The sequence below is a fragment of the Babylonia areolata genome, chromosome 31 (genome assembly GCF_041734735.1).
Source record: "Babylonia areolata isolate BAREFJ2019XMU chromosome 31, ASM4173473v1, whole genome shotgun sequence".
Lineage (NCBI taxonomy): Eukaryota > Metazoa > Mollusca > Gastropoda > Neogastropoda > Buccinidae > Babylonia > Babylonia areolata.
The window spans coordinates 1,713,283-1,785,371 of NC_134906.1; the positions used below are offsets into that span (position 1 = coordinate 1,713,283).

Below are 72,089 nucleotides of genomic sequence, written 5' to 3' on the forward strand. Positions count from 1 at the left end.
AAATGTTTATTAGATACGATTCACATGGCAATAGAACTGACGACGGAAGCATTTACTCATTATTTACGCTACTAAGTCAGGAAAACAGCATTTCGTAACAGGCTATGGCTAACCCGCTGTGGAAGAAAACAACTATCACTGATCAAACACTGACGCGCCCAGAAGGCAAGTGACATTTTCATAAGCTCACCCGATGACAGCAATGTGACAGAGTGAGTTTCGAATGCCTGTGGCCAGAGGAAGAACGAAAAATTTGTTGTACATTTAAAATACCTGTCCGCTGAATGTGAAAATGTTTTGCACGTGGTAAGTGTGGGTGAAGCGTGAGCTGTGCATGTTCATGTGTGTGTGTGCAGTCTGAATGCATCAGCGCTCGGATGATGTGGTCTGTGTGCCTTGACTGTTCCAAACATCAGGTGGGAAAAAAAAAAAGTTTTTATTTATAGTTTATTCAATGATTGGTTGCTGGATTATTTTATTCGAAATTTAACTGATTGAATAGTTTGAGAATTTAGTAGTTTTGCTGTGTTGATGTTGGTTTTTGATAAATTAATACTTTTCAGTGTAATTTATAAGACTAGCGACTCATAAATGAATATTGTATGGCTAATTGGAAAATAGTATAAATGCATGAGTGGTGTGAAAGAATAGCAAATATAAGAAAATAAAATAAGGGAGCAGTAAATGAAGGAGGAACATTAAAGAGGATTAGTTGGATGCTCGTTCAGTGTGTCGGAAGGAATAATTTAAATGGAGTGTGCCAAGAGCTAAAAACATGGAAAAAGTGTTATCAGGGCTCCATGTTGACCGGCCACGGAGTCAGTGGAGGGACTTTGTGGAACTGGAATGTTCACCGAGGAGAAGGTGCCCGAGTTTCCCACGAGTGAGTGGGGTGGACATTGACTTGACACTACTGTGAGTAAACTAACTGGCCGGCCTAGGACTGAGGCGATCCTGGATTGGATCAAGTTGTGCAAGAGAGAATTGACTTGTGACAGTCAAGACATTTGTTCCTGTTGTGTTTTTTTTTTTAATAATTTCTTTGGAGGTGAAAAGAGTGAATGGAAAAAAACCTTTTTTTTCTTTTTGTCTTAATAATTATATTTGGCTCAGGGGAAATTCCTTGTGTCTGTTTCTGTTTGTTTACTGAGAGAGTGAGAGACTGAAGACTGAACTCGCTAAGCATTTCTTCCCATATCTTGTCTGTCTCTTCACCCACTTAGTAACAAGCAATATGAAAAAGTAATGGGTTTTTGTTGTTGTTTTTTTGTTTTTTTTTGGTTGTTGTTTTTTTGTTTTTCGGGGTGGGGGGGGTTGCTGGGGGGCTGTTGAACTTGAAGTTATACTTGGTTGAGTCACAGGCATGAAACTACGTACTGTATCTGGGCTTGAAGCAGTCAAACGACACGGCTGTGACAACCATGCAGACATCATGATCTTTCTGTACAGTGTCTTGCAGTCAAGATGTCGGGTTTCTGTTTGCTTGTTTCTGTTTTGGTGTGTGTGTGAGTGTGCTGGTCAGTGTGCCTTTTGGTGCTGTTTCCGTTCATATCATGGATATGGTGAAAAGATAAAGTTCAAATATAAACGTTCTGAGTGGGTTGGACTGGACCTGGCAACAATGGAACATTTGAAAAATAATCAGGGGTGTGAAAAGTCTTGATTTTGGGCTGTAACTGTCAAAACTGTCGCTGAGAAAATCGAAACCATCCCAGAAGCAGACGATTTAGTGACGTCATCATATTCTGTGCACTGCTCCGTAAATCCCCTGCACCGTTGATCAGAACCGCCAGCGTAAATCGAACTGAAACTAGCGACAAAAGACCTTTGTGCAAACTCTTCAGAGCAAAGATGACAGAGGGTGTGCAGAAACGTGTTCAGGCAGAGCTAGAAAAGTTTCAGATTGTACAAAAAGGTAAAGCTTTTTGCTAACTTTTGCTTCGAAACCATCCTCCTGCACAGACAGTCACACTCACAGTGACACTCTCTCTCGAGTGGTTGACACCCACAAAGGGTTTGATCTCGAAATGCGATATCGTGGCCACAACAGAACAGAACAAAGCCCTTCTTTTCGATGAATGTTAGTTTCTGTGGTGTGAGTACACTCATCGTCCACTATTCTTTCACAGAAACAGAAATTTGCGCTGTGTTTGAGTGTGGCATAGAAATAGCTGTAACACAACAGCCTTCTCCGAACACACACGCTCCGTCTAAAGGACCTACCGTCTATAATTTTTATTCTTATTTTTTATCTTTTTAAGGTTTTTAAAAGAACCGGCATGGTGTGAAACTGCAGAAGGTTTTTGGACATTATTTTGTGAAAAAGTGTACTTAGATCTGCTCTGGACTGTCAGCCGACAAGACCACTCACCAAGTGCTGCAATGTACACATGTTCACACGTTCGCTGATGAACAGTGATAAGCAATGGTACAAGCATTTTTCCACCCAGCCCTAGGGATAACAATAACAAAAAAAAAGCTACACAAAGAAAAAAAATATATATATCCAAGAAAGAAGGAAAATTGGACACTAAACACCAAGCTACAAAGGCCAGATAAATACTAACTACAAACAACAAAACAGAATAACACACACACACATGCGCAAGTACATGCACCCATCACACACACACATGCGCAAGTACATGCACCCATATGTATGTGTCTGTCCACACACGCATGTACACACGCACATTAAAAAGAATTTATTACACAATGAATGAATACGAAACCAGGGGGTCATGACATACTCAAGTGAAAATGTTGTAACTTGAGCACTGAGTCCCAGTTGGTGTCTGATGTATATGATGATCCTTACATCATAAATGTGTAGCACTAGCAGACATGTCACAACAACCAGTTTGAGATAAATGATACAGATTAAATTTCATCACTGTAATGCAAGGGAGCTCAGGGAAATCCTATAGCTGTTTCTCGCAAGGTTATGCTTTTTCTCAGTTTCAGCTTCAAGGTGTCAGATCAAGCAGACATCCGTATACACACTACACCACATCTGCTGGAAAAAGGAGTCCAGTTGCCAGACCTTTGCATAAACCCAGAGCACTGATCAGGCCATGACCGTAAAATATCCTAAGTTTGAGTAAAACATGAATATAAAAATTAGATAAAATAACAAAGGCACAGTAGGTAAACATTAAGATACAGTGAAGGGAAATATATGCAGAATGTAGGTATTTCTCAGTGAACAAACAGACATGCTGGTTTCATACTATTTCTTTGCATACACTGCCTGAATCCCCACACTCCCTACATCCCCTTTAAGTGTGGCTGTTGACAAAGGATGTGAACATTGAATTCTTAATATACATGTATGTGTAATTCACAGGTCTGATGCATGAGCTAAACAAGTCAATAAAATTAAGGCACTTTACACACACACAACACACACACACACACACACACCATAGCATCTACTAGCACTATAGATTTGTCACAGATGGTGGTGGTGTCCAGTTTCAAAAGACATAGCTCGGTGAATTTGTGAACAAATGTTTGTTGATGGTATTATCTAATATCTTACAGAGAGATTGTTTGAAGTTATCAAGCAATTTCATGGTGCCTGCACCTGGGGAAGAGGAATTGTTGATCATAGCAACTCTGCTTTCACTGTGCAGTCACCATGACCATCCAGTTCGGTGCAAATGTTCAACATCGCTGAAACATTGAGCATAACAAGAGACTGACATGTATCATGAACTCTGAACCAGGAAAAGAAAGAAGGTTAATGGTTGTGTTTGAATGGTTAGAGCACTGTATTCTCACATAGGCGTTCTGAGTTTGATTCCTGATTTTTGTACACCAGGTGGGTGAATTTTGGAGATTTTTTCTGTCTCCAAGGTCATCAGATGTGCAGATCTGCAATAGTGTCAGAACCCACTTTATGTATATTTGTATTCAGAAGATCACACATGCATGTTTAAGATCCTGCAATCCACCCCAGAGCTTGGTGGATCATGAAAAGTGCCCAGCATGTACCAACCATAACAGATTCATCAACAAGTTGATGTTTGTGGTGTGTTGGAGAGAAATATAGTGCAGACTGATGTTGACATGAGATACTTGACATGCACTGTGACAAAGGTACTGGCATCCATTGCCACAGTTTTGTTGTCAGGACAGCATATTTCCGCTGCAATTGGAGGTATTTTTTGTTGCCAGGACAACATCTTTCCTCCGTAATTGTATCGCTGATTTTTGTAAGTTTAGAGACAGTATGGTTATATTTTGTTTTATTCAAGTTGCCAATTGTCTTTCTGTTTTCCTTACAGATATGCATCTAGCTGTAACAGTGAGACAGAAACTTGATGCCCAACTGAATGAAAACACGCTGGTCAAAGAGGTTGGTTTGAATCTGGGTGGTAGTTGTTAGCTTATTTAGTTACTTATATTGATGGTAATATTGCGAATGTGCTGCACATTGTCACTGATGAACCAGAATACATTGTGTATGTACCTGGTTATGGAGAGGTATTGATGATGACATGTATAGAAGTCCTTCATTCACCTTCAAAGTTGACAGCATATGAAGCTATATTATATGATGTCAGCACATGGTTCTATAAATTGTGACTCAGATAATGATATACTCTCGGTTTATATTCAGTCATCTGGATTTTTAAAAAGTTTAAGTTTTTATAATTTGTTGTGCCCATGAAATAGATCTTTTTAACCTTCACCGTACTTGGTTATTTTCCCACTTATCCATATTTTGTGGGTCTCACAGACCCACACTCGCTAAAGAAGGAATCCAGAGCTTACCCCCTATTCATACATCGTGGGTCTGACAGACCCATACAAATTAATGTGGGCTTTTCCAACTTCAATAGACTGAGCAACAAGTTCCTGTCATAGATCTTTTTCCCACCTCTTCGCCAATCAATAGAGCTCTGTATCTGTTCTGTGTTGTGTCTGTGGTGGACTGAGCTACTCGAAATGATGTGTTGTATTGTTGTCACCCACTGTATAAAAATATATCAAAAGTAATTTTATGTATATTTTTTTTTGTTTGTTGTGGTGTTGTTGTGTGTGTTGTTTTGTGTGGTGCGGGCGGTTGTTAAGTTATACTTGACGTAAAGGATGAACTCTACAGGTGAAGCGCAGCGCTATGCAATGCAGTGTGATTTCGTCGGGGTCTGAGTAAGAGGTTTGTGGTTATGTTTGTGTGGTTTTGCATGTGCTTTGGGGTGTCACGGATATTGGATTGTGAGTGTGTCAAATACAACGTCTGAGGGTTGGACGGACCGCAACACAACATTTACACAAATAATAGGGATGGCAAGATGTCTTGATTTTGGGCCAGTTGTCAACCATGTCGCTGAGTCGAAATCGAACATCGAATCAGCCAAGATGTGACGTCCATCAACTGTGCAGGCTCCTAAATCGCGACCTTATAAACTCGCTAAAGCTGAAAAACTACACAAAACAGCCTTTGTGCACTTGCGGAAGATGCTGTAGAACGTTCTGGCAAGCTAGAATGTGATTGACTAAGGAACCCTTGCACTTTGAGCTGAACCATCTACCTGCACAGAAGCACCTCCGGTGACCACATCCCATGATTGCACCAAAGTGGTTTGATTGAAATCATTGTGGAACAACAGAACAAGCTTCTGATAGAATGCAGTCTGTAGCTAGTACACTCACGCCACAATTCCACAAAAAAAATTGCGCTGTTTTATGATGGGGCCAGAATAGCTGTACAAACAGCTTCAACCAGAAAGTTACGCTCAGATTTTTATCTTTTTTATTTTATTATGCTTTTAGGTTTTTAAAGATGAGACCGGATGTTTGTGAAACGGGCAGAAGAGGTTTTTGAATATCTTGTAAAAGTGTCTAGGCCATCTCTAGGATCATCCCCCCTCACCAGTGCAGCAATGTACAATTACCTTTGATGAACAAGAAAGCAAGGTAAGATTTTTCGAACCTGGGCCTAGGATACACTACAAAAAGTATAAAATGCTCACAATATATATATCCAAGAAATGAAGACAATTGACCGTCCCCACAAGTCCCATCAACAAACACGGACGATCTCACAACACCTCTAAACACACAAAAGCAATCATGCACATGGCACACACACATGGCTCAACTCCATGCCCAGAGTCTACACACATGAGGCAACTGTCTGACTATGTAAAGCTGTCCACAGCTGTACCACCATTGAAAAAGAATTATCCCGTATCAAAGAATGATCTAAATCAGGTCTGCTTCATAAGCGAAATGGGAACGGCAAGTCCGTGTAACCTATGTATATTCCTTCATCTAATCGCAGCATATCACATGTCCAGACCAACTAAAACCGCTTTTCACAGGCAGGACTAGGACAATCATATATGTCCTGAGGAGCCTATTTGAGTTCAAGAGCGCGAACCACCGACATGCGTTTACGCACAAGCACTCGCTGAGAAAAGGAGCCCAATGCGCCTTCCCCATAGAACCAACACCAAGGCCTTCGACAACCAGTTGAGTAAAGATAGTGGAAATTGAAATAACATGCCAAGTAGGAAGCTTACCAGCGTCAGTGAGGAATGGATAGCCGAATGAGGTCTGATGAACAACCGCTGGTTTCAATACGGATGGTTTTGCCCTGCCTGATCCTCCTACCCTTAAGTGATTGCGATGTGCTGTGGGTAAATGGGTCGAGACGGGACCCCCTTGAGTACTGACTGAAGATGCTCTTTAGTGTGCTGTTGCACAATTAACCTGAATAATTACATGTATGTTAATTCACGGGCCTGGTGCTGGATATAAATAATAAAATGTAGAGTACACTTTATACACCACCACAACCAAATGGACACCCAACACACACACAACATCATCCATCCCACCACCATTAGCATCAATTAAACATAATTGTCAAAGGTGGTGTACCTTTCATGCCGCCGGTGACATCAGTTTCGTACCTACACTTCGTTTGTGTCTCATAGCATAAGAGAATTCAGTGCGCTGACTTGTGAGGAGTAGAGGCGTAGCCCACTCTGGCACTCCTCACTTGCACCGCGATAACCATTATGTGTCGTTAATAGGGGTCTTAGTGTGGTTTTCTAGTGCCTTAAAGTCAGCAAATAACTCATATGACCAAGCAGCTAAATCAGGATAACTTTGGATGTTGGTTGATGGCATAAATCATGTTTCCGTGGATTGCGAGATGGGATTATCGAGACAACACGGTTTGGCATGGAAGAGGAATTATATAGCAACTCGCACGTGAGTCAATGACCACGATTCGGTGCAAATGTCAGCACGCTAAAGACAACAAAAGACATATCAACAAACAGAAAAAAAGAAGGATTAATCGGTATGTTTAATTGGTAAGCCATTCCATAAGGCGTTCAGGCTCGATTTGCACAGGTGGGTGAATATTGGACTTTTTGCTGTCCCCAAAGGTCAAGCAATGTGCGTCTCATAGTGTCAGACCATTCAGTTATTGATAAGTTCACACATGCATGTTAATCTGCAATCCCAGCTTGGTGATCTGAAAGTGCGCATGTAATACCTAACAGATTCATCAACAGGATGTTGGCGTGTTGGAGAAAATATGTCGACTGATGCAAGAAACTTGAATGCAATTGAAAAACTGAATCATTCCAATTTGTTGCAGGCAGGCAATTGACACGCTAGCCTGCTGTATTTTTGTTACCGTGGGAGACCCGTGTATGTTCGATGTTGTCAGTCAATTAGAGAGCAGTAGGTATTTTTTGTTTTATTCAGTCCATGTTTCGCTACAATATCACTAGCGTTCAGTGAGTACAAAGATATTGTGCCCTCTGATTGCAGTGGTCAGAGGTGGATTGAATTGGGTAGTAGTGTTTTTTATTCTTTATGTGGTATATTGGAGTCTGTAGACACTGTCACAGATGAAGCAGTAAAAATTTTTCACTGGTAATGGAGATATATGATGCAGTATAAAGTCTTACACTTCAAATTACAGATATGAAGTGCTGTAAAGCCTTAAAGTGCTGTAAAGCCAGGTGGTTTGTGAGCAAAATGTGTACCACATAGCAAGTTGGGCATTTAATCACTTGAACTTTTTTTTCCTTTAATGATGTGACAATATTACTTGAAGTTGTAAAGCTTGTATTTTTCCTTGTTTTAGCCACTTAGGTTTTAAAGATATGGAAATGTACTGTCAGTGGTGCCTGGTGGTGTTAAGAGTTAAGAGTGATATAGGAGGTGGAAACAAAGTTGATCATGAGAAATGTGTATGCAAATTAGAAACATAAAAGTTGTCAGGGTAATATGAGTAGAAAGCTGGGTTGAACTTTTATGGCTGAGTGATATGCACAGAAACCTTGGTTGAACTTTTTATGAAAAAGTAACATGTTCACAAACCGTGGCTGAGCTTTCTTGACACAGTAATGTGTTCATGTACCTTGGCTGTCATATCCTAAGGTTTAGAGTGGATGTACAGACCAGTGCTGGAGATGCAGAGCTCATTTGATACTTTGCATTTACACACTTGATGTATAATAATTAATATAGATGTGGTCATACTTGTACTCACATGAGATATATGGCCACATACCTGTGTTTGGAAACCTGTTCAGTGTCAGCAGTTCCAAATAAAATGCCTGCATTTTCTCTTATTTTTAAAAAAATGCTACTCATTAACAGATCAGAATGCAGATTTTTTTTTATTTTTTTTTTGGGGGGGGGGGGGGGGTTGGGGGGGGATAAGACAACATCAAAATGAACCACAATCACACACACACACACACACACACACACACACACACACACACACACACACACACACACACACACACAAAAGCCAAAATGAAATCTATGGCTGCACCTCAAACTGCTTTGCTGCAACAACTCTTCTGTTATCTTCTGTGTTTTGTCTACATTTTCTGTGTGTCGTGCTATAAAGGAGGTGGGGTGGGGTGGGGACAGAAGGCCCTCAGAGCCTCCTGTAAATTGCTTATTTTTCAATTAAAAACAATTTAGAATGGTGTTGCCACAGGAATTGGACCTCCTTGAGGAGAGCACCAATGTGTACAAGCTGGTTGGGCCGGTTCTGGTGAAACAGGATCTCAGTGAGGCCCGCAGCACTGTGCAGAAACGCATGGATTACATCAACGGGGAATTGTAAGTGAACTTTTTTTTACTTGTGTAAACAAAGTGAGTCTGTGTTATAACCCAGTGTTCGGTCATCTGTGTGTGTGTGTATGCCTGTGTGTCTGTGGTAAACTTTAACATTGCCATTTTCTCTGGAAATACTTGGTCTGCCAATGCCAAATTTGGCTTAAACATAGTTTGAAAAAAATCTTCACAGTCATACCAATAATAGGTTGTAATGTAAGTCTCCCAAATTAAGCAGCATTTCATTGAGATTCGGTCCGAAATTTGAAAATTCTAAAACCTGCTTCCCACCGAGTTTCTAGAAGGTAGCTTGTGTTTGGTAAGAAGACGGCATGACCTCATTTTTCTCATTCACAATTGAAAGGAAATAAATACAAGTTCTGGACAGAACACATACAGTGATACTAACTACACTGCATATGAATATTCTAAAGTGGACACTGAATTAACTGGGATGAACATAAAAGATAAAATTGAATTGATCATTTCTTTCAGCCTGTTGTAGACTGGTTCGTGCAGATTTAGAGATCTACTATGTCTTGCGATGTGCTTGAAGCAATGGCAACATCTTCTTTTACTGCTGAAGTAAAAGAATAATCGAGATATAATAAAACACGCAAAAAACATTATTTAAACGGTGTTATTACATCCAATGACATTTATTTATCGCATGAAGAAGAAAACAATAACATTGTTTTAAATATTCAGTTTGGGCAAATGACGTCAGGTGCGCTGCAGCAGTGGGGATTAGTCAGCCTGTTTCGAACTGAACATGCATGCTTCAATCCTGCTCGCATGCCTTTTTTTTCTTCTTTTTTTTTTTTCACCCAGGCTTGTTTTATAGATCACATTTATTACAGAACACTTTTTTTTATATATATATATATATATATTTTTTTTTTTTTATCTCCTTTTTTTTTTCTCCTCATGATTACTGGATAAAGCGTGAAGCACAAGTGAGTCTTGAAGGCTTTGCCTCTTGTTTTTTTTGTTTGTTTGCTGTTGTTTTTTGTGGTCATATTGCTTTCCTCTCATCTTCTTCCTCTTCATTGAATAATCTGTTAAGATAGCTTTTGAAGTGGGAGGATTTCCTTATTACAAGGATTTTCATTTTGGTATACTGGATTGAAAAAGAAGAAAAAAATCCTCTTTGTTTTACGTTGTTTTGGTGTGACCCATTCAACCCCAGGAAGTCTACAGCCTCTGTTGGCTTCTCTGCCATTTCAATGCAGACAAGAGAGGCAAGGCCTTCAAGATTCACTTGTGATATACTGGAAAAAAATCCAAGCTTTTTATGTATTGTGTATAATTTCAAAATTTAATGTTTAAGATGAGAAAGATCAGTTTAAAGCGAATTAAGTCCCCTAGCAGTAATTACAGAGTAATTTCCCTTTTTTACTGTCTGCACCAAAACGTTTGCAAAATAAATATAACTTCCATGCTTAGCAAAAGAAGTTCCTGTTTGAACAAAAAATGATAATAATGACTGCTCTTGTTGTTGGGTCAGAATATCAGATCAAAGTGCCAAGTTTAGAGAATACAAAAAATATAAATATAACAGTAAATGCAGTTTGCATATAATTAGGCTTCATTTTTTTTTTGGGGGGGGGGGGGTGCAATATTGTTTTAAACAAGATGACTGGAAAAAAACTGAATTTTTCCTATTTTTATGCCTAATTTGGTGTCAACTGACATAGTATTTGCAGAGAAAATGTCAATGTTAAAGTTTACCACGGAGACACACACACACACACGGACACACACACACACACACACACACACACACACACACACACACACAGACAACCGAACACCGGGTTAAAACATAGACTCACTTTGTTTACACAAGTGAGTCAAAAATAACATACACTGAAATCAACCAGTCTTTCTTCCAAACAGACATGTGGACACAGCGAGATGTACTGTTGAAGTTAGTTCCCTTTGCTTGCAGTTGCTGCATATGTGGAAACTATTTTAATGAAACAGATTTCAGTGCCCAAGTAGTGCTTGGTGCAGGGTTCAGTATGCATTTCAATTAAACCACCTCTGGACCCCCCTTCCCCCATCCACCCCTTTGTTTTTTTCTTCTTCCTGTCTCTAATTTTTTTTTTTTTCTGCAGAGTTTTGCCAGGGACAACCCATTTGATGCCGTGGGTTATGTATTCAAAGTGCATGCGCATATGGGACACCAGATTATCATCTGATGTAAAAGACTAGCACACAGAACACCACTCAGGGTGTAGTGGAGAGGGGAGTCAAAATCCATGTCCAGTGCGGGATTTGAACCTGTGGACACTTGCTTCCTAGTTGGGTGCATTACTAAGAGGCCGCCACTCTAAATGTCTTCACCGCGTCGGATAGACAGCATGTACTTGATGTGCAGGAAACGTTATGACAGAAGTATCATCTTCACTGTGTTAGATGGACAGCATGTACTTGATGTGCAGGAAACGTTACGACAGAAGTATCATCTTCACTGTGTTAGATGGACAGCATGTACGTGATGTGCAGAAAACGTTACGAAACAACTATCTTCTTCACTGTGTTAGATGGACGGCATGTACTTGATGTGCTGGAAACGTTACAACAGAAGTATCATCTTCACTGTGTTAGATGGACAGCATGTACTTGATGTGCAGGAAACGTTGCGACAGAAGTATCATCTTCACTGTGTTAGATGGACAGCATGTACTTGATGTGCAGGAAACATTATGACAGAAGTATCATCTTCACTGTGTTAGATGGACTGAAATGTTACAACAGAAGTATCATCTTCACTGCATTAGATAGGCATGTACTTGATGTGCTGGAAATGTTACAACAGAAGTATCATCTTCACTGTGTTAGATGGACTGAAATGTTACAACAGAAGTATCATCTTCACTGTGTTAGATGGACTGAAATGTTACAACAGAAGTATCATCTTCACTGTGTTAGATGGACTGCATGTACGTGATGAAACATTTGACAGAAGTATCATCTTCACTGTGTTAGATGGACGGCATAAAATACAATACAGTACAATGGATCTTTATTCATCCATTTGGAAACTAAATTGTGCATCCACTGACTTGTCACTCACCCTTCACAATATCTCAGCCAACAGCCAAGTCCAACACACTCACAACATGACAAATGTTGGACAAAAGATAAAAAAGCAATGCGTAAAGCTAATTACACACAAGCAAGTAACACAACACAGCGGGTACATTTCCCACACAAACACCCAAGTCCCCAAACCCTCCACACACACACACACACACACACACACACACACACACACACTTTGTAAAATAACATGAATATTAAGATGTTTAATGATATGAATGTACTTGATGTCAGGAAACGTTACGACGGAAATATCAAGGAACTGGAGAAGAAGCAGGAGGAGCACAGAGACGCTCTGACCAAACTCCAGCATCAGTTCCAGGAGGCTCAGGTGAAAGCTGCAGCCAAGTCATAGGGCAGGGTCACACCTCACGTGTGTATGTACATAGCCTCTTACTTACGGGATTGAGTTTGTTGTTCAGTGTTGAAAATGAAGGTGTAGGATGCAGTCTGCATTCACCCAATCACCTAGCCATAACACTGTTGCAAACAAAAACAAACAAAAAAACAAAAACAAAAAAAAAGAGGAGGAGGGAAAGACTTTTGCTTTCAACCAGTTCCCCAAATCCCTGATCATAATATTGTGTTAAAAAGATTAATAATAATAATAAAAATAAAGATAAAAACACTTGTATAAACCCAGCATCCCAACCCCCTTCTTACAATAATGTCAAAAACAAAAAATATGAAGGGAAAAACTTTCGCATGAACCCAGTACCCATCTGCAGACCTTTGTTCTCAGAACAGTTTGATGACATGACAGGAAAATGACATGAAGGTGTAGACAAGCTCTCGCAATATGCCCACTAGGTTTTGAAATAGCTGATGGAATTAGGAGGGGTGAGGGGAGGGAAGTAGATTTCTCCTCCCATATTAGTGATATGCTGTCCCTGGGGAAAGAGTCTGAATTTCACTCAGAGAAATCTGTTGTGTCAAGAAAGTTATTCAGCAGAGTACAATAAAATAAAAAAAAATTTAAAGAAAAAAAAAGTGCATTTATTCTTTCTTTAGGTTGAAGAAAACAAAAAAGAACAGGATGGGGAAGAAGAAATCCATGGTTGTGAAAAACTCCATCAGTCCAACGATGACCCTGAAAAACTTTGCTGCGACTGAATCCTTTTAGCAGATCAAAATTACAATCATCAGGGTGCTTAGACTGGAGGTGCTGACATTTTGAGAAAACCATTTTTGCTGAATGCTTGCCTTTACAGTGTGCTAATATGATACTTTGGCCAGCTTGACAGAGTGTATGTGTGAATGTGTGTGTGTTTGTATTCAAATGTGCTAAATATTACAGGAGATATTCTGTTCTTTGTTACATTTGTTGCTCAAGACTATTTTCTCATCATATATGCTTTACAGTGTTGATAGATTGTGTGGTTCCCCAACCATTGCTAACACCCATATTTTTTTTAGACAGTGAAACATGAACATCATGAAAATAGGTGCATGCAACAGAAGCATAAAGCCATCACCCAACACCTCGTCCTGCCTGATGGAACAGTTCCATGCTACCTAATTATAGACCATTTTTATGAATCGTTGTCATACAAGTCGAAGCATGCTGAAAGTGCTTTACGAAATCCAGTACTTAAATGCAAGATGCCAGACTTGTCAGTTGTTCATTTTTCACATCAGTCAGTTACACCACGTTGTGGCCCGTCAAATGGGTGGTTGTCACTGATTTTGAAATCCTGAACAGTTTGTGGTCAAGTCCAGTGCATGTCTTAATATTTAAACTGAGTTAGATAAAGGGTTGGGGAAAAGACCATATTTTTAAAATGTCAACAAAATGTCAAATCAGAAATCCATATAGCATGTAAATACTCTTACCCATGCCGAATGTGGTGATTTTTATCAGATAGTGTTGTGAACATATGGCTGGTTTGTTATTGATGACATTTTTAGGAGATAAGATAACTTTATCTCATGAAGAAAAATTTGATCAAAAGTTGCAGACTGACGATACACACTGCACCACATCTGTTGAAAATTTGAATAAAAATTAAGCTGCAGACATCAAGACACTGCTGAAGACCACATAAATTTCTTGATGATTCAGTGTCATGACAAAATGCAGTGTGATGAGGGAAACTTTCATGATGCTGATGTTTCACAGAGTAGTTCAGCCTTAATGAACATAACGTTTTATGGTTTACTCCTCATTTTGGCCCCAGTATTACATCCTTCTTTTGCTTTCTCAATAGAAACTTTGCCACAAGTTTCCAGCTTTCCAATAAATATTTACATAATTTAGTTGGGTTTTTTTAAACATTTTTCAACAGTTCAAATTAACATTGTAGTTTTCATAACTATTTCTGTTTTTCCTCTCTTTTTTTTTTAACATTTTAGTTTAAAGCTGTAGCATTCATGTTATTGGTTACTTGCATAAAGCATATGGCAAAATTGTTCCATAAAGCATATGGCTGTATTAATGTTATTCATGTTTATATGGCAGATGCATAAACATATGGCAATATTATTGTGCACTTATTTTATGAAACAGCATGATGTAACCAACTATCTGTAATATCTGCATGACATGGAAATGTCTGCGTGGCAAAACATGGTTTGTGGACAGTTGATGATTAACACCAATATTTCAGATATTTTGAATGTACAGTAATGAAAGAATTGTATGTGTTGGAACATGTGATGGATTTTATGTGAAATGTGATTTGCTCATTTTATTTTGAAAATGGAATAAAAAGTTGTTTAATTGAACAGATGTGCAGGTGAGTATAAATGAACATTTTAATGTTTATCAACACTTTGCATGTTTAGATTTGTTGTACACTAAAAATGTTTTTGTTTCTGGACTTGTTTCACTAACTTAATGCACAGTAAGCCAACTATAATCAACCAAAACAATGACCCATGGAGAGATATTGCAAGTTTTTGGAATAATTCCCTGTTTGGAAATTCTATATTGGAAATTTCTTTACTATTTCTCCTCTGTTGTTTTTCAAAATCCTGTATGTTAATGTTTTGTTGAGGTTTTAAGATTAGCATAACATAGTGAAGGGTTAGGGGATCGTGTGGTTTTTGTTTTTTTGTCATTTAGAAGGTTCAGCATATTGTTGGGTGTGTCTTGTTTTGGTTTTGAGTGTTATTGGGTTTTTCTTGTATTGGTTTCAGATGTATATGTGGTTTTTGTTTTGTATATGTATGTGCTTTTTGTCTTGGGTTTCAGATATATATATATGTGGTTTTTGTCTTGTTTTTACATGGGGTTTTTGTCTTATTTTGCTATCTAAATAGGCTGTGCACAGTATACTGAGATGAAAAATGATAAACAGTGACAACTGTTGTTGAGATAAAGTCTTTGTTGGTTAAGCCGAAGATGTACAATGTTCATTTTAATAATTATGGTTGTGATTATACTGACTGGTATAACTCTCTTCTGAAGACATTTTCATTTTCTGGTAGACGTATGTATAGACATTCTTCATACTTGATTTTAAAAGATGCTGCACCTTATACAGCACTTTAGGTTTCTAGCACAGACACATACGAAAGTTTCGAACCACTGGAAAACAGTTTTGTGTGAACATACTTTATTTATAGGTACATCATGCACATGTCAACATCCCTTCAGGTGAAATAAAAATACTATAGAAGGGTTGTTTTGAAACATGAAACGGCGAAAACCTGGCTGTTCCTCTTCCAGTAAACTTTGTGGCAAATCTCTTTAATCATGGATACAAACATACCCACCATGACCCGTCTCCTCCCACACTTGCAGGCATACATGTACATGTGCACAAGACCATGCACATACACACTCACTAACGAACACACAATTCTCATACACACTAACTGGCATGAACACACACAGAGTAATCAGACAATAATCAACTGGGTTCATCTTCCTGTGACTGACTAAAACTGTCGATGCTCTCGGCCAGGTGACGTTTTCTACTGGCCGCCTTTTTCTGCCACTGCTGTTTGCGCATGTCACTGTTTTCTGGAGGTTCTGGCTCAACAATGCTGTTGGAGACATGGTAGTACACAACACTCCCGTCTGTAGCACACATGGCTAACATGATTCTGAAACAAGAACAATAAAGAATACATGATTAAATGAATTCATTGTAAACAAAAATAATTGAAGAAACAAATTTAAAAAATAAAGAAGCTGCTGCTGTTCAGTTTCAAGGAAGTATCAAAGCATGCAAACTGATCCATATACAAGGAAGCAGTTCTTGATGGATAAAACTACTGGTAAAGGCCTCGGATTCCTCAAAACAATACAAACAAAAAAACCTGTTCAGTTTCAACTGTATGCATCCCATACTTGCCACTCTCTCCACAATCAAAATGGAATCGGTCCATTAGTGCCATATTAAGCATGGTGAATAGTTGACAATGAACCTATCAGATGTACGTTTTGAGATTTTCAGCTCGACGCAATCTTACCCCGACTTGCTGTGCTTCTCTCTCGACTCACAATTTTCTGTGCTTATTGTATGAAAAAAAACAACATAAGTCTGGATCTCGTTAGTAACATCACTGTCATCCACACTGATCATAACACAAAATTTGTTTTCCCATCAGAGTAGAGGGGCAAACTTTGACAGGGAAAGTTTTGCCCTAGATGCACAACCAATAGAGATCAGAAAAAAAAGAACCATAAAATAAAAGTAAAGAAAGCAACCCATGATCGTGTATTTTAATTGGCACCATACAAATACCTTGGTGTGATAATTGACAATAAGCTGTCTTGAAATAAAAACTCCACTGCACTCATTAAAAAGAGCAACAGTTGCATGTACTGTCTTAGAAAAATGTAGTCTTTTAATGTGTGCAAGCAGACTGTCCAAACATTTACACATCTGTTGTCTACAGCGTTTTAACATATGGAGCTGTGTGCTGGGGAGGTAACTTGACCAAACAAGACAAAGACAGGTTGGAAAAAGTCATTAGGAAAGCAGGTGGGGTGGTGGGTATAAGACAAGACACCTTTAGCGACATGCACATTAGAAAACTGACTGACAAACAATTTTGACAGACGAAACATACCCACTACATCATCAACTGGGAATTTTTATTTGATTAGTTTTAATCTCTTTATATGTTGCACATAATCATTTTATATTGGCGTTTACAACGAGCCTGTGATTGCACAAGTTAATTTCCATGTGGATTAATAAAGTGTTTTTGATTTGAAATAAATGAACAGAGGGCCTCCTGGAATTCAGACTGCAACCATTTCCCTCCAGTAACAGTGCTATGAATCTGCCAATTCCAGCTGGACAGGAACTTTCATGAAAGGGAAGGAAGTGGAAGGTAAACAGAAACTGCATTTATGTTGCACATTGATCACCTCCCATTCCTTTGTTCTGAAAACAGTAATGGTGACATCTGGTGGCAAAAACACAGAAAAAGTCCAGATTCTCCATTTCTCATGAGAACCACCATTTTCTGAAAACAAGTGGTACTCTGGGAAAGAAAAATAGTTTCACTTGAAATATTAAACTGCATACAAACAACTGTCAGTAAGAAAAACATTGCGCTTTTTTTTTTTTTCTTTTTTTTACTGAAAACTGGGGAGAATTAAGTAAATGTACAATCATTTATCAATTTCTGACCAAGGGCACAAATTCTCTAAAATGAAACAAATGGCATCTGCTATCAAAAAAGCAGACCATTATTAGCAAGTCGTGGATCTGGGTCCAGAAAAGGACTGCCACCACCATGTCTCATTTAGTCCTATCACAAGGCCTATCACACCACAAATCATACAATGTGTTCTCAAAATACCAAGTTATCACTTCTCAGTTCTTGCCCTGTCTTCCAATGATCATGAATTTTTAAAAATCTTTTTATACAGAAAACCAAACTTCCTTTGATCTGATACCCAACTGAAATCTAACAGACCAGTCCTTAGCCCTTCCACACAATTCTGGGAAAATCCCTCCAAAACCAAATCTGCAAACAGACTAAATGGACTAAAAACTACCTCCCTTGCAAAAGTATAGCATTCATCCCATCCCACATATGTGCATGCTTTAACCTGTAAAACACTCCGTTTGTCACAGAGACAAAGACTGTCAACAGGAAAGAAGCAGGCGGGGTGAGTCCTGTCAATGTCTTCAGTGTCGGCAGATTCATGGGGGGCTGTTGTTTGAGGGACATGGTGGCAGTCCCCACTCTGGGAGGGACGCTCACTCAGTCTGGCTCCACGACTAAGCCATTATTGTCGTTAGTAGGGGGCTTAGCAGGTGGTTTCCTAAGTATGTTAAATCAGAACAGGCACCACTGAACACTACCAAAGTGACTCAGCAGCAGTGCAGGGTCTCCTCTGGTGTGTGGCCTCCTGGCGACCTAACATCGATGGTTCCCTGCGGACTGCCGACACTGGAACTATGACGGACAAACCTGGTTGTGGCCATGTATGGAGGAATCTAAATGAGCGGCGTGGGAGTAATGCCACTGAAACTGTGCAGATGATGGGGCAGCAACAAAAAAATAAATAAATAAAAAAAGGAAAGAAGCAGGCTAGGAAAATAGAAATTATATCAGATGTCAGCCAAAGCCAACAGGAAATGATGCCCCCAACAACAAATTTCCTGAAACAGAAAAAAACAAAACAAAGGAAAACAGCTATACCTGAGGAATGCCAGCTAAGACAGCGCAAGACATCCAGCAGTGAAGAACTGTGGCAGCCTTGTGTGACACGGGGCACAAAAAGGATTGCACTAACTTGCTAAGCTTCATACAGACGCATGGAGATCCTCTGACACAGTATGATATTTTGAGAAAACATTGTAGGATTTACATGAGACTTTGTGGTGTGATTGGGATAAATGAGACATGGTGGTGGAACATCCAACCCGCTTGATTTGGATTAAAACTTTTTTCTTTTTTTTAATACAAATAGTTCAGATTTGTGGAATTAGCCCCAGAAGTGGAATCTAGCGGCCTTGATGATGATATGGATACTTACATAACGCCTATCCTCAGTCAGTGACCAAACTCTACGTACTTAAAAAAAACAAGAAGTCATTTACACAACAGGCTGGCTACCTGGGTAGAGCCAACTGAGAGCTGCATGTAGTTTCCTGTGTCTTCTTCTTCTTCTGCGTTCGTGGGCTTCAACTCCCACATTCACTCGTATAAGCGAGTGGGCTTTTTACGTGTATGACCGTTTTTACCCCGCCATGTAGGCAGCCATACTCCGCTTTCGGGGGTGTGCATACTGGGTATGTTCTTGTTTCCATAACCCACCGAACGCTGACATGGATTACTGGATCTTTAACATGCGTATTTGATCTTATGCTTGCGCATACACACGAAGGGGATTCAGGCACTGGCAGGTCTGCACATATGTTGACCTGGGAGATCATAAAAATCTCCACCCTTTACCCACCAGGCGCCGTCACCGTGATTCGAACCCGGGACCCTCAGATCGAAAGTCCAACGCTTTAACCATTCCGCTATGGCGCCCGTCGTTTCCTGTTTCATACGGTCAGGTTTCAGTCACGCACACATACATTCCCACAGACATGCTTTCTGGTAACGCGTCATGTCCTATATATACTGACCAGTACTGTTGCTCCCTATTCCATTAGACCTTGAGTGGTGGTCTGCATTCCAGTCATTCATAACAGATGATAAACCAAGGTCCCATGTGTAGCAGGCACTCAACACACATAACAGAACCAACGGCAACAGAAGGGCTGTCCCTGGCAAACTTTTGAAGAAAAATTCACCTGATTGTAAAACAAATATACTTGCAGACAGATGTGTAAAAAGCAAAAATGGGGACAGGGTAGGGGAACCTGGGGGGCAGATGCTGGACTGTGGCAACATCTTCTACTTGGATAGATAGCCCAAATTTCACACAGAGAAAAGTCTGTTGTGACAAAAAAGACAGACAATAGGAGGAGTTTGTATAATGGTAACAGGGACGTCCACCCGTACCTGTCAAACTGGTGCTGCCCAACACGCAGGGCAGTGAACAGGGTCTGGATCTGTTGGTGAGACAGTGAGTCCTCCATGGCCACAGGGTACGCAGCCTCCAGTGCCGCGCTGATGCTGCTTCGCCCTGTGACGAACGGTGTCTTCAGTTCTCTGCAGTAGTGAAAGCCCACGTCTCGCCAACCTCTCACTGACAACATACCAGTTTGTTTTCACTTCCAAAGGTCAGGTGGTCAAAGCATGCAGACTTATTTAAACAGGCTACACATCTGCTTTAAAAAAAGGGGGGGGGGAAAGGGGGGAATGGCAGGGGGTCAGGAAGCAAAAGCCTGACCAAGCATTGATCCAGCAGACTCATTTGATTGTAAAGAGAAAATCAATTTGTTAAAGTTTTTTTAATACACACTCACACACAGAGGGTGTATGCACACACATAAGTGAGAAAGAAAAAAAAAGGAAAATAAAAATAAAAAAATGGGGGGGGGGGGGGGGGGATGCGCTAGATGTTGGCAACACACTCGAAATAGCAGTGTCAATTTGGACACAAAGAAATCTTATGTGACTGAAGTGTAACAAATTACAATAAATACAAGAGCTGAAATTATTCTTGTCAAACAATGTTCAATTCATTCCTATACTTTGTATTGTATTACTAATTTTTGTCCCAACAGATTTCTCTGTGTTAAATTCAGGCTGCTTTCCCCAGGGAGAGAGCGTCGCTACACTGAGAGCGCCACCCATTTATCTGTATTTTTTCCTGCATGCAGTTTTTTTTTTTTGTTTTGCTATCGAAGTGGATTTTTATATAGAATTTTGCCACGGACAACCCTTTTGTTGCCGAGAGTTCTTTTACGCACGCTAAGTGCATGCTGCACATTGGACCTCGGTTTATCATCTCATCCAAATGACTAGCGTCCAGAGCACCACTCAAGGTTTAGTGGAGGGGGAGAAAATACTGGCAACTGTGCCGTGATTCGAACCAGTGCGCACAGATTCTCTCCATTCCTAGGCGGACACGTTACCTCTAGGCCACCACTCCATGTCAATTATGATCCTACGATACCTGAAAAAGTAATACTGAAAGAGGTTATTAGCCACATGTATTGCTAATGAGTTCCATTCTGAACTCAAGACATATTTTTGGCATTGACTTCTGTCAATTTATCACCAGAGGATTAAAAGAAAACTAAACACAATGTTATTATCGACCTATCTATCTATCTATCTATCTATATTATTATTATTATTAATCCACATTAAAAATTAACAAGTATACCATTAAAAATATATAAATATTTTTTTTAATATTCCAAATTCTGTGATCTTTTCTACCCCACTTACACTGATCTCAGTTTTGATTTCCTCTCTACTTTCATGCTTGTAGTATCAAAATCTACTGTGTTGGCAGATTTATCTACTTTCATGCTTGCAGTATCAAAATCTACTGTGTTGGCAGATTCGTGTGGACTATTGTCAGTGACGTGGTAGCAGAATCCATTCTGCTCAGGTACTCACTGCACACTGTCTGGCTCAACACCTTAGCAATAAGACTCATCGGTTGTGAGCTCAGTAGATGGAGTCTAGTCTTTTGGATAAGATGATAAACCAAAGACCTATGTACAGCATACACTATACACATGTGAAAGAACCCATGGCTGGCAGCCTGCATAAGAAGGATTAGCAGCACAAGGTGGTACCACTGAAAAGTGTAAAGGTTTCAAAGATTGAACAGCGTAAGCAAAAACAAACAAGCTAAGCACTTCCCTTTCTTCCTATGAATTTTACCTGAGGCCTAAATGAACCAATTTCTCCCATTGTATATTAGTTTAAGTACCATGAAATTACAAATTCTGATACAGGTCTCAACTAAATAAATAATCACAGTTTCATGGAAACAAATAATGTTTATCTCAAATGCTAGAAGTAAAGAAAAGTAAAAGCAAACACTGACCTTCAGCCAGATTGAGGTAGACCTGAAAAGCATAGTGTACTGTCACCGGACTGCAGTCTTCATGTTGCTGTAAGAACTGCACAAGCTGCACACACACACACACACACACACACACACACACACACTTAACAATGTCACCATCATGTGTGTGTGTGTGTGTGTGTGTGTGTGTGTCCAATATTTTTCAGGTTTCAAAGGAGTAATATAATAAACTTATCCGAACTAATAACATTTAGAGATGTCAAAAGATAAGCACAACATGTAGAGTGTAAAACGGACTCTTTGAAGAAGCTAACAAGAGACACACTGACATTCAAAAGAGTAATAAAACAAATGTATCTGAACAATAAAATTCGGAGATGTCATGAGATTAGCAAAAAATGTAGTCTACAACAGACTGACTGAAGAAACCAACAAGAAATACACTGACATATATTTTGAACTGTAGATGGGGCTCATCAGTCTGGGAAGACAGCTCATCTAAGAGAAGGAAAACTGATCTCAAACCTCCGCTGCCTTGCGGCCATACCCACTCATAGGAAAGGCTTCGGGAGTCAACCCTGAGGAAAAATCCAGAGCCGGAGTCCCCAAGGCAGTCCGAGGCTGTATACAGCAATGTTCTGGCAACTCCTGCGACGGCAGTGGAACCATGTGTATCGGCACTTGCCTTTCCAATGGTCCATTCCAGCGATGTGGAGAGGGGGGGTCTGCTGCATGGGTAACAGCTTGCCCTCCAAACTTACTTACCCAGGCTTTGCGCTCTGGAGAGGTCACTCCAGCTTCGCTTCGCAGCGTCGACAAAACAAGGGAAGTAGCAGTCTACCGGTTATAAGTCTGCATACTCAATTGGCGTAGACTCAGACGCCAGGGGCTGCTTCCGACAGTGGGAGAGGTCATCGCATCTCACTGGGCAGCTACCGCCCGCCTTAAGCTGGGCAGTCCCCAGCCAGTAAGGTGCTGCCCCGCCATGGTCCGTTAGCCTCACTGGGTGCGTGGGGTTTAGGGTGAAAACCGACAAGCGTATCAACAACTATGCACCAGGCAACAGAAAAATGAAAACTCCCGCCCTGAAATTGGGCACGTGGAACGTAAGGACAATGACACCAGGCTTTTCTGACGACCTGCAGGAAGTAAATGATGCTCGCAAGACAGCCGTCATCGACAGAGAACTGAGCAGACTGCAGATGGATATCATCGCCCTTCAAGAAACCAGGCTCCCAGAAACAGGATCTGTGAGGGAGAGAGACTTCACCCTGTTCTGGCAGGGCAAACCATCAGACGAGGTCAGAGAACATAGCGTGGGATTCGCAATTAGAAACAGATTATTGGGGTCCATAACCCCACCAGCAGAAGGAACAGAGCGAATCCTGTCTCTCCGACTCCAAACATCCTCAGGACCAGTCAGTCTAATCAGTGCCTACACACCAACTTTGGCATCCACAGCAGAAGCAAAAGACAAGTTTTATGACGACCTCAGTGCTGCTTTTAGGAGAATTCCTGACAGAGAACTACTGTTCATCGCCGGCGGTTTCAACGCCAGAGTAGGTGTCGATCACAACTCCTGGCCCACCTGCTTGGGTCAGTTCGGCACTGAGACAATGAACGAGAATGGCCAGCGCCTGCTAGAGCTCTGCTGTCATCATGGGTTGTGCATCAGTAACACCTTCTTCAACACGAAGCCTCAGCATCGAGTCTCCTGGAGACACTCGCGATCCAAACACTGGCATCAGCTCGACCTGATCCTCACCAGACGTGTCAACCTTTCCAGCATCAAGATCACTCGCAGCTACCATGACGGGCGCAATAGCCGAGTAGTTAAAGCGTTGGACTGTCAATCTGAGGGTCCCGGGTTCGAATCACGGTGACGGCGCCTGGTGGGTAAAGGGTGGAGATTTTTACGATCTCCCAGGTCAACATATGTGCAGACCTGCTAGTGCCTGAACCCCCTTCGTGTGTATATGCAAGCAGAAGATCAAATATGCACGTTAAAGATCCTGTAATCCATGTCAGCGTTCGGTGGGTTATGGAAACAAGAACATACCCAGCATGCACACCCCGAAAACGGAGTATGGCTGCCTACATGGCGGGGTAAAAACGGTCATACACGTAAAAGCCCACTCGTGTGCATACGAGTGAACGCAGAAGAAGAAGAAGAAGAAGACTCGCAGCTACCAGAGCGCCGATTGTGACACTGACCACTCTTTGGTGTGCAGCAGTGTGAAGCTCTGCGCGAAGAGACTGCACCGTATGAGAAAGGAGGGCCGACCTCGCATCGACACCAGCAAAACATGCGATCAAAGAGAAGTGGAGGAGTTTGCGCGTGTGTTGGAGGATTCTCTCCCTGGTCCACCCACTGCAAATGCCCAAGACCGATGGGAACACTTCAGAGATGCTGTCTACAACGCCACCATGTCCACCTCTGGCAAAAAGACCAGCAAGTCAGCTGATTGGTTCGAAGCCCACTTAGAAGAAATGACACCAGTCATCGAGGCCAAGAGAAACGCCTTGACGGCATACAAAACCAATCCCATTGAGTAGAACCTCCAGGTTCTCCGTGCTGCTCGCAGCAAAGTCCAGCAGTGTGCCAGGAAATGCGCCAACGACTACTGGCTTCAGCTGTGCTCCCAGATTCAGATCGCAACTGACACAGGCAACATCAAGGCGATGTATGACAGCATCAAGCAGGCATTGGGCCCAACGCAAAAGAAAACTGCCCCTTTGAAATCAGCTACAGGGGAGGTGATTCAAGACAGAGAACAACAGATGGAGCGCTGGGTAGAACACTACACTGAACTATATGAAAGGGAAAATGTAGTCACAGAAGATGCCCTGAATGCCATAGAGTGCCAGAGCTGGAAGAGCTTGACAGAGAACCAACCATAGATGAACTTAGCGAAGCCCTGGACTCTCTTGCCTCTGGCAAGGCACCAGGGAAAGACGGTATTCCCGCCGAAGTACTGAAGTGCTGCAAAGAGACTCATCACCGAGTTGCATGAAATCCTCTGCCTCTGTTGGAGCGAAGGCGAAGTACCACAAGACATGAGGGATGCTAACGTCATCACACTGTACAAAAACAAAGGTGACAGAAGCGATTGCAATAATTATCACAGCATATCCCTCCTCAGCATCGTTGGGAAAGTCTTTGCACGAGTAGTACTGAAGAGTCTCCAAGTGCTTGCAGAGCAAGTCTCCCCTGAGTCACAGTGTGGTTTCCGTGCCAACAGATCCACTATAGACATGATCTTCTCCCTCAAACAACTTCAGGAGAAATGTAGGGAGCAAAGGCAGCCACTCTTCGTTGCCTTCATAGACCTCACAAAGGCTTTCGATCTGGTCAGTAGGGATGGCCTCTTCAAGATCCTTCCCAAGATCGGATGTCCACCCAAACTTCTCAGCATCATCAGATCCTTCCACGAAGACATGAAAGGCACCGTCGTCTTTGACGGCTCAACATCAGCTGCCTTCAACATACGGAGTGGAGTGAAACAGGATTGCGTCCTGGCTCCCACCCTGTTTGGAATCTTCTTTGCTGTGATGCTGAAACACGCATTTGGTCCTGCAGCTGAAGGTATCTACCTCCGAACCAAGACAGATGGAAAGCTCTTCAACCTCTCCAGACTAAGAGCCAAGACTAAAGTCCAGCTGAGGTGCCTGCGTGACTTCCTCTTTGCAGACGACGCAGCAGTAACCGCCCACTCAGCCGAGGACCTACAGCAGCTCATGACTCGCTTCAGCGATGCTTGCCAAGACTTTGGGCTTACCATTAGCTTGAAAAAAACACAGGTCATGGGACAAGAGGTGGACTCTCCCCCAGCCATCAGCATCAATGACCATGAACTGGATGTCGTCCACGACTTTGTTTATCTGGGCTCAACTATCTCAGACACCCTCTCACTTGATGCAGAGCTCAACAGGTGCATCGGCAAGACAGCTGCCACCATGACCAGACTGACAAAGAAAGCATGGAACAACAGCAAGCTGACTGAGCATACAAAGATCGAGATCTACAGAGCCTGCGTCGTGAGCACCCTCCCGTATGGCAGCAAGTCCTGGACTTTGTGTGCCCGACAAGAGCGAAAGCTCAATGCTTTTCACATGCGTAGCCTCCGACGCATTCTGAACATCATCTGGCAGGACAAGGTCCCATACAACACTGTCCTGGAAAGAGCTGGATGCATCAGCATGTACACACTGCTGAAACAGAGACGTATGCGCTGGCTCGGCTATGTCGTGCGCATGGACGACGGACAGATCCCTAAAGACCTCCTCTACAGAGAACTTGTGAAGGGAAAACATCCCACAGGCAGACCACAGCTGCGATTCAAAGACGTGTGCAAGAGGGACCTAAAAGCCTTGAACATTGACCAGAACTGGGAAGCAACAGCCCTCGAACAGTCAGCATGGAGACAGACTGTGCAGAAAGGTCTTTCCAAGTTCGAAGAGACACTCGCTCAGCAGCACGAGGAAAAGAGAATGAGATGAAAGGCTGCAGCCCAGGCAGACAGACCAGCGTCAGACTTCATCTGTGCCCTCTGCCACAGGGACTGTCATTCCTGCGTCGGACTGGCCAGCCACATCCGATGCTGTACCAGAATAAACACCTAGAGCGCAACTCCATAGTCTTCCGAGACTGAAGGATGCCTACCCCCATATTTTGAACTACACTCTTCTTAGTGCTGTGGCTGGTGATTGCATATCTGGGGTTGCAAGCTGAACATTGTAAAACATTGTGATTTATATTTTTACTTTGGAGATGAATGGAAAGAGAGAATGGTGGACACATGGACAAGGGTAAAAGGGGATACAGGCTATATAAATAAAATGCAGGGCTGGTGGAGGAGAGGAGGCTGCGAATACACATACCTGTATATACTGTAAATCCACACCTCAACATTTCTATATATGGATCCTACAATCTATTTTCTTAAAACAATAATACTCAAGAAAAAGATTGATCTGACTTTTTTCTTTCTCTACGTGACACACATGTGCACATATGGAAAATACTCTTCAGTTTTCCTTGTTTTTTTTTGTTTTGCACCACTGGAAATATATAGCCCCACTTCTTCAGCCACATTAGGCCACTCCCTCACATTCACCACCCAATGTCAGTCAGGCATTGCTCCAACAATAATACAATATTATCAATCATCCTTGTACTTTGATGACTGTCACACAACTTCAATCATTGGTGTCCCAGTTTGTGACTGTTGTTAGCTGATGCATTCATCCACACACACACACATACACACTCACTCATACTGTTACACTGAATAGAAAGAACCTCATAATACCATGTTGTATGTAGCCGCTGATAATTTAACTGTGTAACTTTCGCATAAGTATTTTTAAAGTTTGCCTCCCCCACCCCTCCAACTTTAGCTGTTGTGATGCTGTTTTGTCGTGTTAAATTAGAGGAGTGATGGGTACTGCTTTCCCATTCAGTCTTTAATCTGTGTCCGACCTTCTTCTCCAAATTCATCTCCTTCCGTCTGTCGTCTTCATAAATAATACTGAACAACCACCTGACTAAACTGATCATTACGATATAGTGAAGGTGGTAACTTCTATTTCTATCCACACTGCAGTGATTGTGAGCGGAAGCTGGTGGCCCAGCCTTCAAATTCCATCAGAGAAAGTACAGTTAAAAGTCTAGCATTTGCACAAACGACCTAATTTACACAAAGTTAACCATAAATATCTGCATACCACGGGATGCTTCCACACTGTTTCTCTTTCTGTCATATTCTGTGCTCACATGTGTTCAGGTCGACGTTGACCCTGACCCTCGCTTCTCGTGACTTCTCGCGCGAGTACTTAAGCCCACTTGACCAATCAGATCATGTGTCTGAGACAACACTGACCCAGAATAACCTTTGACATACGACAGTTTCCAATAATAGGTTGTCAACCAAACAATGTAGGAAAGTTGCAATCAGCGGAAAAGACATTACTTTAATAGACCGACAGAGGATAAAACATGCTGCACGAGTGGTTTTTAGCGGTAATTCATATCTCACAGGCAAGCAAAACGCGGCAATAGGTCGCAAAGGAGCCTAAGCCTCGCCGCAATCCCGCCGAAATGCTTGCACGTGTGCGTTCTGTCATATTGCAAATCATTCATCAAATATTGTGGATCATTAGCGACGACCACGCCTTTCTTTGGACATTCAACGACAACCATGCGGATTACCAAACCCCCTGAAGACAACTTAAATCTATCCGTCCAGGGTGTGCGTTTGACATTATCTGTCCGCTCACCGAACAATACCAAGAAGGAAGAAGGGCAGGACATTCCAGACGTGAAGTGCACAGATGAACATGAAGAAACTGCAGAAATCAAGGCAAATTTAGAACCCCAAGCATCATATGAAAGGCTTGAGTATGTCTCCACCACTGTGGAAGAGCCAGACAGGTTCATGAACGAACAAGTGACCCAAGGAAAAGAAAATGAAACACTAGAAAGCTCAAAGGGAGTAATAGGGCAGGACGCTCTAGACGTGGAGTATACAGACGATCAAGAGGAAAGTGTTGAAACCGAGAAACAAGCGTCATGTGCAAAGCCCAAGTATGGCTCAAGCATCGTACGGCTGACAGACAAGTTCGTGAAGAAGGTAGGGACACCAGGAAAAGAAAAAGAAACACGAAAGAAAAAGAAATGGAGAGCAGTGAATGCTGAGGACATGGGCTTCAAACTTACCTTATTCCCCCGTGAACCGGTGACATGCGATGAAAAGGAACTTGAAAGTGAGTCGAAGAGTTTTTATGCTATGATCGAGACAGAGTTAGAACAAGAAAAAGACCAGCTCAGACGCTTCTGCCACATTCTTCAACTGGAAGGAACAGCCCTGAACAGGGAAACAAAATTCACACGCAAAGACCGAGACCGGCGTGTGCAGAAAGCCCATAAACAGGTGAAGAGCAAAGACATCATTTCAGTCCTGAACAACCAAGGCAGAAAAACTCTGTATATTCACTTCAGGATCTACAAGCAACACCCCTTCCTGCACCGCTGCAACCTCAAGCACCCCAACCTTCCTTCCCCACCCAGAAGGGAAGGGATGAGTTTGGACGAGGCAAAATATATCATCAAGGCTCAGAGATTGAAATATTCCCAGGGCTCAGTATCAGGGCACAAGATTATTGCAAAAGGCACCATCTGTAAGTCCAAGACTGAAATGGTGGACAAAACTATGGTAGGAAAGGTCAAGGGTGTGGCACCCAAGACTGTTGCAGAAGACATCATGGTAGGTGAGTCCAAGACTGATGTGACTGATGAAACTTCAGCAGCCATGGGTGTAGCACCCAAGAATACTGCAGAAATCATCAGTGTGTCCAAGACTGATGTGGTGGATGAAACTTTGGCAGGAAATGGTAACAGTGTGGTGCCCACTACTGTTGCAGAAGACATCAGTGACTCTAAGATTGAGTTGGTAGATGAAACTTCAGCAGGAAAGTGCATGGCACCCAGGACTGTTAATGAAATCATCAGTGTGTCCAAGACTGATGTGGTGGATGGAACTTCAGCAGGAAATGGTGACAGTGTGGTGCCCAATACTGTTGCAGAAGGCATTGTCAGTGAATCTAACACTGAGATGGTAGATGAAACTTCAGCAGGTGAGGGCGTGGCACCCTGCACTGTTGCAGAAGACATCAGTGAGTCCAAGACTGATGTGGTAGATGAAACTTCAGCAGGAAATGGTGATGGTGTGATGCCAAAGACTGTTTCAGAAGGCACCATCAGTGTGTCCAAGACTGACATGGTAGATGAAACTTCAGCAGGTGAGGGTGTGGTGGCCAAAACTGTTGCAGGAAACGTCATCAGTGTGTCCAGCTCCAAGACTGATGTGGTGGATGAAACTTCAGCAGGAAAGGCCAAGGGTGTGGCACCCAAGACTGTAGTAAAAGAGAGGAGAACAAAGCTCACCACAGACAAAGATGAAGCGGTCATTTTGGCAAGCAAGTCCAAAGAATCTGAGACTCTCAGCAAGAACAGCCTAGGTCACCTGGCTCGAGGGGTGGGTAAGGAAAGCGATGGTCTCACCCTTCCCATGTTGCTCAACCTCCCCACCACCACCATCATCAACATCATGTATGAGAACAGTGATGATGGACTTTTGCGCGACAAGTCCGGCAGCATGCAGTCTGCGGTGGTAGAGAAGTGTGTTCTGATGTGGCGGCGCCAGACAGGAAAGCAGAAGAACAAGGAGAGGATAAAGAAGCTGGTGAAGGCTCTGAGAGAGATGGGGAAGAATGAACTGGCTGACAGCATCTTAGAGCGATACCAAAACCACGAAGAAATCACTCCAGACATTTTTGACTGACCTGATGATGGAACTTCCACTGAGAACTGTTTATTTCACATCACCGCTTTTCCAGTGTCAAATATGATTATGTACTTAATTTGAAAAGTGAGACATTAACATTAAAAAGCCTACAATTTAATGTATATTATTATATAAGTCAACTCTGAAAATATCAGGAAAACTCACTACATAATAATTAGGAAAAAATCACTACACACACACAAATGTTGATATGAGTACATATATATATATATATTTTTTTTTTTTTTTTAAGGAAAAACAAAGAAAAAGTCTGTACTTCAATGTACATCAGTTTTGAAAAATGTTAGGAAAAATTACCAGTAAGTCATAGTTCATTGAAATATCTCTGTTCATGGCCTTTATGTGAAATATGTAGAGTTCCACAAAATCATGTTTAGCCACCACCAAAATGTGAAAACTTTCCCCAAAAATAAGCTGTCACCTGTAGGCCTGTGTACTGTTGTTGGTTTTTTTGTGTTTTTTTTTTCTTGTTGTTGTTGTTTGTTTTTTGTTGTTGTTTTTTATGTTGCTAATCTTTTGTATACTGTGTGTTCCTTCAAAACTGAAAAATGTCTTTTTTTTTCACACTTTTATTTTTTTTTAAAAGACTGTTGCAGAAGACATCAGCAGTGTGTCCAAGACCGGCGTACATGGTGCACGAATCCTTAGCAGGAGAGGTGTGCAGCATGTGCAGGAAGTTTCTGCCCTGTGAGCACGTGTTCCATGTACAGTGCATTGACATGTGGCTGGCCAACTCTTCCCAGAACTGTCTGCCAGATGGGTTACACATGGGATTTTCATAATGACTGGAAAGGGGAGGGTTTGAAGTGAGCGGACATGCCTGTTCTGTCTGTTGATTGCCTGTCTGTGGTAGATGGCACAGATTAAGGGTAAATTCAGATGCCTTTTATTCAATTTTTCCTCAATATCTGGTGGCTTTGCCTAAACACACACACACACACACACACACACACACACACACACACACTAAACATTCTGACTTTATCAGTGACTAGACAAGATTTCATTAGAATGACTGTTGGAAAAATGCACAATATACTTATATAGATTAGAACTGAGATATGTGTGTAATGTTTCGACAACACACTTTTTTTTCAACAAAATTCAAGAAACACTGAAATAATTGAGCAAAATAACAAAAGTAATTATGAGAGTTAATTAATATGAGCAATACTTCTGTTTATTTTGGCAGGCACATTACTGTACAGTCTACTGCATGTATATAGCGTGTCTGTGTGGGTGTGTCAATGAGAGTGTGTACATTCACACAGAAGCCTAGCAGAGCAGTAATCAGCTGTTGCAGAGCTGGATACTCAAACACCTGGGAATCAGCTTTGTATGACTGGGAAAGGACTGACTTCTGTACTAACCAAATGTTTCTCTGGTGAGAGATTTCTGAAAAACAGAGATTGTTGTTTACTTGTAAAGTCTTTTTTGTTAAATTTTATTCATAAAAAAGTAAAAGATCTTGTCTGCTTGTGGAATTGTATGATATTCATTTTAATCTTTAACTGGAAAGATTTCCTGTGTGGTTGTTTTACTGGTCAACAGGCAATATGTATTTCAATGGAAAGTTGTATGTTTGACTGGGAAAGATGAAGTTGTTCTTGTTAACTATAACCAGCTGTTTCCATCTCAGGGTATACATGTTACATGTCAATGTTATAAAAGAAACTGAATCAAAATCATTGTAAATATTTCTATGAATTGTGTTCTTGGCTCATTTATTGTATATTAATATTTCTTTTCGCCATCTTTCGTTCTTTTGTCTTTCACAAGATGTCAGTGTTTTTGCTTTGACAGTATTTCATATTTGGATATTACTTTTTAAGTTACAAGAAATGCTATATTATTTGTTCCCTTCTCTGCATAGTTTCGGTGAAACGTGCTATGCTCTGTATTGTAAATTACATAGATTAGGCTCCGCCCTTTTCATTTCTGCTGCCAGCAAACTTGCTGTTAATTCATACTATCTACATAAGACTAAGTGTAACTCTCTTATAGCTGGTCTCCCTAATAAGAAACTGAATAAACTTCAGTGCATTCAGAACCATGCAGCAGAACTCTTTTTAACACAGCTCTGCTGACAGTTCCTCGGTTATCCCTTCAGACCTTCCGTAAAAAAAATCTTTGTTTTTGGACCCACTGTCTAGAACTTGATCCTTACCTCTTTCCCAAAATAAACCAAAGACTGTGTTTTTCAACTTTTAAAAAGAGTCTCTTTCTCTCATAAAGATGCACTTTTTTTTAAACTTCACCTCTCATGATGTCTACAAGTGAGTGCATGTGCTTTGTGTGTGTGTGTGTGTGTGCCGTGTGTGTGTGTGTGTGTGTACAGTGAGGAGGAAGGAGGGAAAATGACTGATTTTAGATTTTGTATTTTGATATGTTGATTATTTGTGTGAATGATGTATGTGATTGGTTTTAAGTGCTGGGAGTGATTTTTAAGTATTGTGATGTATATGGTTTTAAGCATTGTGATATTGGGAGTGGTATTAAGTATTGTGATATTAGATTAAGTATTGTAACATGATATGGTGCATTATTTAGGTATCATGATCTGTTAAGGTATGTTGAATGTCGTGTAGTGTATGAACATAAGTTAATGTTAGAAGACTGTTTGGTTGGATGTTTTTGCAGGGTTAAACATGCAAGTTCCTCATTTCAGTGTTAATGTACATGTTTTAATCATCGTTTTATATATATATATATATATATATATATATATATATATATATATATATATATATATATATATACTGTACAGTGCAATTGAGCATGTTTCACACGGAAAGGCATTTTGTAAATTATTTTTATTACTGAAGTAATCAGTGAAAGGTGTTCGGGTTATTCATTTATTTCACATGTACCTTAAAATGTCATCTATGATGGATCTACGCATGTGCCTCTCACATATCACAATTTCTGTAAACTACAAGAAATGGAATGTCATATTTTTCTGACATTAAATGTTTTACATGATGATTGATACAACAATATAGTAATGATGGAAAGGTGCACATTTTTTGTTTCTTTGTTTTTGTTATGTTCTGTTTGGTTTGGCAGTTTCACTTGTGTCATAAAATGTTATGTTTTTCTTACCTGAATGTTTTCCTTTTACACGATAATTGATATGTGCATAATAATCAAGGAGGCATATATATATATATGGTTTATTCATTTATTTCTGTTTGACCTATTTCTTTAAATGTGATATTTTCTTACCAGAATGTTTTCCTTTCACTGGTATGGTATATTGATATTACAACATAGTAATCAAGAAAGGATATATATATATGTATGTATTTTTTCTTCTTCTTTTTTTCTGTTTTATTTGTTTTTGGTAATTTCACTTGTCCCTTAAAATGTTATATTTTTCTTACCTGTCCCCCCAACACCCCACCCCCACCCCACCCCCTTTTCTATGAAGATTGATATGTGCATAGGAATTTAGGAAAGGTGTACAGTTTACTGATTTTTTTAAAATTTCACTTACCTCTTAAGCAGTTGGAGAAAACATAGAGACAAAATTATGTTTTAATTGTTTATAGCAGACAACAACAAAAAAAGTCTTTCTGAATTTGAATTGTGTTACATTTTGTCACAACATATTTCTCTGTGTGAAATTCAGGCTGCTCTCCTAGTGAGAGCACATCGCTACAGTGCAGCACTACCACACGTACCCTTAGGCCACCACTCCACACACACACACACACACACACACACACACTTCACAGGCACATGAAAGTAAGTTGATGTTGGTGAGTGCTGGTCTGAAGCTATATACACATAACCAAGCATTTGTATCTTGCAAAAGAATCAAACTGTCATAAACTACTGAGTACTGTTGAGTAACATCTGGTGAGACAAGAATTTGGCAAAATGAATATTACTAAGTGGTACTGTGTCAGTTCTTCCTGTTCCAGATTGTTGTTATTTGTTTGTGTTCCACTTCCGTTCAGCTTAACTTTACACATGATCTACACATTATCTCTTCTTTCTTTTTCTTTCTTTTTTTCTTTCTTTCTTTCTTTTCTTTTTTTTCTCTCTTCTTTTTTTGTTTTTTTTTTTGGTTTTTTGTTTTTGTTTGTTGTTGTTTTGTGTTTTTTTCAGTCCTGAGATTTCCAAAATTGTTGCATGGATTTTAGTTTGTGTATCTTCTGCATTTTTTTTTGTTTTTTAATTTTTTTTTTTTTTAACATATTTTCTTCTCTTTTTTATGTATCAAAGTACAACATCATCATGCAGTTGTAAGGATTTTGTCCTTTTGTTACTATTCCTACTCTGGAAGAGAACAAATGCATAATTTTGGGGGGTAAAATTTTTCAGCTTTTAAACAGATTTGCAATATGTATTTGATAAACATGTATTTACAATTTAAGTAGGCATTGAGTCTGATCATTTATTTGCTTTTATTTGTTGGATATGTGTGTGTGTGTGTGCGTGTGCACAGGCAGGCTATTGCATTTTTATGTATGTGGATGCCAAAGGGCAGCATGAATGGTATTCATGTTTGTGTGACACTGTGAGGGCATGAAAATATTTGTATGTACATGCATGTTCTCTCTCTCTTTCTATATCTGTGTGTGTGTGTGTGTGTGTGTGTGTGTGTTCATATGTGTGTATGTGTTCATATGTGTGTGTGTTGATGAAAACAGTATGTAGTGCGATGAAATTTGTTGTTAAAAAATTGTTTGAACTGGCTTAAAGAGGAAAAATTCACATTAACATGTTTGTTTTATAGACAAATTAAACATTACCATGTTATTCAGTTTTGTGTTTGATTCATTAATTGCTTAAGTTGACCTGCTTGCATGGCTTGTACACATGCTCTCTCTCTCTCTCTCTCTCTCTCTCACACACACACACACACACACACACACACACACACTGGCATATAATATGTGCATAGATGCGCACAAACACAGAAGCACACACACTCTGTGATCTTAGATCAGTAGTATAGTTCATCACTGTCTTCACACAATGGACTGGGATTTCAGCACAGAAAATTACATAATGAATATAGTATAATTACATGCAGCCACGCGTTTCAAGGCAGAACAATGAAGACACTCATACAACCATGTGCGAGATATACTTGACAAGTACAGTGGATGTCACATGGTCACCATGACAAATCGAAAGCATAACATCCATGCACCCTCCCGCAAACACCATCCCAGTCCCACCCACCCACTCCCCACCTCTCTGTCTGACATGTAACACATATGATGTTTTATTATGTCCATATTCCATTGACAAGAAGTGTCAAAGCGGGCTTCCCAAGCTTCAAACGGGATGTGGGAAAGTGCGGTACACAGGGTTAACTACCAATATTTGCAGCCTTCGGGATATGCTTCCAGACTGGATCATTTTTGTCGCGTTCTGTTCTCCCGCGAATCTAACGGGCCCATAAGTTTCAGTTTCAGTTTCAGTAGGCCTAGCTCAAGGAGGCGTCACTGCGTTCGGACAAATCCATGTACGCTACACCACATCTGCCAAGCAGATGCCTGACCAGCAGCGTAACCCAACGCGCTTAGTCAGGCCTTTAGAAAAAAAAAAAGGTGAATAAATAATAGATAAGCTTACATAAATAAATAAATGAAACTAACGGGCCCATAAGCTATTTTTAACAAACAAGTGAGCTTAACCCTGATCCTCGCTTCTCGTGTCTTCTCGCGCGAGTGCCGGAGCCCACTCGACCAATCAGATGATGATTCTGTGACATCACTGACCCAGAATAAACTCCGGCAGACGACAGTTTCTAAGAATAGGCCGTCAACCAAAACATTGCAGAAAAGTGGTGCAAGCAGCAACCCAGAAATCTTTATATTGTCATCAAATTTTAGATCGACAGAGTAAGAAACACGCTGCAAGGGCGGCTTCGTGCCGTGAGGCACTGATCAACGCAATTCTCACTGTGTCAAATCTCACAGACGAGCAAAACGCAACAAAAAATATTGGAATGTTAGCAGCTACGATTCCGGTCTTGGGACATTCGACCGCAACCATGGGTATTTCCCAGCCAGAAGACGACTTCGATCTGTCCCCAGGTAGATCTCCTCAAGGTGTGTACTTGGCATTAACTGTTAGTGCTTCTACTTCTCCAAACGATTCTGAGCGTAGTGATGACATTTTTCTTGAAACAAGCCGTTCCCCTTCGCCTTTACTCGCCAGTTCACCGGAAAGCTCGAAGGAAGTAGTCGGGCAGGACGCTCCAGTCGTGAAGTACACTGACGATCAAGAGAAAAGTGTTGAAACCGAGAAACAAGCGTCATGTGTAAAGCCCAAGTATGGCTCCACCATCGTGGGACTGCCAGACAAGTTCATGAAGAAAGTAGAGACACTAGGAAAAGAAAAAGAAACACGAAAGAAAAAGAAATGGAGAGCAGTGAATGCTGAGGACATGGGCTTCAAACTCACCTTATTCCCCCGTGAACCAGTGACATGTGATGAAAAGAAAGTCGAAAGTGAGTCAAAGAGTTTTTACGCTATGATCGAGGCAGAGCTTGATCATGAGAAAGACCAGCTCAAACCCTTCCGCCACCTTCTGCAGCTGGAAGGAACAGGCCTGAACAGGGAAACAAAATTCACACGCAAAGACAGTGACAGGCGCGTGCAGAAAGCCCATAAACAGGTAAAGAGCAAAGACATCACCTCTGTCCTCAACAACCGAGGCCGCAAAACACTGTACATACACTTCAGGATCTACAAGCAACACCCCTTCCTGCACTGCTCCAACCTCGAGCACCCAAACCTCCCGTCCCCACCCAGAAGGGAAGGAGTGTGTCTGGAGGTAGCAAAATCTGCCATACGTGCTCAGACATTGAACCCAGAATTTGGCATCCGTGCCCCCCGTCACCCAGTCCCTGCTCAGAACCTGCACCATGCCCTGGACAACAGGAACGCTGCCAATGATCTGCCCACAGACCTCGTCTCCTTCCTTATCTCCCTCCAGCACCGGGAGATGACGCCAGAGGACTACGAGATGTTGCTGAGGCTTGACGAGGGCGTGGCGCCTAAGACTGTCGCAGAAGATGTCATAAGTGCGTTGAAGACTGACGTGGTGGACGAATCCTCAGCAGGAGAGGTGTGCAGTGTGTGCATGGAGATGTATGAGGTGGGTCAGTGCAGGAAGTTTCTGCCCTGTGACCACGTGTTTCACGAGCAGTGCATTGACATGTGGCTGGCCAACTCTTCCCAGAACTGTCCACTGGATGGGTTACCCGTGGGGTTTTCTTAACAAACATGGACTGGGAAGGGGAGGGCGTTGAAGTGATTCTGTATGACTGTTTGGGCTGTTGATTTTGTGCATTACTGTTCTGGCTGCTGATTGATTTCCTGCTTGTGGTAAAGAATGCAAATTATGGATAAACTCAGTTGCCTTTTGTTTAGTTTCTATTCAGTATCTGGTGGTAATGCGTACACATGCCATGAATGCACACACACACTTGCATGCACACATGCACACACACACACTTGCACTCACACATGCACACACACACTTGCATTCACATGCACAATGCACACACACACACACACACACACACTTGCACTCACATATGCAAACACACACATGCACACACAAGGTAGTCAATCAGTGGTTAACAGTATATCATTACAAATTGATTTTTTAGTAAATGCATTATACAGATGTGTAATTGTTTTGACTACACAGCTTTTACATCAAGAAAGAGATGACTAACTAAATGGACAGAATGATAAAGTAATTATGAGACTGAAATCAGCAGGATTTTAGCTGATATTGGGAAGGCACACTATTCAAATGTATCAGTGTTGTAAAACAAACTATCAAAATTATATTGTTCATGATTTCCAGCAAATACTTTCTTGTTCTTCTCTAGCTAATTATTGTTTTGCTTCACAATATGCTTGTTCTTCTCATTAATTTTATCTTTTAGAAGATATAAGTTTTTGCTTTGACAGTATTTTAGATTTGGATATGACAATCCTAAGTTATAAGAAATGCCATATTTCCTTTCCTTGTGTGCATAGATTCAGAAAAAAGGTTGGAGAAGTTGCAGAAAACTAGGCCAAGCAATGACTGGTCAGATGAAACTAAAACAGCCACTGAACTGTACAGAAAGCAACACACACAAGCCAGTACACACTACATGCTGGAAGGTTTCCAAAGGCAGATTGAGGGTGGGTTTTCAAGTTCCTGCTTGACTGGCTGCATGCACATTCAGCCCTTTGAATTATGAAACACAGTATAGGTGGCACAGGAATACACACACACACTCTCTCTCTCTCTCTCCCTCTCTTTAATCACAGGCACATGCAAGTAAGTAGATGTTTAGTGGGTACTGATGTATAGCTGCACACAGAACCATGCATTTATATCTCACAGAAGAACAAGAATCAAACTATTATAAAATACTGAGTAAATACTCTGAGTAGCAACTGTTGAGACAAGTACTTGGCAATCTGTGATACTGTCTCAGTTCCAGTTGTTATAGAATTTGTTGTTATTTGTCTTCCACTTCTGTTTAACATCAGCATATTTGATATGGTTTGATATATTTTCAGTACTTAGCGAAATAAGTACTGAGCACCTATCAAGACAGATGTTTAAGTTTTGAAGCAGTATACGTTATAATCATTACTGAGCAGCTAGCATGATTTTTTTTAGTTTTGAAACATGCGCATAATTTTTTCTTCTTCTTTTGTTTCACAGTCCTGAAATTACCACAACTGTTGCATGCATTCTGTTTTGCATATTTTCTGTAATCTTTATACATCATTACACCATACAAAGCAGTTACCATATTACCACAATTATTTTGTGGGTGGCAGTTTGAATGTATTCTGAAGTCTAAACAATATCACTGTTTCCTGAATCGATCAAAAGTAGAAACACAATCACCAATTGTAGACTTCAAATCAATGTAACACTGACTTTGTAGACTTCAAATCAATGTAACACTGACTCAAGTGTTTGAAAAAATTTCATGTCTTGGAATTGCATCTGTACAGTCTACAAAAACCATAAAACATTATTTAAAATCAGTTCTAATTGGTGAAACGAAATGGCAAAACATACTATTACTACTGATATTCGAAAGCATTTCTTTACTTGTGCCTTATTCTCTGTTATTCTAATGCAGTACACACTGAATCTAAACTTTTTAGTTGACCAAATATTTTTCAAACATGCTGACCAGTCAGTTCTGAACTCCCCCACATGAATATCAGACATTCAGAGCAAAACCATTATAAATAATCAGACTTGAAAGTTACAACACACATCATACACAATACAACTGTGTATCTGGGTTGGTTCAAGTGATATACAAGCTAGTGGTGGAAAACGTGAAATAATGATTAACAGACCAAGTATGGATCACAGATATTTTGGGTCCATTAACAAATAATCTCATTGGTTCATTGGTGTTGTTTGTTAAGTCAGAGTCCTTTGTTTTAAAAGGGACTGGCAAGCAACAATAAGGATTTTTGTTATTTTGTTGCCATTTCTGCTCTGGAAAATGACAATTCAAATGCATATTTTCGGTGCATACATATAGGGCTAATATGCAAATTTGCATTATATATTATATAAGCATGCATTTGAATATGTGCACTGATCTTAGGATTTGTTTATCGAGGCTTACATAGTTGTCGTCGTTTTTGTTCTTATTTATTGGCGTTTTGTGGTTTCCTTCCTTTTTTGGGGTTTTTTTTGGTTAGTTTTTTAAGCAAGGAAAGAGAAAGATGGAGAAGAGTGAAATGAACAGTAGGAAATACATGTTCTTATGCTTTTGTTTGAATGCAGCATAACTTTTCAGTTGTGAGATTAGTGATAGACCATCAGCTTGCTGTATGGCAAGTGTATGCTTTCGTGTGTGTGTGTGAGTGTGTGCGCACGCTTGTGGGTAGCATGAGTGATATTCATGTTTGTATGACATGAAGTATGAAGGCATGAAAATGTTTGAATGTACATGTGTGTGTGTGTGTGTGTGTGCTCAGTGTGTGTGCATGCGTGTGCATGCTCTTATGGGTAACATGAGTAATATTCGTGTTTGTATGACATGAAGTATGAAGGCATGAAAATGTTTGAATGTACATGTGTGTGTGTATATATGAAAATGTTTGAATGTACATGTGTGTGTGTATATATGCTCAGTGTGTGTGCATGCGTGTGCATGCTCTTATGGGTAACATGAGTGATATTCTTGTTTGTATGACATTTAGTTTGAAGGCATGAAACTGTTTAAATGTACATATATCTATGCTCAGTGTGTTTGTGTGTGTGTGTTTGCGTGTGTGTGTGTGCTGAAATGTTGATTTACTGTGTGATAAAATTTGTAGAACTGCTCTACTTTCAGTGTTGATTTGAACTGGCCTAAAACAAAATCTATATTTACATGTTTATTTGAAAGAAAAAAGTTACAGCATCATTCAGTTTTGTGTTAGTTTCTTTCTTCATTGTCTGTTTGCATTGTGAAATATGCACACACACGCACACACACACACACACACACACACACACCCTCCACATACATGCTCACACACACATGCACACACACATATGCTTGCACCCATGCACACACACACACACACACACACACACACCAACAAATTGTAGGGGGATGAGGTGTGAAGGGTTGTATCATGCACCCATGTAGACTCGTATCACACTCATGTCCAGTTTTCCATCCAATTCTTTATTCAATTTCATACCAAAACTTAGGCAAAAAAAACCTGAAAGAAAAGAAACCAGACAAGCAAAATTAATAGCAGTGAACAAAAGGGTTACCACTATGCCAACTTGATCAAAGTAAAGTAATGGTGTCTAAACAAAGGAAATTATTACAAGGTCCACATATCATGGCAAAACATAAAGCCAAGAACAACATCTACCATGTCCACATGATCATGGCAAATTAAAGGCAATTAAACAACAGCATTCATTACCATGTCCGCATGATCACAGCAACACATTATAAAAATAAGAACAACACCTATCATGTCCACATGATCATGACAAATTAATGGTGATTAATCAAATATTACCATGTCTGCATGATCATGGTAAAACAATAGAAAAACAAGAAACAGCATCAACCATGTCCACATGATCATAGTGAAATGAAGCAAAACATCTGCCATGTCCACATTACACTTTCAGCACTTGCTCTCATCCTGTTGATGTACAAGACGTTTGTGCCTCAGTGATGCGTCTCCCCCAGAAAAATACACCAACATCTCCTGCATAAACTTAGCGGAAGAATGTCATGCACACACTTGGACCAGGTCTAGCCATCTTCATCCAGGCTACAGGCAGAGCAAGAGGTTTGAAGAAGGTAACAACTTATCGCAGTACACTCATACTTTTGTTCCTAGTCAGCCTGCTGTTGTCTCTATCATACGCCCCAGAGCCAAACCCTGGTCCATTCACCCAACAAAGTAAATAGAGTGACCCACAGTAACAGTCGTCAGATCCAACCAACCCACAGTCCCAGTCCACAGCAGAGGAACCTTCACACGCACCATGTGGTATCTGTGACACAACTGTAGGCTGGACAGACAGAGGAGTGGCGTGTGAAACCCGTGGTCTCTGGTTTCACGCATCTCGCCAGAGCATTGGACAGCAGACTTAACAGAATTTGGAATCATCCCAGGTACCATGGCACTGCATAATCTGCGGCAGTCCCAACTACAGTCAGACTGCATTCGACCTTTTTGGTATCGAAGCGGAACACCACCACACCTCACACTTCAATGACATCTCTCTGCCATCACCCGTAGAGACTGACTTCAAGCCCCTTCACTGCTCAACACCTACAAGAGCCAGTCAACAGAATAAACAGCAAACAAGACCCCTTCACTTGCTTAATGTCAACTTTCAGTCCGTCAGCGGAAAACGAGCTGAAACCGATCATCTTTTTGACAGCATCAAACCAGACATTGTCTTTAGGACAGAAACCTGGCTCTGTCCAGATATAAAGGACTCAGAATTCCTGCCTTCTCACTACAGGGCTTTCTACAAGGACAGAAGAGGCAGAGGTGGTGGCGGCGTCCTTATGGCCACAAGAGAGGAGCTGCAGTGCACACTGGTCCCAGAGCTAGTTACAGACTGTGAAGTGATTTGGGTGAAGGTGCCGACACCTGGCCACAGATCACTCTACATATGCTGCTACTATTGCCCTGACGTCAGTGATGAGGCAAGCTTCAACAACTTTGGGAAAAGTCTTAGGAGGGCGGCTGCTATTGAGAATGCCCAGATTCAAATTCCTGGTGATCTCAACTTCCCCAGCTTTGACTGGATTTCTGACCCAGAGACAGTCTCTATTAAGCCAAAATGTCAGTGCCCTGGACTTCACCAGTCTTTCCTTGATCTGCTGGATGACCTCGGTCTGGAACAGATGGTCCATGAATCTACCAGAGGGCAGAACACACTAGACCTCCTCCTGACCAACCGACCAGAACTGATCCCCTGTGTGGAAATGGTCCCCCAACTGTCTGACCATGAGATAATCTACTGCGAGTTCCTTACCTGTGTGACCAGGAAGACCAACCCACCAAGACAGATCCCCTTGTACAACAAGGCCAACTGGGAGGGACTGAAGGCAGACATCTGTAGCCTCCAACCAGACTTTGACTCCATGGATGAGAACACCATAGTGGAGGACATGTGGCAGCGTTTCAAGAACTCACTGTGCACAAGCATGGCAAAGAACATCCCCCACAAGACAGCAAGACCAAAGGCTTCCCACCCCTGGTTCACCCCTGAACTGCACCGTCTCTGTAGGAAAAGGGACCGCAAGTACAGGAAAATGAAAAACAAGGGACAGTAGATCACAGAACGCAAGACACTCACCCCCACACACCAGGCCTGCATAGTGAAACAAATACTGCAGACCACTGGAGGAGATGCCAGGCTCATTACCAAGGTCAAGTTAAGGCTCTGGAGAGGGAGATCCAAAGAAAACTCTGGCTTGCATACTGGAATTACATTGGGAGCCTGTCACAAGACAATCTTAAAAGAAAAAAAAAAGAAACAGTAAATCGGGCCTCGGACTCCACACCAGGAAAAACACCAGGGCACACCAGGTAAACGTTAACAATACTTGATTCACTCACACACTCACAAACAAAAAGAAAACAGTTGTTCCTATTCTCTAATTTCCTTCCACACCCAACCTCCATCTATCTACCCCCTTCCCATACCCCTGAACCCAATGTACAATTCAATTAATAAGTCGATCAAAACACAACAAAACAAACTTCACACTCCAAACTCTCTCACAATCTCACATACACAGGTACAGACACATAGTCAGCCCCTCGTTCACTCCCCAGGCATTCCGCAAAACTCACCTGTCCATGTCCCACAGGCAGCAAAGGTCGATGCCGTCGTCCTTGGGAGACCCAGTGACTCCGGTCCACGGAAAGAGGGGGCACGGGGGCGATTGTCTTGACGCCCAGACGCCACCATGAGAAAGACCCCCGTCACTGGTTCCGGTGCTAACTCCACCCTCCTCCACCTCTCACTTCAGGCAGATGAGAGAGGCTGGCAATTCTGACACCAGCCTCCAGCACTGCGCGGACACTGGGGACCTGACGTGGAAGGGGCAACGGAGCTGACCACGTCTTGACGTGAAGGAAAAACAGCAGCTGAAACACCCTTGCACAAAGTGTGAACATCCTGATGGTCGACTAAGAGAAAGATGGGGAGGAGAGCCAGAAGGAGAGGAAACGCAGAGGCTGACATACACACACGATGGCAAGAACAGGAAAAAAACAAAACAGTACATCTTCCAAAGATGCACAAAGTCAGAAATACAAAGAACCGGGGATGAGAAAGAGGGGGGGGGGGGGGTGATTGGCAGGACTGTACAGTAAGGAAGGGGACTGCACATCCCTTCCCCGACACACCACCGCTCCACCACACCCGATGGGGATGGGCGGAAAGACAACCCCGTGGCCTCTGCCAGAGAAAGTGAATAACAGAGAAAAACTGTTCATCAACTAAACAATATCTACTTCTCTCTATGGCAAAACATATTCATAATGAGAAAACAAATCCTAATAATTATTTCCATATCAATGTAGTGGGGGGGAAAAGTAGCACCCCTCTCACCCAAGATTTAATAGAGTTCTGGTCAAAGTGTACAAATACCAAACGATACCTAGCAAAAACATAACAGCACGAAATTACACGGAAATCTTAATACATTAGCACACAGCAAAAACAATTATATGTACAAATATAACAAACATGGCGACACAGAGCTAGCCAAATATTTGCCAGTAAATAAATTTACCTCAACAGCTGGTGCAATCTGGTTGAAAATTCCCAGACTGGAACGCAGCCTCTTCTACATGGCCAGACGAGGACACAGGTAAGCACAGGGCCTGCAGAAACCCTGGCAGAACTTTTGGCTGAATAAATAGCCCATCCACTCCTCTTCAAACAAATGAAGAGGAATCGGGGAACCACTGGACAGGCTGACCAGAAAGCCTTCCAGTTCAAAACCCGTCTGTGAGGAGACGGAGCAGAGAGACTCTCGAATCTGACCCATGAACAGTTCACTCAGAAGCATAACCACACGAGCGGCACGGACCACATTGCCACACAGACACACTAACTCACACACACTCACATACTCCTGTGTTTGGCAACCCTGTTGTCTCAAAAGCTGGATCCATGCCGTCTTCCCTTAGAATGGCGAAATAGAAAAGTAGTGTCTTAACTGTCGACCGTGACAGAGCCTCTTCTCGCAAAAGAACACAGAAGACGACACAAGGCCCTGTACCAAACGCTTCTGAACTTACGTCAAACACCAGAAGTCCTCTAATTCCGGAGTAGCCCCTCTCAGGGTTCAGGGTAAACTGATCACAGACTCCAAAGCAAAGGCTGAAGCTCTCAATGCTCAGTTTGACAGCACTTTTAGCAATGGAAACAAATACACACCGGAGCAATTCAGCAATAAATGCAACATGCAGGGGAACAGAGAGGACCATCCAACTATGGGAAACATCACCATCACTGAAGCTGGTGTACACAAGCTCCTTGCTGGACTAAATACAATCAAGGCCACTGGCCCGGATGGTCTGCCACCAAGAGTCCTCAGGGAATGTGCCCTTGAAGTGGCCCCTATCCTGACACAGATCTACCAGTGCTCCCTTGACTCAGGACAGGTCCCGGATGACTGGAGAGTGGCGACAGTCACGCCTATCTACAAGAAGGACAAACACTACAACCTAGCAAACTACCGCCCGGTATCTCTGACCAGTGTGCACTACAACCCAGCAAACTACTGCCCGGTATCTCTGACCAGTGTGCACTACAACCCAGCAAACTACTGCCCAGTATCTCTGACCAGTGTGCCCTGTAAAGTGCTGGAACACATCATAGTGAGCCAGCTCATGACTCACCTGGAAGAGAACTACATACTGGGCGATGAACAACATGGGTTCTGCTGCCACCGCTCCTGTAAGACACAGCTCCTAGAGTTTCTCGACGAGCTGACTGCCAACGTTCAGGGGAGAGACGAAACTGACGTTGTGGTGATGGACTTTGCCAAAGCATTTGACAAAGTTAATCATTCTCTCCTGCTGCATAAGCTTGATCACTACAGCGTCAGAAACACCACCTACTCATGGACTGAGAGCTTCCTGGATAGCAGAAGACAGTCTGTGGCTGTGGACGGAAAGAGGTCTGGACACACTCCGGTTAGATCAGGAGTACTGCAGGGCTCAGTGCTTGGTCCATGCCTGTTCCTGGTATACATACGCGACCTAGCATCGCGAGTGACATCCCCTGCTCGCCTCTTCGCAGACGAGACTGCTGTGTACCATCTCATCACTGCCCCAGGCGACCACAACACCCTGCAAGATGACCTGAGGAAACTAGAGGCCTGGGAAGATGAATGGAAGATGAAATTCCATCCCGAAAAATGTAGTGTCCTCACGTGCACCACGAGGGGAAACAGCAGTCCTCGGGAGTACCATCTGCACAGTCACCGGCTGGAGTCTGTGACAGCCACTAAATATCTTGGTGTCACACTCCAGTCCAATCTCCGCTTCACGAACCATATCAACAGCATGGTGACAAGAAGGCAAACTGGACACTCAGCTTTCTATGAAGGAACCTGAGGAAGGCATCAATCAAAATAAGGTCACTCGCCTACAAATCCCTGATACACCCTATCCTCGAATACGCCAGTACAGCATGGGACCCCACCGCCAGGAAAGAGATAGACAAAATAGAAACGGTCCAACAAAGAGCAGTACGATTTTCCCTCAATAAACACCAGAGGACAGTCAGTGTTACTGAACTGCTGCAGACACTGGGGTGGGAAACCCTGGAACAGTGTAGGAGGAAAGCCAGACTGGTCATGCTATACAAGATCAGCAGGGGCATGACCAAAGTCATGTGCTCACACCTCCACCAGCAACAACAGGCCAGAAGAGCTCACACCACAACATTTGACAGAATCCCCTGTAGAGCGGACATCAGGCTGAATGCCTTCCATCCAAAAACAATCCGTGACTGGAATGCCCTGCCCGCCCAGGAGACTGTTGATGTCTCAACTCTTGCCACCTTCGTTAAGAAGGTGGCAGTATGCTGATTCACAGCCACTTTATTTTTGTATTTATTAATTTTTTTAACCGGAACCCACCACCACAAAATGCCGATAATGGTCAGCTGGTTGACCCTGGGCATCATCTGGAAGAAGAAGAAGAAGAAGATGCACACACTCAGTATCTTCGTCAGCAACTCCGTCTTTACGCTGACGTTCACTTTGCAAAACAACTTGAGTCTCATTCCTGGCAAAACTACAGCAAATAATACAGTGGACAGTACACACAGAAAAATCACACATTCAGCATCTCTCAGCATTTTTACAACAAAAGAATACTTATATCTTTCTGGTTCCAAATGTCCGCTTCTTGCTTCTGAACTGTGTTTATACAGGCATACAGGCATGTCACAAAATAACTTTGACACATGGGGGGGAACGAGCGATGACGTCACGAAACAAGGATTGTCAGAGTTATTTCCCTTCATTTCTGTCCGCTTCACTTTTGTTGATTCGACGATCCGACTTGCTTGAACATCTCGTGCGCCAGATCGATTAACAAGTGTAAAACGGAAAAGCAAATGAAAAGAGGAAGAACGTTGACAAGCTCGATCTTGAGTACAGGAATAGGGGTACTGCGGAAAAAAGAAGATGGTAGCTTAGCAGAAAACGATCTAGAAAAAGCAGAAACACTTAATAAATTCTTTAGAAGTGTGTATACTAAAGAGACCTTGGCAAATTTACCCGACCTTGGTGAAAGCTCCAGGTCGGGAAATGTTAATATTTGTGATTTAAGAGTCACTCCATTGGCAGTAGAAAAGACGTTGCATGCCTTAGGCCCCTACAAAGCACAAGGACCAGACAAAATACTCTCAAGAATATTAAAGGAATTGAGCAGAGTTAGCTCTTCCTTTGAGCACGATTTATAATAAATCACTTGAATCTGCTTGCCTACCCAAAGATTGGAAGATGGCTGAGGTAACAGCTACATGTTAAAAAAAAAGGGGGGGGGGGTCAAAACATGACCCAGGAAACTGCAGACCAGTGAGCTTGACTTGTATGTAAAATCTTGGAGTCTGAGCTCAGTTCAAACAAACTGGTCATAGTAGAAATATGCTTGATTCTATGAATATATAGATATATGCGTGTCACTATGTGTATTGTTGTGTATGTGTGTGTGTGTGTGCGTGCGCGCGCGCGCGCACATCAATCAGTGTGTGTGTGTGTGTGTGTGTGTGTGTGTGTGAACTGATTAAATCCATTTGTGTATGAGTAGAGTCTATTTCAATCAGATGCCATCTACGCATCTTTCATTTCGCTGTATTTTAATCACTCGTTATTCTATTTAATTACGTCTTCTTTTTCTTTATTATGTATTGTTTTATGCAAAATGTAGGCTCCAGAGGCCTGACCAGTGCGTTTGGTTTTTTGTGTAGGTCAGGCTTCAGTTTACTTTGTTGTTGTTTTTACATGTGGTGCAGTGAAAAAGGGTCAGTCCACACGCTTTTAAATCGCCTTGACACTAAAACTCTATTCACGTCAAGAGAGATTAAAGATTACATATATAGCTTTTGTTCAATTAAAAAAAAAAAAAAAAAAAAAATCAAAACAAACAAAAACAAACCAAAAAAAACCAACAAAAAAACCCCCATCAGATATCGTTTGTACACTTTGCTGAAGAAGTTATAGTTTTTTCTCCTTTTATTTATTTATTTTTATTTATTTTTTTTACTCGTCTTCAGGTAAAGAGTTCAATTAATTAAGGCCCTCCTGAGTTGTGAAAACTTGCTTTATCTATCTATGGTTTTGCTAATTCAGTTTTGTAAATATAATTTTCTGATGTTTAATGTGAACTTCTCTATCATATTGGCAGGTACAGTTCCTGTCATGGTCTTATACATCAACACCTTTATCATTTCAGGGGTAAGATGTCAAGCGATTTATAATATTTTGTTGTGAAGAACCTTGGTTCAAGAAGGACAAATTTCATGGCTCGATTTTTACACTGAACCAATGGTTTCAATGTGTTCTCGTTAGCACTGTCCCAGAGTGTTGATGAACAGTCTATCGAAGATTGTATGTGTATTTGAAGGAACACTTTCCTTGCATACAGAGGGAGGAAATGCTTCATTTTGATAAATAAATGAAGGACACTTTTGGATAAATATTGGTTAAGCTGATTTATATGATTAACCCACAAAGAGAGGAACAGTCAGGCGGACAGAGACACACACAGTGGTGTGTGTGTGTGTGTGTGTGTGTGTGTGTGTGTGTGTGTGTGTGTGTGTGTGTCAGTGACAGAGAGAGGGAGAGAGAGGTAGCAAGTGAGAAACAGAGGGAAAGAGAGACATAAAGAGAAGAGACGGCTTAAACAGCAAATATTTTTGTGACACAGACACATATATTTTTGTTGTTTCTTTAATCCAGTCTTATTTTCCAGTCTGATCAATTTTCATCCTCCCAGTTAACTACTTATTTCTTCGATAAACAATACTGACAGAACACACACGCACAAACGTGCGCATAGCAAATATTCAATGAATAAATAGATACACTAAAGATGTAACTAAATGAATAAATACACGAATAAATAAATTAAAAGATAAAAGGAAAAGCAAGAACGAAAGAGGAAATTTATACAATTATTTCAACAACAAAAATTTGGGGGAGCATTTTTTGTTTTTGAATGACATTTTCCAATACGATTAAGCAAAAATCAATCATTTTCTTTGCACTGGATTTAGATTTTCGTTTGGTATAAAACAACAACAATAACAACACAACTTAGTGCAATGATAACCCCGCACATGGCACAATGTCCCATTCCTCTTATAGCAGTAACACATTTGTTTCATTGTCATTAATTTTACTTTTCTTTCTTCTTTCTTTTCGGTTATTCTGTTGTTGTTGTGGGTTTTTTTGTTTTGTTTTGTTTTGTTTTGTTTGTTTGTTGGGGTTTTTTTTAAGGGGAGGGACATGGGGGAGCGGGGTGGTTGGCGTTGAGTAACATGAAAAAAAAAATAGAATGGACAATTGGACGTGGGCGTGGTATGAGTTTGCAAGGACCCCTCCCTACCTACATGCCTTCCATAACAGGTACACTTCCCACCTCGTTCCCTTAACACTTGACCTCATAATGATGTCACAATCGTATTGACGTCATGGTAGATGCGGCAACTAACCAGCACTCGGCACAATCTAGATGTCACAAGTGACCCATCTATAATCATTCAAGCAACAGACATGGAGTTGAGTTCAGGAGGAAGGTGGCAGAATGGTTAAGACGCTCAGCTGCCAATACACAGAGTCGTGAGGATGTGGGTTCGAATCCCGCTCTCGCCCTTTCTCCCAAGTTTGACTGGAAAATCAAACTGAGCATCTAGTCTTTCGGAGGAGACGATAAACCGAGGTCCCGTGTTCAGCACGCACTTGGCGCACTGAAAAAGAACCCATGGCAACGAAAGTGTCGTCCTCTCAGTGGCCAAATTATGTAAAAGGAAATCCACTCTGATAGGTACACAAATATATAAGCATGCACTCAAGGCCTGACGTTGGGTTATGCTGCTGTCAGCCATCTGCCAAGCAGATGTGGTGTAGCGTATATGGATTTGTCCGAACGCAGTGACGCCTCCTTGAGAAACCGAAACTGAAACTGAGGTGCATTTGCTGAGTGCCTTGCCACTTTACTACAATGCAACGTTTTTTGTTGTTGTTGGGTTTTTTAGGGAGGTAGGAGGGGAGGGGGCGGGGGGGGGGGGGGGGGGGGGTTAATAATCTGTAAGCGAAGTGAGATAAGCGGGTGTTAATCTTCGGACGTCGTTGTTTCGAAAGCGGAAGTACTTTGTTCAGTGGGCGGCTCCAGGTCAACAGTGCTTCCAGTAAGTTCCTCGGATGTTGCTTGTTCGGATTGATCATCATCGGTCTCGGGCTCTTCCTTGGCGACGTTGTCATCAGGGTCTTCACGGGGAGTACTGGTTTTGGTGCCAGATTCCTGCCCTCCATGCCAGAACTTCCTGACGACGAGGACGCAGATGATGAATGCCAGGAGAATAGCTACAGCTCCGATCGTTATCACAGCGGAGCGCTTCATCTCTTCTTCATCTGGACATGTCAACATCATTGGCAAGGTTCAGTTTTGTGTCTGACTGTTTTTGTTTTTTTTTTCTTTCTAGCAACATTGGTTCAGGGAGAAGAAGTGGGTGGGTGTGTGGGTGGGTGGGCACACATGAAAAAAAAATATATAAAAGCCCTTGCTCTATTTATCCAGCAGGATAACAGTGTAAGCGTGGGACAGGCAGACATGGGTTCCACTCTGACTGTGTGTGACTCAGTTTGTTGTTTTGAATGTTGAGCGATGGTAGTAATGTGGAGGATACCTAGTATTCCTGAAATCCCCCCCCACACACACACACACACACCTGTTCACACACACACACCTGTTCACACACACACACACACACACACACACACACACACACACACACACACAAAGTAGAAGATGAAATAAGATGAACAATTCCTTGTCACTTATCTCAGCATTGGGAGTTTTATTTTACACTCCCTGTTTGGTAAGACTTACCGTCATATCAAACCATACCAGTTCGATTTGCTCTGTTGGCCAAACTTCACAGGGATGGTTTCATCACGCTTCATCTTCTTCTGGAGTTTCTAGCTATGAACTACAACCAGGCAGTGCCTTCTTCTTTGAGGATTAGACCTTTGTCTGATATCAATTGAAGATGACGATCGGAATCTCCGCCCGGTCAGGTTTCCATATACTGCTGGAATAGTTATCGCAGCAGACGTTTCTCTCCTAGAGACGTGTTCACATTTCGAACAATGCAAACAAAAAGGAAGACATTGCTGCTGGCGCCATTTGTCATTGGGTTTCTTAGGGTCATTCTGAAAACCTACTCTCCAGCCCAAAGAGGTAGCTGCTTGAATCCGATAGCACACTGCCACTTCGGCAGCCCCTCAGCACTCTGTTGAGGGGAGGAGATCTGGCACTGGTCGCCGTTCTCCTGGGGTATTTGGAATCACAGACAGGCAACCATGGAAAAAAATAATAATAAAATAAAATAAACCAGAGCCGGGCCCGTGTGTTGGATAACAAATTGAGACACCTCCAATTCCTAGATGAGTTCCTGCTCATCTGTGCTGGGCACATAAGGAGGAGGAGAGAGTCTTAGAGAAGGGCAGTCCTCAGTCATGGCAGCACGTACCCAGATACTCGCACCAGCACAAGTCGCATGTGCCCGTAGACACTCCCAACTGACAGGGGTTGACCGACATGAGGTGCTGCATTGGTGCTGAGTCATTGGTGGTGCTGCTTTGGCCTGGCTTCCCACAGGGTGAAACACCCGAAAGGGAAAAGCCCTACACTGCTGGGACTGAGGATGCCGTTGCTGACTCTCTGACTGCTCTTCAGGAATACAGGAAGTGACGTGGGCTGACGGCCTCTTAACCTACAGAGGCCTACCATGACCCTCGGAAGTGTGAGCCGTCAGAGGCAACCTCTCTGCTTGTCTCCCTGTCTGAGGGGCGTAAGGTTCGAAGAGAGAGAGATCTGCTTTGCCGCGATGGTGCTAAAGGCTGATGGATGCTATGCTGTCAAAGAACTGCATCCCTACTGTTCAAATCAGAATTAAAACACGTGCTAGTAAACGCAGGCTTGAATCCACTCCACTGACAAGCTGTTCAGACAAGAGGTGCTAAAGAGGCCCTGAGTCTCAACAGAAGACTGTACATGTGTGTCCCAGACCTCCTCCCTACAGCCGGTAGGGCCTGTGTAGACAAGCTTCAAAGGCTGTGGAGACATCCAAAAGACAGCAGCAAGCCAACTTATCCCACTTAGCCAAAGTTCTGAAAGTGAGATTGGCCGAGTTAGGAAAGGGGGCATGCTGAAGGAACTAGCTAACAAGAGATCATGCGCTGAACGTTCTGCCTCCCTTGATGCTGGGTGGTATGTGGTGCACAAACACCAGGCCCTTCCTTTTGGGGAACCCTTCAAAAATTTCCGCTAGGGAAAGATCAAGATGCCAAGAGGTCTGGCATACCTGTTCGCAGCCGGGGGTGGAATTTCTGTCCTGCCACTTCACCTCATATGCTTCTTTAACTCTCTCCATACGAACGGCGAAAGAGACGACGTTAACAGCGTTTCATCCCAGTTACCATCATCAAAATTTTGCAAGCGGGAGGTTCTTATACTGAAGAGGTGAATGTTGACAAAGAATACCACAATTCTGACGACGGAAGCTAAAGGTTGGGTCATTCAGACACCCACTGGACATCCGAGGGGTCTGTGTAGAGGAGAAGAGAGGACTGGCCGTACTAAGTGAGTTAATTAACCTGGGGGGGGGAGCAAAGGGGATTCACGGCCCTGCAGTATTATCACCAGGTGCCCGAGTAGTTCTAAACTGATTCTTTTTTTTCTTTTCTTTTTTTTCAAGTTCACCCCAGGATCAGGATCCTCCCTGGGTGTTTTCACACAAGAAAGGATCCAACCGTGGCTGGAATGTGGGGAAGTTTTTGATCAGGCTTCCTTAAAAACTGAAGAAATCACAGAGGTTGCCACCTCACCTCACTCCTCAGGTGCCACGTCTCCCTTGAGGATTACAGCGGGTCATGTACTTCAACTCTCACAGCAATACGCTCCACTGGAATCTGAGGTCCCAGGAGAGGGAGTCAAAAAGAGCAAATATATATGTATATATATATATATATATATATATATATATATATATATATTATAAGATAAATGGAAGCTACGGTTCAACATACACGCTATGGAGAAATGTTGGGGGAGAAAAGAAAATAATAAAAGAAAAGGGGAAAATAATCAAAAAGAAAAGAAGAAAAAAAAGGAAAAAAGAAAATGGGAAAAAAATAGGATGGAGGACCCATAATTTTTTTTAAAAGATGCGGGGGGGAAGGGGAGGCTGGAGGACCCACAAAAAAAAAGAAAAAAGAAAGAAAAAAGACACCCACACCACCCACATGTGTACATATCAGCAGGTTATGCCATCTACCAGATGATGGGAATATCCTATTTGTTAACCATAACGCCCCCCCCACCCCCCCCCCCAAAAAAAAAACAACAAAACAACAAACCATGCAATGGAAAAAATGATTAAAAGCCAAAAAAGGGTTGAGAAGAGACAGAGCAAAACCTAGCAGATTTGTCCATAAAACCACTGGTCAAAGGAAACTTAGCACTCGAGTTTGGGAATTGGGATTCGATTGGCTTTGCACAATGTGGGCTTGGCAGAGGGATTTTTGTGCTGTTACTAGCTGCAATCTTTGGCCAACAGAGCAAACCGATAGGTCTAGTTTGCATCAGTGTGAGATCTTCACTTTAACGTCTATTCACTGGAAGTGTTATTAGACGGAAAGAAGAGAGGTAGTGGGTGAAAGAGAGGGAATTCTTGTGAATATTAGTGTTGGAAAGTGTTAATTTGCATCAGTGTGTGTGTGTGTGTGTGTGTGTGTGACTGACAGACAAACAGTGAAACAGAGATGAATGTGTATTTGAAGTGCATGCATTGTGCATGCACACGTCCAAGAGGAAAGAGGGGTGGTGGATGCGAGACAGTATATACTTACTGTCTGATTCTGGTGGATACTCTGGAACAAAGAAAAACAACAATAAAACAACAAAAACAACAACAACAACAAACAAACAAACAAACAACAACAACAACAACAAAAAACAAAACAAGAAACAAAAAATAAAAAATAAATAAACAAAGAGAGTGAGAGAGAGAGAGAGAGATTAAAATGTGATAAGGGTTAGAAAGAATGAAAAACAATAACAAAAGGCACTCCGGAGGTTAAGGATTACGAAAATACCACTGGTAGTTTCTGAACGAAAGAATCAGTGAAAGAAACAAGAGACAAACAAAAAACTGACGAGCAATATTTCATTCATTTCAGACGAGCGCAACAGCTGAGTGGTTAAAGCGTTGGAGTTTCAATCTGGGGGTCCCGGGTTTGAATCTCGGTAACGGCGCCTGGTGGGTAAAGGGTGGAGATTTTTCCGATCGCCCAGGTCAACATATATGCAGACCTGTTAGTGCCTGAACCCCCTTTGTGTGTATACGCACGCAGAAGATCAGATACGCACGTCATCAGTATCAATATCAGCAACTCAGGAGGCGTCACTGCGTTCGGACAAATCCATATACACTTCATCACATCTGCTAAGCACGTTAAAGATCCTGCAATCCGTGTCGGCGTTCGGTAGGTCATGGAAACAAGAACATACCCAGCATGTGCACCTCCAAAAACGGAGTATATGTGTGCGTAACTGAAACCTGATTGAATGACACAGGAAACGAATGATGGGCGACCAAATGACAGCCGTCAATCGGCTTCACCCAGGTAGGCAGCCTGTTGTGAAAATGACCCTGAGTTTGTAAAGCGCTTAGAGCTTGGTCTCCGACCGAGGATAGGCGCTGTATAAATAAGCATCCATATCATCATCATCATCATCTTCATCATCTAACACCGCTGCCTTGGAGAGTAAGGTTGGAAGGAAGGGAAGTACTTAATTCATGTGCAGAACGAGCCATCAAGAATAATTATGAAAATGAATATACAAACAATTAGAAACAAATAAAAACGTTGGCAAAAGGAAGCATGTGACACTAATATAATCATACGTACTTTCTCTCCAATACAGTGCATTCAAGATGACCCTCCTATCCCCACCCTCTATCTCTCTGTGTTCGCGCATGCGTGCGTGCGTACATGTGTGTGTGTGTGCCAGTGTGTGTGTGTGTGCGCGCGCGCGCGCGCATATGTTTTACGAAATGCATGTTACGACAAGAACTGATGAAGTAGAAGAATTTCTGTGTCTGTGTGTCTCTATGTGAGTGACTGTGTGAAAGAGATAGAGAGAAAGAAACGGAATGAGACAGACAGGCAGAGTGAGAGTGGGAGAGAGAGAGAGAGAGAGATAGTGAGAGAGAGAGAGAGAGAGAGAAAGACAGACAGACAGATGAATGTGTTTTTGAATGGCATGCGTTGTGCATGCACACATCTATGAATAAGAAGGGGTATATGGGAACAGTACGTACCTGCTGGTGCTAGCTCTGGAACAGAAAAGAAAGAAAAAGAGATTAGAATGTAAAAGGGGTTAAAATGCAAGAAAAAAACAACACAATAAACTAAAAGGCACATAGGAGATCAATGATTACGAAAACACCAATGGTACTTACGGAAGATAAAGAAAAAAGAAATAACAACAACAACAATAACAATAACAACAAACAGAAAAGCCATATCTTATTAATCATTTTCCAACTCTGTATCGGAGACTAAGGTGGGTGGGAAAGTATATAACATGCACAGAACCAAACGACAAGAACAATAAAAAAAAAAAAATTTTTAAATCATTAGTGGGTGTATAGCTCTGACAGTGTAGTCTCCCCTTCGAAACACTCACTTTTGGCGATTTCTTGAACAGCTAACAAACTATACGATTTTAACTTTGAGTCATTTTAGTTTATGATGAATACATGTCTTAAAAATTACACCGGGGGTGTTTCCAACAGTAAGTTAGATACAGAATCTTTCTCCCCCTGATACCATGCTGACGTTAGACTAGCGTTAGATTCACGTCACTTTAGATAACCAGAAATCGTAATTTCTACGCTACAGAGGCCAAGTGACACTTACGTTATACTGCTCGTCAGATGAACGTTAAACTAACGGATATTTATTTTAAAAATTGTACAAAAATCAACTTAAATGTAAGCGTATCCTAATGTTTCAAAATACGTAAGAAATTCACATAATTGTTACGTTATATGTCACTATTGTAAATTTCAATGAATTTGTTTTATTTAGGAAATCAAATATTACTTTCTTTGGTGATAAGTTATACAATGAAATACAAAGTTCACAGAATCCTGCAGAACGGTTTTTTACTTTCCTTCACACAATATAAACTCAGACATAACAACTACGATTTATCGATCAAGAACAACAACAACAACAACAACAACAACAACAACACACACACACACACACACACACACACACACACAGAGAGAGAGAGAGAGAGAGAGAGAGAGAGAGAGAGAGAGAGAGAGAGAGAGAGAGTCCTTCCCTTCAGAAAGGAACGAGATCATTCCGAAAATTTGGAATGTGTGACAGACTGATGTGTTTTTCTTTTTTCTTCTCTGTCTCTCTCTGTCTCTGCCTCTCTCTGTCTCTGTTTCTGTATATATATATATATATATATATATATATATATATATATATATATACATAATAATATGTATTTTACATACCCTCCACTCCAAACACACAAATTTAAATCTACACATGATATACATAGTCCAGCTTACTGCAAATGCACATGAGTACTGTTTCAATGGACGTGTTACAACGAAACCTACTAAAGTGAGGGTATATTATATAATTCAAGGCCAGATTTCAAATACATACTAGTAAGAAAAACAACGTGATTCAGCTGAGAGAAAAGGTAGACCGAGTTTTAAAATAGTTAACTGGCTTCCTAAAGTACTTAGATTTTGCAGTGACCAAACACCGTAAATGTTGGATTTTCGTCTTTTTTGTCTTTTTTATTCATTTATTTGTTTGTTTTTTTATTTTTATTTTTTACAAAATTTGGGATGATTTTTTCAGATTATAAATATCAATAATTGATAGCTATTTCAATCAAACAAGATGCAAATACTTATTTTCTTTCCATCCTGGTTTGTCATCTCCTTTTATTTTTTATTTATTTATTTTTTTTTAATGCATCTCAACACTACCAAAGAGAGAGAAAGAGAGACAGAGAGACAGGGAGAGAGAGAGAGATTCTCTGGAAGAACTAATATAATGTTCATGAACGACTAATTCTTTTGACAATATTACAAGGGATTATCAAATGACGTGAACAAGATATATATATATATATATATATAGAGAGAGAGAGAGAGAGAGAGAGAGAAAGAGAGAGAGAGATGTATGTATGTATGCATGTATGTAGTCAGAAACTTACCGAGGTCCGTACAGTCGGTATGTGTAAAAACATGCTGACCAGTATGTTGACATTCGGTTGTGATACTCAGATTGGCGCCCACATAGTTTTCGTTGAAGTAGAAAAGCAGCTGATAAGTGTTGATCATCCCAGAGGAGGATTCACACTGACACTGCTGGTCATTCTTCTGATGGAATCCCGGTTTACATCCGGGATACGGGACAGTGCAGATGTCTTCTGATCCAGAAGAGCCGGCATATTCTATTCTGAATATGACTTTAGAAGATGTGTTATCTTTGCAGTCGTTTGGACCTAGAAAGGAAGTATCAACTGTTCCTTCCAACTGCGATGTGCTGTCGATCGCGAAACAGCCCGAGCCGCAGTTCATTACATAGTCAGTGGAGCCTTAAAAATGAGACAAAAAGATAATAATCATAATAAAATAAAACTGAACAAATGAACTCACATGTTCATCTCTGATTAGTAGAATCACGAAGATAACAGTTCATGATAAATTCATAGTTATGTTTATGTATGTTTATATATATGTATATATATATATATATATATATATATATATATATATATATATATACAGACAGAGATAGAGAGATTAGACCCAACGCTCAGCTTATACCACAGACTGACACAAGCTTACAGTTGGGCCAACAGCAAAGTGAGAGCTGTATGATCAATGGCTTCTCCATTTTAATGAGAATTCATTTGCGGCTTTGTCTTTTGTGAAGGACTATGACTCTCAAACCAGGAGGCAACACCGCACTGGCTCTCAGTGCTGCAGCCTTGGGGGGGCTAGTTGGCGTTAGGGAACCATCCCAACGCCGACTGTCCAGAACCCTCTTGGCCGAGAGAGTGGGGATGTACTTGGGCAAGACACTCTCCACTATAATCCAATTCTGGCCCAGATAGTCAGGACAGCAGTTGCTTCCTCTGCTGTTGTGATGGTCGTTGTCGGACACGACTGACTATCAAACACACACACACATGTATATATATATATTATATATATATATATATGTGTGTGTGTGTGTGTGTGTGTGTGTGTGTGTGTGTGTGTGTGTGTATGTGTGTGTGTGTGTGTGTGTGTGTGTGTGTGTGTGTGTGTGTGTTTGTGTGTGTGTGTATAGAGAGTGAGAGAAAGAGAGATACGGATACGGACAATTTATTCATGTATAGGCCATTGCCCCTCATGAAGGGGTACACACACATGATCATGAAAGTAAAACAACAAGAAATAGGCGGTCATATCATAGACAGAGAGAAAGAGAGAGAGAGAGAGAGATGTGTATGCGTGTAAGTGTGTATGTGTGTGTGTTTGTGTAAGTGTGTGTGTGTGTGCGTATGAGTGTGTGTGCTTATATGATACGTAGGCAGGAAGGTAGGCCCTGAAAATAAAACGTGATTCAAGAAACAATATTTATCGCCAGTATCAACAGAAGTTTTTGGCTGTCATGTGACATGTGTAAACAAAATGATAATTATTGTTAGGCTGGGGGGGGGGGGGGGGCTTGGGGGTTGTGTGTGTGTGTGTGTGTGTGTGTGTGTGTGTGTGTGTGTGTAAATAATAATGATAATAGTAATGATATTGATATAGCGCCGAATCTTGTGCAAACACAAATCAAAGCGTTTTCGCATCAGTCATTCACACGCATGCATAAATCTAAAACTGGAGAAACTGAAGACAAGGAAGAGGCAGGGAAGGGAGGCTATTTTGGAAAGAGGGGGGTTTTAAGGCCACACTTGAAAGAGCTGAGTGCGGAGACCTAACGAAGCGAAAGAGAAAGTTCATTCCAACTGCAAGGTCCAGAGACAGAGAAAGAACGGCGGCTAACAGTGGAGTGTTTAAATCTGGGTATGCGTAATAAGAGTGGATCCAAAGCCGATCGTAGTGAGCGAGATAGAGTGTAGAGGTGAAGGCAGCCACAGAGATAGGAAGGGACAGATTTGTGAATACATTTATAACATAGACTGATAGAGTGCTGATCTTGTAATTTATTCTGTGTGAGACAGGAAGCCAATGAAGATGTTGCAAAAGAGGAGTGATGTGCTCAGATCTTTTCTTTTTGATGACGATGGGCAGCAGAGTTTTGTATGCGCTGAAGGGACTCAATGGATGAAGCAGGCAAACCAGACAACAGAGTTACAGTTGTCAAGGCGACAGAAAATGAGAGAAACGACAAGTCTAGATGCTGCGTCGGTGGACAGATAATTTCGAATGGAACTGATGCGCCGCAATTGACAGTACCAGGATTGACATGTCTGACTGATAAATTTTTGCATGGACAGTGTCTTGTCAAGGACAACGCCGAGGTTCCTGACTGAGCTGGAACGAGGAATGGATGTACTGCCAAGTTTGATTGTGTCAGTTGTGAAGGAAGACAATTTTTGTTTAGTTCCTATGATCATGTGTGATCAGGAAAACAGCTACGTTTGGAACCGCATGTGCGTGTGCATACACACACTTCCAAGAATGACAGAAATATCAATTTTAGTTTCTAAAGACAGACAGAAAGAAAGAGAGTAATGTGGTATGGAGAAGAGGTGTATAACCCGTTTCCAGAACCACGCAACGAGAACGCTTTTCCTAGGTTTAAAAAAATCATAGGTGGTGTGCTGTTTTGATAGTATACTATTACATTACATTTACGTTCATTTTTTGGAAAATAATACCGAAAATGTCAGTACTGACGCAAAAGGTGTGTGTGTGTGTGTGTGTGTGTGTGTGTGTGTGTGTGTGTGTGTGTGTGTGTGTGTGTACATGAAGTGTGTGTGTGTGTGTGTGTGTGTGTGTGTGTGTGTGTGTGTGTGTGTGTGTGTGTGTGTGTGTGTGTGAGCGAGAACGAGAGAGAGAGAATAGGAATCAGAAGTTACCTTCTGCCATGATTAAAAGCAAGCACGACGTTATTAGGCTCAGGATTTTCATTTTGGTCTGGAAAAAAAATAAATGCACACAATAAAAAATTCACACGTTTAACAAAGTGTGACTAAGCAATTACCAGATGATTTCAGTGCATGTGGGCGTGCGTGGTTGTGTGCGCGCGCGCGCGCGCGCGCGTGTGTGTGTGTGTGTGTGTGTGTGTGCATGTGCATGAGCATGTGTCCGCGTGTGTGTTTGTGGGGAGGGTGGGGGTTGGGGGGGTACATGTGTGTTTTCGTGAGCGCGCGCGCGTGTATGTAAGCTTATCTCTCTCTCTCTGCCTGTGGGGTACAGTGCACAAACAAGCACAGTCACTGAAGAAAACAATTATGAAGTTGCAATAGATCTGACATGCAACGCCTTGTACAAGCATGTTGACAAATTCATTATAACGCTGTCTTTTCCACATGCCAGAAGCAGACTTTAACGAAATTGATTGAGATATCCATAAAAAGTGGGTGGGATATATCGTACTCTCAAACTAGTTAAAGCCGGACAACATAAATCAAAATGCAGCTCATCTTCATTACATTTTTGCACAACGGACACATTAAATCAAGTGCAGAATGTTTTCTGTAACGATGATAATGCTGAGAAATTTCTGAAATGCCAAAGCGAAATCTTGTCATTGTGAAGTTCAAGTGTCTAAGTTCATGCCCAGAAGTCCCATATAACCGAAATGCAAAACTTACCACTATTATTAACATGAAAATTCCAGTCTTGCCATCTGCACGCAATCAATCTATCTATTAGGTTACTTTAAAATAATTTTACATCTTGCACATCTTCATTTTTTCATACAAAACCAAAACCAAACTGGCACAACTTCAAACGAACTTTTGAAACCCGATTTCTTTTACCTTTTGCATCGAAGTCAGTTAACATTGTATAAGCTTTCCGTGGTGACCTGCAAGCATTCTTTCTTGTTAACTGAACCCAGTAACGAATACAATTGATACACAATTGATATAAATTTGGTATCTATTAGTTACTCCATAAATGAGGTCATCTGGTGTTTTCAACTCAAGCCCTAACACTTTTTTCAATACTCGGGGGGTTGGGGGGGGGGGGGAGTCAGGGTATGGGGGCTTATCAGAACGAGGGTCAAACGCAATAAGGAGGACATTTTGGCTGCTGTAAATGTCCGTGGGGGGCATTATAAATGGCAAGAAAGTCCCCGGGATAATTTCCAGTGCTCAAATTGTTCTCCGGGGATGTTTCCAGGGTGGGGGACAATCTGGTTAACTACACCGGAGCTGGTATCGGTGCCTTGCCGGTGCCGTTTCGTGTTGATGGATTCAGCAAATCGGTTTACTGTTTGCACGATTCGTGTCGTGTCGGTGCCATGAACATGGAATTCCAGCTTTGGAAACAAAACAAAACAACAACAAAAAGCATTCCTCACTCGACCCCCTAAATATAACGCACAACGGTCACCTACAGGCCTGCCAGCGACCACACCATAATGATAAATAAAACTGCTTAATAAAAGAAGGCATGGAGTTTTCCTAACGACACAGGCAATGCAAACCGACAGCCCCCATCCTAGCTCCAGACCCAGCCCCAGCTCCACGCTTACCTACGAGGTGGCCAGACGCTCCTCAACAGTCTGGCATGTTCCGCAGGAAGCAGAGTGGCCAGGAATCATAAACCACCAAAACGAAATCTTGAGACGTAAAATCGGTAATGTCCAGTGACGAAAAAGCAAGGGATGACGTCAAAAAACAGACGCCAACCCGCCCAGACAGTGCGTCATGGGGAAGGTGTAAAAAGAAACGCAGGAGTATGTGTTCGTGTGTGTGTGTGCCACGGATTTCGATGCCCTGCAAAACAACAACCCAGTTAGTGGAAACCCCCCAGTTCTATACACATCAGAACTATCCAAATGATGATGGTGGATGTTTAAAGAAAGAAAGAAGAAGAAGAGTAACGACCAGTCACCAATCGCTTTCAAGGTCAAATTGTCAACCCAGTTAGTGGAAACCCCCCAGTTTTGTACACATCAGAACTACCAAAATGAAGATGGTGGATGTTTAAAGAAAATTAATAAGAAGAGTAACGACCAGTCACCAATCGTTCTCAAGGTCAAATTGTTCTCTGGCCAGAGATGGTTATGAAGAGATCTGATTGTTCATGTAATGTATACCTACCTAATAAAGAGAAGGTAGTTATAAACTGGTCCTTGATATAAAAAGGGAGACAATTACTTTCAAGCGGCCACTGGGGGTATTCTTAAAATGATAAAATAACAAAAACGCACTGGAAAAAAAAGAGAAAATATGTTTCCAAAATAAAGAATGTGTGCGCCATAGTCATTCAGCATTAAAGGCCGCCTCCAATGAGTGGCATTTCGGAGGTTGATCAACTATTGACAGGTTCCTGAGAACTGATTACTCTCCGCCAGCAGTGAACAGAATAAACCACAGTGTGAAGTGAAGAAAGAACGTTCCTAATACTGAGAACGATGCGGCAGTGATCCTGAACACACACACACACACACACACACACACACACACACCGGCACACACACACACACACACACACACACACACACACACACACACACACGCACACACACACACCACACACACGCACACACACACACACATGAGAAAACAGTGGAGTGATGGCCTAGAGGTAACGCGTCCGCTTAGGAAGCGAGAGAATCTGAGCGCGCTGGTTCGAATCGAAAAGGGTTGTTCCTGGCAAAATTCTGTAGAAAAATCCACTTCGATAGGAAAAAACAAATAAAACTGCTTGCAGGAAAAAATACAAAAAAATGGGTGGCGCTGTAGTGTAGCGACGCGCTCTCCCTGGGGAGAGCAGCCCAAATTTCACACAGAGGAATCTGCTGTGATAAAAAGAAATACAAATACAAAACACACACACACACACACACACACGACACGTCTAACATCACTCGAAATGAAAGGACATTAAATTAAAGAAAGACACACACATATGTTGCCCAGGCTGGGTTGATGAATTACAGTCGTCAGAGCCGGTACTGTGAGTGTGCGTCACATCAAGTTGTTCTACTGATTGGTGAGAAAGACAGAGAGAGGGATGGTGGCAACTCAGTGTCCTACAATGTCACTGGGTTGTCCCCCCTCCCCCTCCCCGCCATGCTGTTTTCCACCGACATTATTCAAAATTCTGTTCAAAAGAGCCCCCGCCTCTCTTCTCAAAGAAGCGTTTTTGATTTTATTCCATAACTAATATATTTGTTGCCTGTTTTAACACATGTTTGCCTTTTGATGACCTCTTAATGTGTGTGTGCGTGACTACCTGTTGGGCTTTGACTTGAACATGAAATAGTCATCTGTTCAAAAGCACTGTTTAAAGCTGTGTGTGTGTGTGTGTGTGTGTGTGTGTGTGTGTATTTACTGATGCGAAAGCGCTTTGATTTGTCTCTGCACAAGATTCAGCGCTATATAAATATAACAATTGTTATTGTTATTTGAGTGTGCGACATTCGTATTCTCTCGACAAACACTAACTGCAACAAATTCGATATCCCCTCAGCTCATATTGAATTCCCAGCTCCGACCCTCGCTCCACTTTGTCTCGGCTGAATACGCCAAGGATGCCAGCCAGCAGCTGCTACTGTTTGGAATGACCAATCGACGCCCCCTCCACCCCTCTCCACAGAGAGAGAGAGAGAGAGAGAGAGAGAGAGAGAGAGCTTTGAACAATGCTTTATAACAGGTCACTATTTTATGTTCAGCTCAAAGCCCAGCACATGTTCTCACACACACATGTACGCACGCGCGCGCACACACACACAAACGCGCGCGCGCGCGCGCACACACGCACAGAGAGAGAGATATTTGAACAATGCTTTTGAACAATGCTTTTGAACAGACGGTTACTATTTTATGTGCACACCCAAAACCAGCAGATTGTGTCACACACACACACACACACACACACACACACACACACACACACACACAGAGAGATTTGAACAGTGCTTTTGAAAACAGGCTCACTATTTTTATGTCCACGGCCATAACCAGCAGATGGTCAGCCTCTTAGTGATTCTCCGTCGTGCAGTCATCATTGCTGATGGCGAAGAAACGGCAACTGGTCCATTGTTATGACTGATTATAGTAACATCGACACCCGCTTCACTCTCCACTGGAACTTGAGTGGTGGTCTGAGTCAGTGCTAGTCAATCGGATGAGACGATAATGTAGAAACTGAGGTCCCGTGTGCAGCACGTGCACTTGACTCGTGCAGAACGATCCCACGGCAACCAAACGCTTGTCGATGACATTATTCTGTTAATTTTTTTTTTAAAAACAACAACAAAAAACAAGCAAATAAAAAAAAAACCTTTCACAGTTTTATATCAGGTGGAGTGATGGCCTAGAGGTAACGCGTCCGCATAGGAAGCGAGAGAATCTGAGCGCGCTGGTTCGAATCACGGCTCAGCCGCCGATATTTTCTCCCCCTCCACTAGACCTTGAGTGGTGGTCTGGACGCTAGTCATTCGGATGAGACGATAAACCGAGGTCCTGTGTGAAGCATGCGCTATGTGCAGCATGCACTTAGCGCACGTAAAAGAACCCACGGCAACAAAAGGGTTGTTCCTGGCAAAATTCTGTAGAAAAATCCACTTCGATAGGAAAAATAATACTGCACACAGGAAAAAATACAAAAAAGTGGGTGGCGCTGTAGTGTAGCGACGTGCTTTCCGGCCCTGGGGAGAACAGCCCGAATTTTACACAGAGAAATGTGTTGTGATAAAAGGAAACACAAATACAAATACAAATATTAAGACGAAAACACTGGAAGGCAGGAAAATGAAGAGGAGGTGGGGGTGCGTTGTGTATTTGTTGACATGTGGTCCTCAACTTTTTGTGAAGCCTGTATCTGATTTGACGTTCGTGTGGAAAGTGGTGGTGCTTGACCTTTTTTGTGAAGCATGTATCCTACTTGATTTCATGTTCGTGTAGACATGTGGTCCTGAACCTTTCATGAAACCTGTGTACAGTTTTTTTTGTACTGACATGAGGGTCTCTCGGAAAAGGATCGGGATTAAGCCACCCTCGCCTGCCCCTGCCCCCGCCCCCTCCCCTGCCTCTGTTGCCCCCATCACCCCCCCACACACACACCCTCCTCCCCTCCCCTGTCCTTCTCCTGCCCCCGGTGCCCTCATCACACACCCCCCCCCCCCCCCACACACACACACCCTCCCTCCCCTGCCCCTGTTGCCCCCATCACCCCCACACCCTCCTCCCCTCCCCTGTCCCTCCCCTGCCCCTGTTGCCCCCATCACCCCCCCCCCTCCTCCTCCCCTGTCCCTCCCCTGCCCCTGTTGCCCCCATCAACCCCACCCCCACCCCCAGCCCTCCCTCCCCAACTCCCCAGCCCCTCTATACCTACACACACTTCGGTACTGCCAATGATTACACTCCACAGTCCGCTACAACAAATATCTGCACGGCCAGCTAAGCACTTCTGTACCCTCGCAGTTTACCAATATCCAATGTCCAGCCTTCCTCACCCTCACCTGTTTCTGCTAGCAGTCCGACGGCTCCTGTCTCGCTGTGCAAATGAAACTTGATTCCGAACGGACCACAGCCAAAGAACTACCATGATCGAAAGACTAACGCTGACTTTCTCCTTCAAAGTTGAATAAGCGGCGATAAATATTTCGGTGTGTGTGTGTGTGTTTGTGTGTGTGCGTGCGTGCGTGTGAGTTTATGTGTCTGTGTGAGTGTGCGAGTCTCTGTGTGTTTGTCTCTCTCTCTCTGTCTGTCTGTCTGTGGCTGTGTCTGTGTATCTGTGAATATGTTACTTCGCTTCAGAACAGTCACGTCAGTCACGGCAGACAAAACTGATTCCGTGGAATTAGCATACGAGCTGTCAAAATTTTCTACGCTAAAGTCATTGAGACCAACAGAATATTTTCGAACTTAGTCTGGACAGCTCATTCCTTTTTTTTTTATGACGCTGTATTATTTTATAGTAATGACAATCGGTAAAATGTACAGGGTCACCGACCAGCGTGTCCTCGATGTCATCCCAGGGAAAATGAGAGATGGGTCTGTGGCATGTTGCTTCATGTCGCGGTGATCTATCAGGAATTCTAGTTTACACTGCCATCATTTTAGAATATGTGAAGGTAAAACCCACTACAAAACGATTGTTGACGGCCATTTTACAATCTGTGTCCCAGAATAGGGAACTGGTATTCAGTAAAACCACAGGCTGTTAACATTTTTTTTTTCATTCCGTTCTTGTATGGTTCGTGTCCAGTCTGGTCTTTTTTTTTCTTTGTTGTTGATGTTGTTGGTGGTGTTGTGTTTTTGTTTTATTTTGTTGGTGGTTTTTTTGTTTTGTTTTGTGTGTGTGTGTGTGTGTGTGTGTGTGTGTGTGAACGTGCGTGTGTACTCTGAACTGAGCACGTGCATGTACTTATACTTGGAAGGATGAAATGTGCGGACGTGTGATTATAGTCATGTACGACTGAAGACGTCTGTAGATGAATGTGAGCGGGAAAGAGGTCTGGAAGGAAAAGGGATGTTGAGGAAGGGACAGAAGGGGGTAGGTGAGAAAAAGAGATATCTCAATTATCTATCTATCGATATGTATATAACGATATTATATATATATATATATATATATATATATATATATATATATACATATATATATATATTACATGAAAGTATTGTTAAACGCACAAAAACAGACCAACAGAGAACAAGCTGAAGCCTACTTTTGATAAATCTGAAATCCATACCTCCTCCTCCTCCTCCCTCCCTCCCCTTCCACCACCAGCCTACCATCCTACATACCCACCCATTCAGTACCTCTACCACCACCACCACCACCACAACCCTTCCATTTCCCAGATTCCCAATCCTCTCCTCACTCCCTCAGACTGCCCCTTTCCACACACCCGTTCCCTCCTCCCCCCGCCGCCCCGTCCATGCTCCTCCACCCCCCACCCTTCTCACCCCCACTCCCAGTATCTTCAGCCCGTCCCCCCCCCCATTGCCCCCCCCCCCCTCCCCAAACCTCCACCACCAACCCCTCCCCCGACCCCCTTCAAAATCAATATCCCCCAATGTGAGAGTAGCTGAGGGCCGGCTCACGACGGAATAATTATCCGACACCCCATCCATGTCCGTCACTCAGTGTGACATCGATTGTCCAAACACAGAGAGGAGAGTTACGGTAAGAGAGGTGGGAGTGGGGGTGTCCACACTATTGACTCTCCCTTACCCTAACCCCCAGCTCCTGACCAATCCCCCCCCCCCCCCCCCCCCCCTCACACACACACACACACATATACTTTTTTCTTCCTCTGATGGTGGCAACAGCATGTTTCCAGTAACAGCACATTGGCTACGACCACGTGACTGAACAGGTGCGAGGAGAAGGACACTGCTGAAAGTGGCATGACATGTAGAGGGCGGGGTTAGATATGGAAACGACCAATGGACTTCGACAGGGGAAGTTTATGAGAGCAGAGTTCATTACGGCTCAAACTGCTTTGCTGTGGCTGTTCCAGGTGTGAACTGGCTTTGAATTATTGCAGTTTTTATTGGACCTAGGAAATTTCCCGGTAAGGCGTGTGTGTGTGTGTGTGTGTGTGTGTGTGTGTGTGTGTGTGTACGTGTGCATGCGTGTGTGTGTGTGTCTGTCTGTGTCTGTGTGTGTGTATGCGCGCACGCGTGTGTTTGTGTGTGTGTGTGTGACTCATATTCTGTGTCTGTGTATGTGTCCAACATTTTCGATCATTTGATTCATTCTTCACCAAACAAAATGCGGAAACACACACACACGCACACACACACAAACACATATATATATAGATATATATATTATACATAATTACGCATGTGCACCAGTTGGCATTCTCAGTCAGATACCCATGCCCACACAAATATGGCTGGAACACTCTATACACAGTACGCTGACCTCAAGTTAGCGAAGTTGTTTTTATAACGATCGCTAGACTATTTTCGTTGGCACGTAGGCCTAATTAGCTCTACCGTACCTTCCTTTGTTCCTTGTCTGAACTCATTTCGGTCTTTGCGGTACCTATGATAACTTCTTTATTCGTGCAGCATGTAGTGATACACCATATATATATATATATATATATATATATATATATATGAATTTCTCTTGATGTCTTCTGCAACATGCAGTGATACACCATATATATATATATATATGAATTCCTCTTGATGTCTTCTACGCACGGCCGTTCGTATTCTGCTTAAATCAGGTGTTTTAACACACACACACACACACACACACACAACCACACAGATTCGCGCATACATGTACACGTTGGCACACATTCACACTCACACACACACACACACACGACACTACACGCGCACACACACAAATATATATATATACAACAGCTGAAGATACAACAGCTGACAAAAGAGGCCATTGAAATTGAAAGCGTCCAAAATTAAGCCAATGGTTATCATGAGACTGGAATCAGTGGCCGGGTAGGCTTATTGCTACTTGTGTGTGTGTGTGTGTGTGTGTGTGTGTGTGTGTGTGTGTGTGTGTGTACGCGCGCGTGTGTGTGTTTTCAGACCTCACAGAATGGACACCATGGACAAGATGCTGGGCAAATGGAAGGTGGTGCCAGAGTGCACGGAGAACTTCGACGCCTTCGCTGCCGCCATGAGTGAGTCGTCTTCAGTCGCCTGTATACAGCTGTCTTCTTCAACCAAGTCCAAACTCTCTGCGAATCTGTGCCTCTATCCTTCCCCTCCCCCAACCCTCCCCATGTCCCCTCTTTCCATCCTCCTGACGCTCTCTCTCTCTCCCTCCCATGTTCTCCATAGGTAGCCTATTTCGTTTTTTGTTTCCTTTTTTTAAGTGTTCTAGGCTTGAGTGTGGTGGTAACTTAATTCATTGCCTTTTTTCTGGTTTTTTTCCTCTTTTTTTTCTAAGTGTTCTGGGCTCGACTGTTGTGGTAGCCGAATTCGTTTTTTGTTTCTTTTTTTAAATGTTCTGGGTTGGAGTGTTCAGGCAGCCTGATTGTTTTGGGGTTTTTTTGTTTGTTTGTTGTTTTTTGTTGTTGTTGTTTGTTTGTTTGTTTGTTTGTTTTTTGTTGTTTTTTTTGTTTTGTTTTGTTTGTTTTTGTTGTTTTTTAATGTTCTAGGCTGGAGCGTTGTAGTAGCCTAATTCGTTTGGGTTTTTTTTTGTTTCTTGTCAAAGTGTTCAGGACGAGCCATCTTTGCAACGATAAGTGCCCCCCCACCCCCAACCCCCGAAAACGGAGTATGACTGCGTTAATGGCGAGGGGGGGGGGGTAAAACCTGTCCATATAGGGAAAAGCCCACTCGTGTACACACACAAGTGAACGTTGGGAGTAGCAGTCCGGCCACGAACGAAGAGCACGACGTTCAAAGTTCGCTTCGCGTCAAGAACACGTTCCTAAGTCTACGCTAATGCCATGATCATGAGAAAACATTCCCAACACCAAGCAAACTTACTGTTGGCAAGATCGCCTTTGCAAACCAGGCGAGATCTATACGGGCTAAAAAGTCTCTTATGGTTTGTTTGGTTAGTGTCCCCCCCCCCCCCGTCCCCCTCCTCCCATCTCCCCCAACCCACCCCAGGCCTGCACTTTGTGTGTGTGTGTGTGTGTGTGAGAGAGAGAGAGAGATTGTGTGTGTGTGCGAGAGAGAGAGAAAGAGAGAGGTTGTGTGTTTGTGCGTGCGTGTGTGTGTGTGTGTGAGAGAGAGAGAGAGAGAGAGAGAGGTTGTGTGTGTGTGTGTGTGTGTGTATGTGTGTGTGTGTGTGTGTGTGTGTGTGTGTGTGTGTGTGTGTGTGTGTCGCGTCTAAGATATCTTTCGTATAATTTTACCCAGGATTCGCCCAAGTCGACCACCCTCGCACACAAACAGCAGACCACTAAAATGAAATATATTTTTACGTCTTTTATTCACGCATTCACACGATGTCAGAAAGAAGAGGCAGAAAGAGAACGGGACAAAATAACGTATGCCAGCTTGCCTACGGATAGAAAAGAGTGCTACACCCACCCAACTACCCCAGTATATACCACTACCCGGGGAGAAAAAAACAACAACAAAACTTCCCAAAGGCAAAAGGGTGATATGAGTGATGGATGACAAATGAGTTTAAAAAACAACAACAAACAAACAAAACAACAACAACAACAAAAATGACTAGAACAAACTATGCCCCTACAAAGTCATATTCCCTCAAACCTCTCTCCTAAGACACAGCCAACTTGTCCAACTGATGCGGTGGCACAGGCAAGACAACTCAGGTTGGAGTTTGGCGGGGCATGGTCCTCGGAGTGACTTCGGCAGGACGAAGAACTGTTCAAACAGCTGCAACACAAAATGTTCGCTAAAATTCACAATACTGTTTAAATGGAGCTAAAGGAAAGGGCTATTTATCCGAGGGACGTCGAGACTTCAGCGGGGTTTACAATGGCACTACCATATAATTAATTTTTAAATGGACACAAGCTGTTGTCCCTCAGGCGGGTTACGTATTTTCACATATTTTAAGGGAGAGAAAAACTGGCTGAATAAAACACTTCCACGCATTCATACAACAGTTATTTCCCCCTAAATCAACCTCCACTTGGGAAAGGGAAAACGACAACAATATATTATACGAACTAGCGAAAAAAGGACAACGCACATGAGTCGTTTTGGTCTTGAATACACTTTCCAACTGCGCTAAAGAAATAAGTGTGATGCGCAAGAAAACAACGAAACAATTGACTACAAGGTCTGAGCTTGGATTACTAAAATAAAAAAATAACCACCTTTTGTAACTTTTTATCTGTGAAGTTCACGTTCACTGCGTGTTTACATAAATGAACGAATAATAAGGACAAGAAAGAATAAATACCCATCCTATCCAACAGCAACACACGTCTTGGTGTGTGAAAAATCCAACGCATAAAAAATAACAGAAAAAGAGAACTGGACCCCCATACGTGTGCACACAGTATTTATATTATCCTATGACAAAGAGAAGGGGGAACAAATATTTACAATATAATGATGTACATATATTAGGTGCGTCAAAAACAAAACAAAAAAACAAAAAAAACATAAAAAAAACAACTAATGCATAAGGATAAAAAAAAAAAAAAAATTTAAACCAAACGAAAACGACCGGCCTACCGCGA

The 72,089-nt window shown here is 42.1% G+C and overlaps 6 protein-coding genes across 7 annotated transcripts in view; 4 read left to right on the top strand and 2 right to left on the bottom strand.

Moving 5' to 3' along the window:
- Window positions 1-1,734: 1,734 nt before the first annotated feature.
- LOC143275907 (prefoldin subunit 6-like) lies at window positions 1,735-15,628 on the top strand. 2 transcript variants are annotated; one of them, XM_076580232.1, is made up of 5 exons: window positions 1,735-1,915; window positions 4,290-4,360; window positions 8,990-9,114; window positions 12,451-12,547; window positions 13,228-15,628. In XM_076580232.1, exons 1-5 carry the CDS (start codon window positions 1,852-1,854, stop codon window positions 13,327-13,329), a joined length of 459 nt encoding a protein of 152 aa, XP_076436347.1. In that variant the 5' UTR covers window positions 1,735-1,851; the 3' UTR covers window positions 13,330-15,628. The 2 variants fall into 2 exon arrangements, with proteins under 2 accessions (XP_076436347.1, XP_076436348.1); XM_076580233.1 differs by having other exon boundaries at window positions 1,737-1,915; window positions 12,451-15,628.
- A 191-nt stretch (window positions 15,629-15,819) lies between these two features.
- On the bottom strand, window positions 15,820-27,893 carry LOC143275906 (tRNA-splicing endonuclease subunit Sen15-like). The gene is made up of 4 exons (XM_076580231.1): window positions 27,800-27,893; window positions 22,091-22,175; window positions 20,143-20,329; window positions 15,820-16,266 (listed from the first exon to the last, which is right to left on the bottom strand). The coding sequence occupies exons 1-4, from the start codon at window positions 27,833-27,835 to the stop codon at window positions 16,071-16,073; spliced, it is 504 nt and encodes a 167-aa protein (XP_076436346.1). The 5' UTR covers window positions 27,836-27,893; the 3' UTR covers window positions 15,820-16,070.
- A 133-nt stretch (window positions 27,894-28,026) lies between these two features.
- LOC143276123 (uncharacterized) lies at window positions 28,027-31,158 on the top strand. The gene is made up of 2 exons (XM_076580531.1): window positions 28,027-30,501; window positions 31,025-31,158. The coding sequence occupies exon 1, from the start codon at window positions 28,273-28,275 to the stop codon at window positions 30,412-30,414; it is 2,142 nt and encodes a 713-aa protein (XP_076436646.1). The 5' UTR covers window positions 28,027-28,272; the 3' UTR covers window positions 30,415-30,501; window positions 31,025-31,158.
- A 5,070-nt stretch (window positions 31,159-36,228) lies between these two features.
- LOC143275976 (uncharacterized) lies at window positions 36,229-40,853 on the top strand. Its single transcript, XM_076580335.1, has one exon. The coding sequence runs from the start codon at window positions 36,407-36,409 to the stop codon at window positions 37,682-37,684; it is 1,278 nt and encodes a 425-aa protein (XP_076436450.1). The 5' UTR covers window positions 36,229-36,406; the 3' UTR covers window positions 37,685-40,853.
- Window positions 40,854-50,791: 9,938 nt separating this feature from the next.
- On the bottom strand, window positions 50,792-58,372 carry LOC143275741 (uncharacterized). Its single transcript, XM_076580017.1, has 4 exons — window positions 58,006-58,372; window positions 56,069-56,083; window positions 54,594-54,614; window positions 50,792-51,092 (listed from the first exon to the last, which is right to left on the bottom strand). Exons 1-4 carry the CDS (start codon window positions 58,370-58,372, stop codon window positions 50,794-50,796), a joined length of 702 nt encoding a protein of 233 aa, XP_076436132.1. The 3' UTR covers window positions 50,792-50,793.
- Window positions 58,373-68,407: 10,035 nt separating this feature from the next.
- Window positions 68,408-72,089, top strand: part of LOC143275880 (fatty acid-binding protein, heart-like) — a 14,319-nt gene continuing 10,637 nt past the window's right edge. Inside the window, exons 1-2 of the mRNA XM_076580191.1 lie at window positions 68,408-68,501; window positions 69,499-69,593. Coding sequence (XP_076436306.1) covers window positions 69,509-69,593 — 85 coding nt within the window. The 5' untranslated portion in view covers window positions 68,408-68,501; window positions 69,499-69,508. The remainder of the gene's footprint in view (window positions 68,502-69,498; window positions 69,594-72,089) is intronic.

Excerpts from the sequence above, each read along its gene's own strand:
- LOC143275907 (XM_076580232.1), top strand. The coding sequence starts at position 1,852 with ATGACAGAGGGTGTGCAGAAACGTGTTCAGGCAGAGCTAGAAAAGTTT. Across the intron at positions 1,916-4,289 it reads GTTTCAGATTGTACAAAAAG|ATATGCATCTAGCTGTAACA; the intron begins GTAAAGCTTTTT and ends TTTTCCTTACAG. Across the intron at positions 4,361-8,989 it reads AAAACACGCTGGTCAAAGAG|GAATTGGACCTCCTTGAGGA; the intron begins GTTGGTTTGAAT and ends GTGTTGCCACAG.
- LOC143275906 (XM_076580231.1), bottom strand. The coding sequence starts at position 27,835 with ATGACAGAAAGAGAAACAGTGTGGAAGCATCCCGTG. Across the intron at positions 20,330-22,090 it reads CTACCTCAATCTGGCTGAAG|TGAGAGGTTGGCGAGACGTG; the intron begins GTCAGTGTTTGC and ends GTATGTTGTCAG. Across the intron at positions 16,267-20,142 it reads GGGCAGCACCAGTTTGACAG|AATCATGTTAGCCATGTGTG; the intron begins GTACGGGTGGAC and ends TTCTTGTTTCAG.
- LOC143276123 (XM_076580531.1), top strand. The coding sequence starts at position 28,273 with ATGCGGATTACCAAACCCCCTGAAGACAACTTAAATCTATCCGTCCAG.
- LOC143275976 (XM_076580335.1), top strand. The coding sequence starts at position 36,407 with ATGTTAGCAGCTACGATTCCGGTCTTGGGACATTCGACCGCAACCATG.
- LOC143275741 (XM_076580017.1), bottom strand. The coding sequence starts at position 58,372 with ATGAACTGCGGCTCGGGCTGTTTCGCGATCGACAGCACATCGCAGTTG. Across the intron at positions 51,093-54,593 it reads GTATCCACCAGAATCAGACA|ATGAAGAAGAGATGAAGCGC; the intron begins GTAAGTATATAC and ends TGACATGTCCAG.